General features: G+C 40.6%; 1 long non-coding RNA gene across 2 annotated transcripts; it reads right to left on the reverse strand.

Moving 5' to 3' along the window:
- Positions 1-26721: 26721 nt before the first annotated feature.
- Positions 26722-53778, reverse strand: LOC105492790 (uncharacterized). 2 transcript variants are annotated; one of them, XR_011606753.1, is made up of 4 exons: positions 53591-53778; positions 43767-43892; positions 33814-34092; positions 26722-27961 (listed from the first exon to the last, which is right to left on the reverse strand). It is a non-coding gene; the product is annotated as an uncharacterized lncRNA (long non-coding RNA). The 2 variants fall into 2 exon arrangements; XR_011606752.1 differs by lacking the exon at positions 53591-53778 and adding an exon at positions 46148-46304.
- Between the last annotated feature and the right edge of the window lie 18311 nt (positions 53779-72089).

Consider the following 72089-nt stretch of genomic DNA (forward strand, 5'->3'; position numbering starts at 1 on the left):
GTGGTAAGTGCTGGTTGTGGTTTTCCTCAGAATAAAATTATGGGCATGTTGAAGGTGGAGTGAGGCAGAGAGTGGGAACTTGCAGGGAATGTGGGCACTTATGTCGGTTAAGGTGTCAAATTTTACATGTCTGGGTTTTGTTTCCACCAGGCTCCACTCTCTGAAATCACCATTCTGTTATATATGCTTACTGGAAGGGCTGGCTCTGTTTCAAAGAAATCTCTCTGAAATGGGGACATCAGAATGTAAAAGTCGATGAGATGGTGGTAGGGCCAGTTTTAGATGGAGACAGCAAAGGTGCTATAATTTGAAAGGGCAGTATGAAAAACAACCTTTCCTGAGATTCAGCAGCCTGGATTCAGAGCCCCAGAAAACAGGGGTGAGCATTTGGTCGACGACTGTGTCATTGTGGGATGTCTCTAGCCTTTGCTTTCTCAGTAGCAGGCTGAATTCTATAACCTTTAAGGCTGTAAACTGTCTATTGCATATAACCTGTCCTGAGTCTAAGATCCCTCTCCTGGATGTATCAAAGTGTCACCATTCTTACACTGGAGATTCATTCCTGTGGATTATGTTCTCATTTTTTTGTTTTATTTTTTTTTTGAGACGGAGTCTCGCTGTTGTCACTCAGGGTGGAGTGCAATGGCATGATCTTGGTTCACTGCAACCTCTGCATCCCGGGTTCCAGCAATTCTCCTGCCTCAGCCTCCTGAGTAGCTGAGGTTATAGGTGCCCACTACCATGCCTGGCCTATTTGTGTATTTTTAGTTCTTGCTTTTAGAGAGAGTAGAATGTGTTTCTAGACTTTCCACAGCAGAGCTCCGTGAAAAGATGTTTAAGCTCTGACTGGAGGGGAATAGAGAGTGTGGTCAAGCACATGTGCACACACACAGCCTGTGACTGACCAACTGCTCCTTGGGTTTCCAGAATTTTTACAACATCTGCCAAAATGCAGGTGTCATCCCATTCCTCCCTGTCTTTCTAGTTCTTTTAAGCATATTTTCTATCATGAACAGGACTCTATACCAAAGGCAGGAGATACAATGCAACTCGTTCCCACCCACTCAGAAGCCTACAACCAGAAGATAAGAATGTGCAGTGACTAGCACAACATAGCGATATCATGATAGCATTTTCAGTTCTGCATTATACTGTGAAATATTGCATAACACTAGGCAATAATACTATTATTTAAGTTCTACAACTACTATGCAGTATTGCATAGTATTTTAAGTTCTGGAGCCTGCCTGTGTTCAGAATCCAGCTCTCCCATTTGCTGGCTGTCAGACCTGGGGCAAGATACTATGACTAATTTTCGTCATCTGTAAAATGAGGAAACTAATATTAACTGACTCAGAGGCATTGCGGGGGAAAATACATATATATATGTATATAGCCTGACACAGGGCCCTTAATAAATACTAGTATACCCTCAATAAATAAAACAGTGTGCCTTCAATAAATATTAGTTAACATTTATTTTAAATTTCAACTTTTATTTTAGATACAGGGGATACATGTGCAGGCTTGTTTCATGGGAATATTGCATGATGCTGAGGTTTGGGGTATAGATTCCATCACCCAAGTAGTGAGCATGGTACCCAATAGGTAGGTTTTCAACCCATGCTCCCTCCTTCCCTACCCCTTCTAGTGTCTATACCATCTATTATTCCCATATTTATATCTATGTGTGCTCAATGTTTACCTCCCACTTATAAGTGAGAACATGTGGTATTTGGTTTTCCGTTCCTACATTAATTTGCTTAGAATTATGGCATCCAACTGCATCTATGTTGCTGCAAAAGGCATGATTTCATTCTTTTTTATGACTGCATAGTATTCCATTGTGTGTATGTACCACATTTTCTTCATCCAATCTACCATTGATGGCCACCTGAGTGGATTCCACATCTTTGCTATCGTTGAGTAGCACAGGGATAAACATAAAAGTACATGTGTCTTTTTGGTGGAATAATTTATTTTTCTTTGGGTGTATACCCAGTAATGGAACTGCTGGGTCAAATGGTAGCTCTGTTTTAACTTCTTTGAGAAATCTCCAGACTACCTTCCACAGTGGCTGGACTAATTTACATTCCCACCAAAAGTGTATAAGCATTCACTTTTCTCCACAGTCACACCAGCATCTGTTATTTTTTTATTTTATTTTATTTATTTATTTATTTATTTTTTTAAAATTTATTTATTATTATTGTACTTTAAGTTGTAGGGTACATGTGCATAACGTGCAGGTTTGTTACATATGTATACTTGTGCCATGTTGCTGTGCTGCACCCATCAATTCATCATTTACATCAGGTATAACTCCCAATGCAATCCCTCCCCCCTCCCCCCTCCCCATGATAGGCCCCTGTGTGTGATGTTCCCTTTCCTGAGTCCGAGTGATCTCATTGTTCAGTTCCCACCTAGGAGTGAGAACATGCGGTGTTTGGTTTTCTGTTCTTGTGATAGTTTGCTAAGAATGATAGTTTCCAGCTGCATCCATGTCCCTACAAAGGACGCAAACTCATCCTTTTTGATGGCTGCATAGTATTCCATGGTGTATATGTGCCACATTTTCTTAATCCAATCTGTCACTGATGGACATTTGGGTTGATTCCAAGTCTTTGCTATTGTGAATAGTGCTGCAATAAACATACGTGTGCATGTGTCTTTATAGCAGCATAATTTATAATCCTTTGGGTATATACCCAGTAATGGGATGGCTGGGTCATATGGTACATCTAGTTCTAGATCCTTGAGGAATCGCCATACTGTTTTCCATAATGGTTGAACTAGTTTACAATCCCACCAACAGTGTAAAAGTGTTCCTATTTCTCCACATCCTCTCCAGCACCTGTTGTTTCCTGACTTTTTAATGATCGCCATTCTAACTGGTGTGAGATGGTATCTCATTGTGGTTTTGATTTGCATTTCTCTGATGGCCAGTGATGATGAGCATTTTTTCATGTGTCTGTTGGCTGTATGAATGTCTTCTTTTGAGAAATGTCTGTTCATATCCTTTGCCCACTTTTTGATGGGGTTGTTTGTTTTTTTCTTGTAAATTTGTTTGAGTTCTTTGTAGGTTCTGGATATTAGCCCTTTGTCAGATGAGTAGATTGCAAAAATTTTCCCCCATTCTGTAGGTTGCCTGTTCACTCTGATGGTAGTTTCTTTTGCTGTGCAGAAGCTCTTTAATTTAATGAGATCCCATTTGTCAATTTTGACTTTTGCTGCCATTTCTTTTGGTGTTTTAGACATGAAGTCTTTGCCCATGCCTATGTCCTGAATGGTACTACCTAGGTTTTCCTCTAGGATTTTTATGGTATTAGGTCTAACATTTAAGTCTCTAATCCATCTTGAATTAATTTTCGTATAAGGAGTAAGGAAAGGATCCAGTTTCAGCTTTCTACTTATGGCTAGCCAATTTTCCCAGCACCATTTATTAAATAGGGAATCCTTTCCCCATTTCTTGTTTCTCTCAGGTTTGTCAAAGATCAGATGGCTGTAGATGTGTGGTATTATTTCTGAGGACTCTGTTCTGTTCCATTGGTCTATATCTCTGTTTTGGTACCAGTACCATGCTGTTTTGGTTACTGTAGCCTTGTAGTATAGTTTGAAGTCAGGTAGCGTGATGCCTCCAGCTTTGTTCTTTTGACTTAGGATTGTCTTGGAGATGCGGGCTCTTTTTTGGTTCCATATGAACTTTAAAGCAGTTTTTTCCAATTCTGTGAAGAAACTCATTGGTAGCTTGATGGGGATGGCATTGAATCTATAAATTACCTTGGGAAGTATGGCCATTTTCACGATATTGATTCTGCCTATCCATGAGCATGGTATGTTCTTCCATTTGTTTGTGTCCTCTTTTATTTCACTGAGCAGTGCTTTGTAGTTCTCCTTGAAGAGGTCCTTTACATCCCTTGTAAGTTGGATTCCTAGGTATTTGATTCTCTTTGAAGCAATTGTGAATGGAAGTTCATTCCTGATTTGGCTGTCTGTTTGTCTGTTACTGGTGTATAAGAATGCTTGTGATTTTTGCACATTAATTTTGTATCCTGAGACTTTGCTGAAGTTGCTTATCAGCTTAAGGAGATTTTGGGCTGAGACAATGGGGTTTTCTAAATATACAATCATGTCATCTGCAAACAGGGACAGTTTGACTTCTTCTTTTCCTAACTGAATACCCTTGATTTCTTTCTCTTGCCTAATTGCCCTAGCCAGAACTTCCAACACTATGTTGAATAGGAGTGGTGAGAGAGGGCATCCCTGTCTTGTGCCAGTTTTCAAAGGGAATTTTTTCCAGTTTTTGCCCATTCAGTATGATATTGGCTGTGGGTTTGTCATAAATAGCTCTTATTATTTTGAGGTACGTTCCATCAATACCGAATTTATTGAGCGTTTTTAGCATGAAGGGCTGTTGAATTTTGTCAAAAGCCTTTTCTGCATCTATTGAGATAATCATGTGGTTCTTGTCTTTGGTTCTGTTTATATGCTGGATTATGTTTATTGATTTGCGAATGTTGAACCAGCCTTGCATCCCAGGGATGAAGCCCACTTGATCATGGTGGATAAGCTTTTTGATGTGTTGCTGAATCCGGTTTGCCAGTATTTTATTGAGGATTTTTGCATCGATGTTCATCAGGGATATTGGTCTAAAATTCTCTTTTTTTGTTGTGTGTCTGCCAGGCTTTGGTATCAGGATGATGTTGGCCTCATAAAATGAGTTAGGGAGGATTCCCTCTTTTTCTATTGATTGGAATAGTTTCAGAAGGAATGGTACCAACTCCTCCTTGTACCTCTGGTAGAATTCAGCTGTGAATCCATCTGGTCCTGGACTTTTTTTGGTTGGTAGGCTATTAATTATTGCCTCAATTTCAGAGCCTGCTATTGGTCTATTCAGGGATTCCACTTCTTCCTGGTTTAGTCTTGGAAGAGTGTAAGTGTCCAGGAAATTATCCATTTCTTCTAGATTTTCCAGTTTATTTGCGTAGAGGTGTTTATAGTATTCTCTGATGGTAGTTTGTATTTCTGTGGGGTCGGTGGTGATATCCCCTTTATCATTTTTAATTGCGTCAATTTGATTCTTCTCTCTTTTCTTCTTTATTAGTCTTGTTAGTGGTCTGTCAATTTTGTTGATCTTTTCAAAAAACCAACTCCTGGATTCATTGATTTTTTGGAGAGTTTTTTGTGTCTCTATCTCCTTCAGTTCTGCTCTGATCTTAGTTATTTCTAGCCTTCTGCTAGCTTTCGAATGTGTTTGCTCTTCCTTCTCTAGTTCTTTTAATTGTGATGTTAGAGTGTCAATTTTAGATCTTTCCTGCTTTCTCTTGTGGGCATTTAGTGCTATAAATTTCCCTCTACACACTGCTTTAAATGTGTCCCAGAGATTCTGGTATGTTGTATCTTTGTTCTCATTGGTTTCAAAGAACATCTTTATTTCTGCCTTCATTTCGTTATGTACCCAGTAGTCATTCAGGAGCAGGTTGTTCAGTTTCCATGTAGTTGAGCGGTTTTGATTGAGTTTCTTAGTCCTGAGTTCTAGTTTGATTGCACTGTGGTCTGAGAGACAGTTTGTTATAATTTCTGTTCTTGTACATTTGCTGAGGAGTGCTTTACTTCCAATTACGTGGTCGATTTTGGAGTAAGTACGATGTGGTGCTGAGAAGAATGTATATTCTGTTGATTTGGGGTGGAGAGTTCTATAGATGTCTATTAGGTCTGCTTGCTGCAGAGATGAGTTCAATTCCTGGATATCCTTGTTAACTTTCTGTCTCGTTGATCTGTCTAATGTTGACAGTGGAGTGTTGAAGTCTCCCATTATTATTGTATGGGAGTCTAAGTCTCTTTGTAAGTCTCTAAGGACTTGCTTGATGAATCTGGGTGCTCCTGTATTGGGTGCATATATATTTAGGATAGTTAGCTCTTCCTGTTGAATTGATCCCTTTACCATTATGTAATGGCCTTCTTTGTCTCTTTTGATCTTTGATGGTTTAAAGTCTGTTTTATCAGAGACTAGTATTGCAACCCCCGCTTTTTTTTGTTCTCCATTTGCTTGGTAAATCTTCCTCCATCCCTTTATTTTGAGCCTATGTATGTCTCTGCGTGTGAGATGGGTTTCCTGAATACAGCAGACTGATGGGTCTTGACTCTTTATCCAGTTTGCCAGTCTGTGTCTTTTAATTGGAGCATTTAGTCCATTTACATTTAAGGTTAAGATTGTTATGTGTGAACTTGATCCTGCCATTATGATATTAACTGGTTATTTTGCTCGTTAGTTGATGCAGTTTCTTCCTAGCCTCGATGGTCTTTACATTTTGGCATGGTTTTGCAATGGCTGGTACCGGTTGTTCCTTTCCATGTTTAGTGCTTCCTTCAGGGTCTCTTGTAAGGCAGGCCTAGTGGTGACAAAATCTCTAAGCATTTGCTTATCTGTAAAGGATTTTATTTCCCCTTCACTTATGAAACTTAGTTTGGCTGGATATGAAATGCTGGGTTTAAAATTCTTTTCTTTAAGAATGTTGAATATTGGCCCCCACTCTCTTCTGGCTTGGAGAGTTTCTGCCGAGAGATCTGCTGTTAGTCTGATGGGTTTCCCATTGTGGGTAACCCGACCTTTCTCTCTGGCTGCCCTTAAGATTTTTTCCTTCATTTCAACTTTGGTGAATCTGGCAAGTATGTGTCTTGGAGTTGCTCTTCTCGAGGAGTATCTTTGTGACGTTCTCTGTATTTCCTGGATTTGAATGTTGGCCTGCCCTACTAGGTTGGGGAAGTTCTCCTGGATGATATCCTGTAGAGTGTTTTCCAACTTGGTTCCATTTTCCCCCTCACTTTCAGGCACCCCAATCAGACGTAGATTTGGTCTTTTTACATAATCCCATACTTCTTGCAGGCTTTGTTCATTTCTTTTTGTTCTTTTTTCTTTTGGTTTCTCTTCTCGCTTCATTTCATTCATTTGATCCTCAATCGCAGATACTCTTTCTTCCAGTTGATCAAGTCGGTTACTGAAGCTTGTGCATTTGTCACGTATTTCTCGTGTCATGGTTTTCATCTCTTTCATTTCGTTTAGGACCTTCTCTGCATTAATTACTCTAGCCATCAATTCTTCCACTTTTTTTTCAAGATTTTTAGTTTCTTTGCGCTGGGTACGTAATTCCTCCTTTAGCTCTGAGAAATTTGATGGACTGAAGCCTTCTTCTCTCATCTCGTCAAAGTCATTCTCCGTCCAGCTTTGATCCGTTGCTGGCAATGAGCTGCGCTCCTTTGCCGGGGGAGATGCGCTCTTATTTTTTGAATTTCCAGCTTTTCTGCCCTGCTTTTTCCCCATCTTTGTGGTTTTATCTGCCTCTGGTCTTTGATGATGGTGATGTACTGATGGGGTTTTGGTGTAGGTGTCCTTCCTGTTTGATAGTTTTCCTTCTAACAGTCAGGACCCTCAGCTGTAGGTCTGTTGGAGATTGCTTGAGGTCCACTCCAGACCCTGTTTGCCTGGGTATCAGCAGCAGAGGCAGCAGAAGATAGAATATTTCTGAACAGCGAGTGTACCTGTCTGATTCTTGCTTTGGAAGCTTCCTCTCAGGGGTGTACTCCACCCTGTGAGGTGTGGGGTGTCAGACTGCCCCTAGTGGGGGATGTCTCCCAGTTAGGCTACTCAGGGGTCAGGGACCCACTTGAGCAGGGAGTCTGTCCCTTCTCAGATCTCAACCTCCGTGTTGGGAGATCCACTGCTCTCTTCAAAGCTGTCAGACAGAGTCGTTTGTGTCTGCAGAGGTTTCGGCTGTGTTTGTTATTGCCCTGTCCCCAGAGGTGGAGTCTACAGAGACAGGCAGGTTTCCTTGAGCTGCTGTGAGCTCCACCCAGTTCGAGCTTCCCAGCAGCTTTGTTTACCTACTTAAGCCTCAGCAATGGCGGGCGCCCCTCCCCCAGCCTCGCTGCTGCCTTGCGGGTAGATCACAGACTGCTGTGCTAGCAATGAGGGAGGCTCCGTGGGTGTGGGACCCTCCCGGCCAGGTGTGGGATATGATCTCCTGGTGTGCCTGTTTGCTTAAAGCGCAGTATTGGGGTGGGAGTTACCCGATTTTCCAGGTGTTGTGTGTCTCAGTTCCCCTGGCTAGGAAAAGGGATTCCCTTCCCCCTTGCGCTTCCCAGGTGAGGTGATGCCTCGCCCTGCTTCAGCTTTCGCTGGTCGGGCTGCAGCAGCTGACCAGCACCAATCGTCCGGCACTCCCCAGTGAGATGAACCCAGTACCTCAGTTGAAAATGCAGAAATCACGGGTCTTCTGTGTCGCTCGCGCTGGGAGTTGGAGACTGGAGCTGTTCCTATTCGGCCATCTTGCTCCGCCCTGCATCTGTTATTTTTTGACTTTTTAATAGTAGCCTTTCTGCCTGGTAAGAGATGGTATTTTATTGTGGTTTTGATTTGCACTTCTTCAATTAATGATGTTGAGAATTTTTTTTCATGTTTGTTGGCTGCTTGTATGTCTTCTTTTGAGAACTGTCTGTTCATGTCCTTTGCTTGTGTTTTAATGGGGTGGTTTTCTGCTTGTTGATTTGTTTAAGTTTCCTGTAGATTCTTGATATTAGTCCTTTGTAGGATGCATAGTTTCTGAATATCTTCTCCTACCCTGTAGGTTGTGTATTTACTTTATTAACAATTTCTTCTGACATTTATACAGCCAACAGAAACATGAAAAAATGCTCATCATCACTGGTCATCAGAGAAATGCAAATCAAAACCACAATGAGATACCATCTCACACCAGTTAGAATGGCAATCATTAAAAAGTCAGGAAACAACAGGTGCTGGAGAGGATGTGGAGCAATAGGAACACTTTACACTGTGGGTGGGACTGTAAACTAGTTCAACAATTGTGGAAGAGAGTGTGGCGATTCCTTAAGGATCTAGAACTAGAAATACCATTTGACCCAGCCATCCCATTACTGGGTATATACCCAAAGGATTATAAATCATGCTGCTATAAAGACACATGCACACATATGTTTATTGTGGTACTATTCACAATAGCAAAGACTTGGAATCAACCCAAATGTCCATCAGTGACAGACTGGATTAACAAAATGTGGCACATATACACCATGGAACACTATGCAGCCATAAAAAAGGATGAGTTTGTGTCCTTTGTAGGGACACGGATGCAGCTGGAAACCATCATTCTTAGCAAACTATCACAAGAACAGAAAACCAAACACCGCATGTTCTCACTCATAGGTAGGAACTGAACAATGAGATCACTTGGACTCGGGAAGGGGAACATCACACACCGGGGTCTATCATGGGGGGGAAGGGGGGAGGGATTGCATTGGGAGTTATACCTGATATAAATGACGAGTTGATGGGTGCTGACGAGTTGATGGGTGCAGCACACCAACATGGCACAAGTATACATATGTAACAAACCTGCACGTTATGCACATGTACCCTAGAACTCAAAGTATAATAATAATAATAAAAAATAAAATAAATAAATTTAAAAAAAAAAAAAGAAAATGTGGCACATATCCACCATGAAATACTATGCAGCCATAAAAAAGGCTGAGTTCATGTCCTTTGTAGGGACATGGATGCAGCTGAAAACCATCATTCTCAGCAAACTATCACAAGAACAGAAAACCAAACACTGCATATTCTCACTTATAGGTGGGAATTGAACAATGAGATCACTTGGACACAGGAAGGGGAACATCACACACCGGGACCTATTGTGGGGAGCGGGGAGGAATAGCATTAGGAGATAAAGCTAATGTAAATGACGAGTTAATGGGTGCAGCCCAACAACATGGCACATGTATACATATGTAACAAACCTGCACGTTGTGCACATGTACCCTAGAACTTAAAGTATAATAAAAAAAATTTTCTTCTGCTGTGCAGAAACTCTGTAGTTTCATTAGGTCCCACTTATTTTTGTTGCAATTGGTTTTGGGAACTTAGTCAAAAATTCTTTGCCAAGACTGATGTTAAGAAGAGTATTTTCCAAGTTTTCTTCTAGAATTTCTATAGTTTGAAGTCTTACATTTAAATCTTTGATCCATTTTGTATATGGCAAAAGGTGGGGTTCCAGCTTCAATCTTCTGCATATGGCTAGCTAGTTATCCCAGCACTGTTTATTAAATAGTGGGTACTTTCTGAATTGCTTGTTTTTGTCTATTCTGTCAAAGATAAGATAGTTGTAGGTGTGCAGCCTTATGTCTGGGCTCTCTGTTCTGTTCCATTGGTCTGTGTGTCTATCTTTGTACCAGTAGCATGCTCTTTGGGTTACTATAGCCCTGTAGTATAGTTTAAATGTTGGGTAATGTGGTGCCTCTGGCTTTGTTCTTTTTGCTTAGGATCGCCTTGGCTAGGCTCTTTTTTGGTTTCACATAGAAACCATATTTTAGAATCCTTTTTTTTAGCTTTGTGAAGAATGATATTGGTAGTTTGATGGGAATAGCACTGAATCTGTAAATTGCTTTGGGCAGTATGGCCATTTTTACAATATTGAGTCTTCCAATTCATGATCATGGAATAGTTTTCCATTTATTTGCGTCATCTCTGATTTCTTTGAGCAGCATTTTGCAATTCTCCTTGTGGAGATCTTTCACTTCCTTTGTTAGCTGTATTTTCAGGTATTTCATCCTTTCTGTGGCTATTATAAGTGGGATTGTGTTTTTGATTTTACTCTCAGTCTGGACATTGTTGGTGTATAGAAATGCTACTGAATTTTATACATAGATTTTATAACCTGAAACATCATTAGAATTGTTTATTAATTCTAGGAGCCTTTTGGCAGAGTGTTTAGAATTTTCTAGATATAGAATCACATCATCGGTAAAAAGAGATAGTTTGATTTTTTTTTTTTCTTATTTGAATGCCTTTTATTTCTTTCTCCTGCCTGATTGCTCTGGATAGGACTTCCAGTACTATGTTGAATAGGAGTTGTTAGAGTGGACATTCTTGTCTTGTTTCTGTTCTCAAGGGGAATCCTTCCACCTTTTGCTCATTTAATATGATACTGTCTGTGGATTTGTCATAGATGGCTCTTATTATTTTGAGGTATATTTTTTGATGCCTAGTCTGTCAAGGGTTTTTATCATGAAGTATGTTAAATTTTATTGAAAGTTTTTTCTGTGTCAGTCGAGATGATCATATGTTTTTTGCTTTTTAATTCTATTTATGTGGTGAATGACATTTATTGGTTTGTGTATGTTGAACCAGTCTTGCATCCCAGGAATAAAGACTAATTGATTATGGTGTATTAACTTTTTGATGTGTTGCTGGATTTGGTCAGCTAATATTATGTTAAGGATTTTTGCATCTATGTTCATGAGGAATATTGGCCTGGAGTTTTCCTTTTTCATCGTGTCTTTGCCAGATTTTTATATCAGGCTGATGCTGATGTCACAGAATGAGTTAGGGAATAGCCCCTCCTCCTGACTTTTCTGGAATAGTTTCAGTAGAATCAGTATCAGTTCTTTGTATGCATGGTAGAATTCAGCTGTGAATCTATCTGGTCCAGAGCTTTTTTCATTGTTGTTGTTGTTAGGTTCTTTATTACTGATTCAATTTCAGAAGTTGATATTAGTCTCTTCAGGGTTTTAATTTCTTCTGAATTCAATCTTGGGAGATTGTGTGCTTCTAGCAATTTATCTGTTTCTTCTAGATTTTCTAATTTGTGTGCATAGAGTTGTTCATAAGTTCATAAATCTCCGAAGATCTTTTGCCTATCTGTGGGATCAGCTGTAATATCATTTGTTATTTCTGATTGTGCTCATTAGGATCTTCTCTTTCATTTTTTTGTTAATTTAGCTAGCAGTCTATGTTTTCAAAGAATAAACTCTTGCTTTCTTTGACTTTTTGTATTGATATTTGCATCTCAACTTCCTTAAGTTCTCTAATTTAATTATTTTCTTCTATTTCATTTTAATGATTTATTTTCTTTGGGATTAGTTTGTTCCTTTTTTTTTTTTTCTTTTTTCTAATTCCTCTGGGTGCAAAGTTAGATTTTAAATTTGATATCTTTCTAACTATTTGATGAAGGCATTCAGGGTTATAAACTGTCTCTTAACACTGCTTTGGATGAAAACAGTAATAGTAAAAGACTTCAACATCCCACTGACAATATTAGACAGATTATCAAGGCAGAAAACTAACAAAGAAACTCTAGATTTAAACTCAACACTTGACCAATTGGACCTCATAGACATCTACACAGCACTTTGCCCAACAATGACAGAATATTCGTTCTTCTCCTCTGGACAAAAAATGTATTCTAAGGTCCATTATATGCTCGATCATAAAGCAAGTCTCAATAAATTCAAAAATTGAAATATTACCAAACACTCTGGGACCACAGTGCAATAATAATAGTAATCAATATCAGGAAGATCTCTTAAAACTACACAAATACATTAAAATTAAACAATTTACTCCTGAATAACTCCTGGGCAAACATCAAAATTAAGGCAAAAATAAAATATTATTTGAAATTAATGAAAATACACGACTTACCAAAGTTTCTGTGATGCAGCCAAAACCTTTTACATATTAATTCATTTATTTCTCCTGATAGTCTCTGAGTTGGTACTATTATTATTTCTTATTTTATAGATTGTAACACTAAGGCACAGAGCAGTTAAGTAACTTCCCTTAGATCACACAATCAGTAGCTAAAAGCTTTGGGATATGACTCTAGGCTGTCAGGCTGTAGAACCTGTGCCCTTTACCTCCTGCTCCGATAAGTGGCTACTACTACAGCTAATACACATATTATCGTACTTGAATTCCGTATCTCTAGAGAGTAGTTACTATAAGCCCTGCTTTCAACAATGGAGACACTGAAACTCAGAGAGACTAAGTTACCAGGTCTGCGACTCATGGTAAATAGCAAGATCAATGAGTTTTCCACTGTCTCTCAATTTCATGGACAACCGTATCAAATGAGGCAGGGTGTGTTAAATGTCCGAAGTTTTTATTTTATAGAATTAAGCTAAATATAAACCCTAGGACCAGGAACAAGAATATGTAATACTTATCACCTCAGGGTGCTTTGTATGAAGGCAGGCACCTGGAATATTCATAGGTACCTGATCCTACCCTGATGTAAAAATCTAGACCCCTGGGGCCCGTGCCATACCAAGAGAATCAGAACCTCTGAGGTCAGGCTTAGAAATCTGAGGCTGACAAGATTCTCACGTGTTTTTTGATGTGTAGCCAATTCGAAAACCACAGCAACAGCAGAGCTGAATGCAGATTGCTGAGTGGCATTTCTCCACGAAGTGCCCCAGAATGCGGTTGTGGGAGAAGCTTGGACAAGAGCCCCCACCTCTGATTTCAATTACCGACTCTGTCTCTCAGGACTTGTTGACAATAAACAACCCACTCAACTTCACTCAGCTACATTTTCTTCATCTGCCATTGCAAGAAACATAAGTGTTAACACATGTAAAAGCCTAAGTAAAAAAGCTGATGCACAAAATGCAAGTTTTCTTTCCCTAGTAAATTTTTCAGAAAGGACTTTTTCAATTATAGAGGACTATGCAGAAATAATAGAATGATTTACTTGGAACAGTTCTACACACTCAACACCTGCCTTTTGTGTTGAAACATTGTTTTCTTGTGGGCATATCTGAAATCATCGTGGTTTCTAAATGCTCAAGTTTCTTGTTGATGCTAATCCTAAGGTATTTCCAGTAGTCTCTGAAGCTAGTTGTCTGAAACTTAATTATTTATAAAGTTTGTTTCTAGAATACCCAGGCCCTCAATTTCTCCTTCTTAAGTCTGAAATCAACATGGTGGTGGATTGCCTCCCAAAATATGCCAAAAAGAAAAGGGAAGCATAAATTAGTTCCTTTGGGCTATGTCTAGTGAAGCAAAAACCCCATGTCTGTGTGTTCATCATTTACTGGGCATCTTTTTCAGCCTAAAGAGGCTAATCTTGTAAGCTCTAGTGGGAGGTGTTACACTTCCAGCAAGGGAGAGATTTGGGTGCCTTGAAATAAATGGACAAAGTCATTAGGTTACCCAGGTTGGAGAAATAATCCCATTAGTTATAAATGGCAATTTATGCTGCCATGAGTCCTCTCACAGACTACATCGTAAGGGGCTCAATTATTTTCTGATTTCTGCAAAAATGGCTTCTTGTAGAGAGAAAATAAAAATAAAATGGTTTCCAGTCATGACTTGGTTCCCCTGTGACTTGGCTTCAGGGAAGGAAACTCACCAACTCAGACCACGTCAACCTGAACATTTTGCCTTCTTTCCCCCCATTGAAAATTAATAAACGGACACTCTGATATATCTCCCAGCTGCATGGGCATGTTGGTTAGCCTGAGTCAGGCTGAACTCTGAGCATTGACAAGATGATTTTCGTTCCAAACATCCTCTCTTAAATGATGTCAAGGTCTTTGGTTCACAATGTCTCACTCAAGTGATTTCAGCCCTGAGCAGTTTGCATTGTGATGTCTGTTGGGGATACAAAAGCAGAACAAGGCACCATCCCTGTCTTCAAGGGGTTTGCAGTATTGCTGGGAAATAAGGAATGAGATAAATTTCAGAATCATACAAGATGAGACATGATCAGAGGCTCAATGGGACATATTCAAATGGGGTTGGAGAGGTAAGTTGAGTCTAGGAATGGGATTCACGTAGAAGTGTGGTGGTCAGAGGGAGAAGTCGTTTTCTGCAGTCTAGATGTTTCCTGTTAGATTGGCCCAAGTGGGATAGGTAGGCAGGAAGCAGAGAGGATTAGCTTGCCATGCCAATAAATGGCCTGGGCAGAGATTCTAGACCACTTTAGAACCCCTATCATGGAAGTTCTGATCATTGAATCCATGGACTCAAGCAGAAGGTCATGTCCTCCCCACTCCCAGAGATAAGATGGGATATGCCTACAAAATAATAAGTGGTCTCCAGGCCAGGTACAGTGGCTCATGCCTCTAATCCCTGCACTTCGGGAGGCCAAGGAGAGTGGATCACCTGAAATCAGGAGTTCAAGACCAGGCTGGCCAACATGATGAAACCCCATCTGTACTAAAAATACAAAAAATTAGCCGGACACGGGGGCAGGCGCCTGTATTCCCAGCTACTTGGGAGGCTGAGGCAGGAAAATCACTTGAATCTGGGAGGCGGAGGTTGCAGTGAGCCGAGATTGTGCCACTGCACTCCAGCCTGGGCGACAAGAGCAAAACTCCCTCAAGAAAAAAAAAAAAAAAGTATCGAATCTGAATATGTCAGCAAATCTTTCCATATTGACCAGATTCTCAAAACTACTGCTCCTCTCCTCTAGCCCAGTATCACCTTCCCTAAGGAGCCTGGGGAGCAGTTCTCCCAAATTATACACAGGGATATGCTCTGTACTTTTCCACTTGTAATTAAATAAATATTTGAATAATTACTTGTTTAATGACTGTCTCTCCTACCAGACAGTCAGCTTCATTAAATAAAAAATACTTAGCATGATGCTTGCCTCCTAGTAAGGACTCAATAAATGTTGTCTCTTTGTGCTACTTGAGTTTCATGAGTGCCAAGCCAGTTTCTGTCTAGTCATCAGTGTATTCCCAGTGCTAAGCAAGATGCCTGGCACAAGAGTCTCAGTAACATATTTATTCAATGAATGAACTCTTGGTTCCACTGCCCCATTCCCATTTCACCACCACCAAACTACTTTTCCTATAGCTTTCCCCAATTCAGTAAATGATAATTCTAATCTAGGAATTTTTCAGGTCAAAAACCTTACTGTCAGCCTTGACTCCTTTCTTTCACATCCATGCCTATTCCAACAGCAACTGCAACCAAGTCTGTCCTCAAAATTTACCCTTAAATAATGCCTTCTCATCAATTCTCTTATGGCCACTCTAGACCAAGCAACCATGACTTCCCAGTTGATCTGTCACAGGAGCCTCCTGATGCATCCCTTGCTTCTGCACTTGGCCTTCTAGTCTCTTCTCCACAGAGTAGCCAGAGTGATTCCTTATTAACATAATTCAGAACATGACACTCCTCTGTCCACACATCTCCAATGACTTCCATTTTTCCTGAGAGGAAAACTAAAAATTCCTTAATCTGGTCCACAAAGTCTGAGGTGAGTGATCTCAGCTGATCCTCTGGCCTTCTCTCACTGTCCTACTCTAGCCTCTCGGCCTCCTCACTGTCCACAGCAGGCCAGGGAGCTTCCTCCCTTCAGCCTTTGACCTTGCTCTTCTCCACCTGGAAGACTCCTTCCCAGACATCCATAGAGCTGGCTGCAGCTACAGTTGGCATAGCATGGGTGTGAAGGAAAGAGTCAAGGCTGATAGTAAGGTTTTTGACCTGGGAAACTCCTAGAGTGGAATTATCATTTACTAAGCTTGGGAAGGGTATAGGAGAAATAGTTTGGTGGCAGTGGGTAGAGAGGAACCAAGACATGTGGTTTCTCCCTCCTTTCTTTCAGGTCTCCCTTCCATGCTACCCTCTCAGAGCCTTGCCCCAAGCACCCTACTTAAATGGATGCCTTGGCCTCCCCAGCCCTCCTCATCTGTTTGCTATGTTTTACTGTCCTTCATAGCTCTTATTGACACTTGTCACAATACACATCTATTTACTTATTGTCTATCTTCCACTCTAAAACATAGATGAGACTTTGACAATTTTGTTTAGTATTTACATGTCCAACGCCTAGATTAAGATCAGGCAGTTAGTAGGCAGGAGGTACTTGTTGAATGCATATATGCATGAATGAGTATAGACACATACACACATACATCACACACACAAACACACACCTCTACGTGTATGCTTTCTAAAATCACTTGCTTTGTTCCAGGCATCATTGTAGGTGTAAACCTTTTACCAGCATGATGTTTATTAATTACAACACACCAGTAAAGTAGGCACTATTATCTCCATTTTACAGAGGAGAACAAGAGGCTCACTGGATAAGCGGCCAACATCCCAGAGCTGGAAAGTGAAGAGACTGAGAGTCCATCTCAGTTTGAATGACTCCAGGGACGTTGACTTTCACTATACCAGAATGCCTTGTTCAAGCCCATAGACCTACTGACAACATACACAACTGCCTTGAGGTTTCTGGAGGGAGGTTTCAGAGAGTGATGTTGAAATAACAGGTTTGTGTGTCAGTCACGGGGAGTTAGGACAGAGCAGTATTTACTGTCGACAAGTCAAAACGGCTTACCCTGGGTGACTAAACGGAATACCTTCAGATCTTCCCTTTAGGAGGAAAAGGGAAACAGAGCAGAGCAGGTGGAAAAAAGTGAAAGGTTCCTCTGGCAGGTCGCCAGGCTTTCCTGTCAGGGCACTTCTGACATGCCCCTTGCAGGAGTTATTACTCATAGAGGGGAAGATGAGTCTCACGGCACATTGTCTTGGGACATTTCCAAGGGAGGAGCTGGGGGAGGAGGGGACAGATTTAGTAATGGGTGGACCCAAAGTTAGCTTTGAGAATCCTGTTTTCTAATCACAGCTATCTTGGGAGGTTACAAGGCAACAGACTATTCACTAGGAATCAATTACACTGACTCATTAGGTTGGGATTTGACATCTTCTTGCTACCCTCAAGTTCTCGGAAATAAATGGGGTGGGGATTGAGGTTCTGGGAATGGCAAGATTCTGAACCCTAGATGATGACTGAATGGAAGATCTGCTTGGGTTAGAATTCCAGTATCAACAGTTGATAAAATTCTGAGCTGTAGTAAATGGCAGAATTCCATGGCTTAGTGAATGGTAGTATTCCATTATCACAGGCCACTGAAGACCCAGGCACAGAAGGTAAAATCTGGCAAAATGTGATTTGTAGAAGAATGGCAGGTGTCCTTGATATCTGCTTAGCCTCTTTCTTTCTCCCTTCCAGAATGGTATGTGTCCTTGAAATCTGCTTGACCTGTTTCTTCTCCCTTCCAGCTTGGTTCAGAAAGTTTCTTAGGCCCAAGAACTAGAGATTTGCAAACTCCTGGATGCTGGCTCTGCAAGGAGAGCTGTTTGTGATTCCCAGGGAGGATCATGCATTCCTTCAACAAACCTACACAGTTTGGGTGCAGCAGACATTTTTGTTTGCCTACCAATAGTCATGCTAAAGTTGGTTTTTCCCTTACTTGCCTCTAATTATGTAGGTTGAATGAGCCAGATGCATGCTTACCTGCCTCCTTTGCAGCAGGGCAGCTATGTGAGCCAGCTCTGCCCAGTGAGATTTAAGGGGACTTCTGGTTATCTAGGATAGATTTATCTTTCTTCCTAAAAGGAGAGATACATGGCAAGTGTGCGCTTTCTCTCTCTATCTCTCTCTCTCTTTTTCTCTGTCTCTGTTCTTCTCTCTCTCCTCCTGCTATACCACTCACCCCATCTTGATTGCCTTGTGTTTCTTGCCTTTAAATGCAAGTTATGTGAAATCGTGATACCTGAAGATAGGGACACCAAACTGAGCACATGAGGGAAACACTGAGAGAAGGTAAGAGACATCAATCTAATGCTTTGGTGTCACAAGCTATTCTATCAGCTTTGGAGCCCCCACTTCCAGACATCTTGCTAAATGTACATGTCTTTCCAGCAACTTTAAGTCATTGGTCTGATTTATCTTTCTTTTGGCATTTTCCTCTTCAGAAGCATCCTCATCTTCCACGTGAGGATTATTCAAAGTATTTCTGAAGGTGCAAATTTCTACTGGGAACTGGGACAGGTTACAGGTTAGCGAATTTCCAGTTTGTAAATATTGAGTGGCTGGGAATCAACTCTCCAAGGGCCCATGTTAGGAAAGCATCATGTGTCTCAGACACAGACACAGATACAGACACAAACAAGGTTAGGAAGCACTGCAATTGGTCATCTGTTGGTTTCAATACAATTGGCAGTATTTTTGTGTGGGGACTGTGCTTTATTCATTTCTGTATCCATAGGCCTTGAAACATTAATATGCATTCAGGAAATATTTACTAATAGAGATTGGGCTGAGTATAGGAAGCTTTGAGTTCTAGTTCTGGCTTTATTGTTAACACACTCTGTAACCTTGGTCAAGGCATATTATTCTTCTGGGCTTTAATTTACTTCTCCAGGGTGGATTGAGAGTTTTGAATTAAATTTACCCTGTTCTGTGACTACAACCAATGGGCAGTGGAGCTGGAATTAAGAGCCTCAAGCTTAGAGGCAGATGGTCATCTGCTCTGGATAGGTCCACATACTTTATTCTCTAAGCCATGCAGAATATTAGAAATCAAATTGAGCAAAAGATGAATCAATGCATTATAAGACACAAAATGAAAATGTGAGAGCATAATGAATCTTCTTGAGTGTGACTCTTGCTCAAGCGCCTTACAGGATAAACCCCCAAGAAAAAAATGGCAAATTTGGCAAATGAGGAAACTGAGGCATGATTAACTTGCTCAGTGTCCCACAAATAGCAAATAAAAGGCCAAGATTCAACTGCTTGCACAAAGTTGAATCTTGTTTGTGCCCATGTACTCTGCAACCTACGGACTTTGCTGCAATTAATGTTGTATGGCATGTAATTTTTCTCATTTTCTTTGGTTCAGAAGTTGCTGTAATTTTGTTCTTTTATTACGTGTTTTGGCCAAACTCACATGTGTGCTTATATGTGTGTATGTGGTATATATAGTTTATGTGTGCTGGGTACTTGGTAGTTGCATTTGGTGGAGTACTTATATCTATGTATAGGGTGCAAAAGAAAGAAAGAGTCCTTTAACTCTTTTAAAGTATTAATACTTAAAAAAAAACTTGTCTTCATTTTGTTGACAAAAGAATAAATGCAGTGGAAATAACCACAGTTCTTTATGTTTTTATGGGAATAAATGCAGTGGAATTAACCACATTTCTGATATAGAATGCATATGCCATCTGAGATCAGATTGGAATGACTCCTATTAAGCAGGGAAGATTATGGGAGAGGTAGGAATTGAACCTGGTTAGTGGGACTTGGAGAATATTCTGGAATTTATTTAAGAATACTTCTTAAATAAAAGGATTTAAGAATTATTGAGTAAAGCTATGGACTGTTTTCCCAGAAAAGGCGTTAGGGCCAAGATCCCTGAAGTTCAACCTTGGCTTTTCTACTTTCTGGCTGTGTGACCCTGGATGAATAAATTAAGCCTCAGTTTTTTCATTTGTCAAATTAAATATCTCCTAGAGCTATTTTGAAAACATTTAATTAATGCATGAAATGTGTTTAGATGAGTGCCTGGTATGTAAGTAAACACTCAGCCAATGTTAACTATTAGTATTTTGGAGAGTTTTGAAGTCTGTGCTTGACTTGATGTCTATCTTTTCATAGTTAAATAGCTATGGAGATTTCTCTCTTAGTCATTGACATTGACTGTAAGTTTAAAAATCAGTTGATATTAAATGGCAGCAGGTATGCAGATAGTGGGTGTGGGTTTGGGAGTGAATCTTTATTTCTGATATTTCAAGATGGTTCATGAATATCTTGCTTAAATCCTAGCCAGGCAATATAACAGAGAACTCTGTAGATATTTTCCTCCATGCTAGATCTTTACTGGAAGAATGCAGAAAATTAAACAAAGTTTTATACCTTCTAGACCAGGAGACTATGGACATACAATAGAAGAACTCACCCGAGAAAACCGGGATCAAGGGCAAAATGTGTGGTAGAAGCAATGAATGCCAAAGACATGTTCTTATTTGTTACCATCTGGACCTCCTAGAAACTGAGCTTATCATCCTAATTCCTGACATTGGCAATCCTTTCTTAAACTCTTCAGTGGTTTCCTCTTTAGACTTATAGGATAGATGCTTATCTCTGAGGAACAGTGTGAAAACCATTTATGATTGGAACTTGCAAACGTCTCTAACTGCATCCCTTTGCTCCCTTCCACCCTCCACTTCCCTGGTGAGAGGCGTGTGGTCTGTTGTCATGCTGCTCCAGTTCTCTGTGCTTTTGCTAGTGCTGTTTCCACTGCCTGACTGCTTCTCCCAACCTCTTTGGCTTTTATTCATCTTTCAAGTCTTAGCTAGGTGTCATCTCCTCCAAAAAGCCTTCCTGAGTCCACATTTGGCTTCATCATCCTTTCCTTTATTCCCAGAAAGATTTGTGGGCTTTCCCTCTCGGCATGATCACCTGTTTGTACATCAGTTTTTCTTTGCAGCCTGGGACTCCTTGAGGGTAGGGCAGAAGTACTCATCAAATATCTGTTGACTAGAGGTATTACCAGAGCAGCCCTTTGGAAGTATCCAGCTGAGCCAGTGGTGTGTTTTCCACCACTAGGGCAGAACAGCTCTCCCAGTTGCTTCCATTTCAGCTGTTGCCAGTCCTCTCACTAGTGCCAAGGCTGAAAACCTGGGAGGTATCCTGATTCTTCACTTTCCTTCACAGCCATGCCATAGCTATCAACAGGTCCTGACAACTCCACTTTCAAGTGCATCCTTAATCTGACCACTTTCACCACCTCTGAGTCTAGCCTTGTGGTCCAAGTCATTTCTGATCTCTCAATTTATCTCTCTGCTTCTACTCTTGGCAATTCCCCTCCTCCCCACCACCACACACACACACACAGCCTATTCTGCATGTAGCAAATAGGGTGATCCCTATAACAAAACAAAACAGATGATGGTTCTCTTCTGTTCACCCATCTACCTCCATAGCTTTATGTTACCCTTTGAACACAATTCAAACTCTTGATATCCTGGCCTACAAACTCCACATGCCCATGAAAACCCCTCTGGCCACCTTTTACCTCACGTTCATTGTTGCCATTGCAGCCACACAGACTCATGGTGTTCTCGAATTTCCTGAAACCATCCTGATCTCAAGGCCTTTGCATAGGTTGGAATACTGTTCCTCCACTCTCTACCTGGATCACTCATCAATCAGGGCTCTGAGGCTCAGGGGAACCTTTTCTGACCACGCTCTAAAATAGCACGTGATTTGCTCATCTCAGAGCACTTTCGAAAATAGCACCTGAATTTGATTTCCTTTACCCTGCTTATTGCCAGCAGTAATTACCTTTTTATAAAAAATTTGATGATGTGTGCACTATCTGTTTACCCCAGGTAAGATCCTTGCTGGCAGCAACAGAAGTTTCTTCACTGCTGTGGCCACGTGGTCTCACACTCAGTGAATGACTAGATCAATGGGGGTAATATCTATGATAATCTTACAGTGCTTGAAATTCTCTTTCCTTCACATTCTTATATTTGGATATTATAATGATGAGAAAGAGTGCTGTAGAGTCCATCAGCAGGCTGAGAGCTTATGATTTTTTACTTATTGATGTAGGATTCAAATATCTTGTTTTTAAATCTTGAAATAACATTTGTGCAGCCCATTTTTATGTGAGTTCCCCAGGTTACTCAGTTAGGGAAAATTTACCTTCATGGGACTTGTTCTTTCTCCGCATTTCTGGATCATTGGAAATGCTTATGAGGTGGAAAAAAGGCAAAGTCAACGGGTCAATACTTATGGAGTAGTGAATCTGCAGATTTACATAGCAATGTAAAAAGTCCCACTGTGTCTGGTTCTCGGAGAATATGTACTAACACCATAAAACTCACAGGCAGTAGAGAGAAATCCACAGAGGTGTGAGTGGAAAGAGAGAGAACTACAGTTTGAATCCAGTGGAGATGCAGGTTCCAAATTTAGTGGATAAAGGAAACAGGGCATATGATCAAAATTACCCTTGGAATTTCTAACTGGGACTGTAAATCATCATAGAATGCGTATTTTTGTTCATATAATCCTTTTACAGTGATTTACTATTAAATATATGTGGTTTTTAAAATAAATACCAAGTGATATAAAAATCAATGTCCTTAAATGCTAGACTTGTGTGCAGTTACTTATATATTACTTTATTGGTAATATAAGTAAAGTAAGTGGTTACTGTGATAGGCGGAGGCAGCAGCAGTCCCTGTTTCCCATCTTACACATTTTCAGAATAGATACTCCCTTGGTAGAATCATGGGCTGACACTATCACACTATAAAATTTTCTCTGGTTGAGTCTCTTCCCCTCTGGAACACACATGGATGATTCTTGTTACTTAATGCACACATTAAATAACTGTATACGCCATGAACTGGAGGCCTTGTGTTTTGAGCGAAAAGCTTCGGATTTGAGTTTGTGTTTTCAAACACACTTCTAAGGTAGAAATTGTCAAGAGCTTTCCCAAACTCTCTTTTTAATCCTCCTGAGCTCACCATCTCTGTGACTCTCTTTCAATTGGACAGCCATGCAGTTGAGCTTGGCCAATGAAACATGAGTGGAGGGTGTGACTCAAAACCTGCCATGTTCAAGCCTACATACTCTTTCCCTCTTCCAGCTTTGTGCTGATGAACATGGCCACCTTGAAAGGTGTATTGAATATGGCACAGCCAGAAAATGCAAGGAGTCTTCTTCTCTGGATCACCACTTGAAAAAGAGCCACTTGCTGCTCACAAACCCTACTTTGGACTGAGGTAAGTAAAAAAAAAATTAATGTATCTTTACTTAAAATCACTGAGATATGGGGATTTATTTGTTATAGAAACAAGCATTGCTTTAACTAATGCACTATTTGTATGACCTTGCACAAGCTACTTAACCTTTCTGTGTCTTAGTCATTGTTCCTCCCACCGTGGGGCCCCTCCCAACATAACCAGCTCATACATTTAAAAGAAGCAATTGAGGAAAGTTCCATGAAGAGACTATATGCAAAGATGTGGGCAGAACTAAGGGAAACTCACAAGGGAGGGTGAAGCATCCCAGGGTTAGTGGCAGCAGAAACCCATTTTCACTCTAAGCCTAGGACTTAGGGCACAGGGAGGAGGCATTTACTGAAGCCTGGGGAGATGCTAGAGCTGCAAGAAAGAGCTTTCTGAAGGGAGCTGCAACTTTCAAAGGAAGGTTGCAGTCAATTTAAGCTCTGACAGGAAGGAATTTAAAGTAATAAAACGTCAGATGCCATTCTTCTACCTTCCAATCTTCCTGTCGATAGATCTCATTGACTAAACCCAACTAGAAGCCCGAAGGCAAGGAGCTCATTTATGTAGTTTATACAAGTCATCTTCCTAGGGTGTGGACCAGGTACAGAAGGGTAGAGAAATGACAAACAAGGGACAAACAAGGAATTTCAAGCACAGTTTTTTAACCCACAAATTGCAGTTCTTAGCTTCTACTTTATGGAGGCTGCTTGGAGCTATGGGCCTCGATATACAAAACACCTAATAAGGAAACCAGAAGACAATCGGTTCCGAATAAAATACAGCTTTTAATATTCCTCTTGCCATCTGCTATGAAACCACTGTCCATTGATTTTTTTTTAACTTTTTTCTACTGATTATTTTTTGTGTTTGTGTGTCGGTTTGTTTTAATCTCCCAGCTAACTGTTAATGCCAGGAGTTAAATTCCAGAATGAATTTAACACTGGTGCTTCCTGGAGACTGGCATCTTTATTTCTCCGTGATTTGTGTTTGTCTATAGGTGGGGCTTGAGAAAATATCTAGTTTCAGAGTCTTTGGAGGATTCTTCCTTCTTAGCTTCAGTCACTCATTGTTATTTTCAGGGTCATGTTGCCAGGAACTTCTCCCTGCTGCAGACAAGAGCCATGTCTAAACCACTCTGCTTCTGCCTGCCTGAATTTCGCTACTTCATATTTTATGCCTGCTTTGGGGTTATAGGATAGCATTACCTTATCATGAATGGGAGGAGTGGGTCTTTCCCAGTAAGTGATGAGAGACTGGCATCCTTGTGAGGCAGGCTTGGTGTAATAAAGAGGATCCAGGGTTCTAATCCCTCCTCTGCCTTTTACTTAGAGTGTGACCTTGAGAAATTCCTTTTCTTTCTTTGAGACTTAGATTCCTCGTCTATAACATGGAAGGCTCACTGTGCCTGTCTTCCTGGGTAGATGTAGGGAGACAATAAAATACATATGCATAGAAGTCCAGGCATTTCCCTTGACACATGGCAGACATTCAGAAATTCTTATAGAAAAATAAAAAAATTATAAGGTCCAATGGAGATCCTGACATTTTGATTATACTAGAGCTAAAAATGAAGCTGATAAGGTGCCCCAGGTCCAAAAAATTTCAGTCCTCCTAGGCAATAAAGTGTCCTTCTTATTCTAATTGATGCCCTTTTCATTTTAAGTGTGACTGAAACATTTTTCTAGGGTAAATTGAGTTCACAGATGTCAAGTCTATTCCTTGTGATTCCTCAGTAGTAAGACGGGAGGATAAAAAAAAAATCACATAGAAACATACCTTTTGCATAGAGCAATGTAAAAAACACACATCCAAAGATGCAAATGCCAAGAACAGAAGAGCCTCAATTTCTGGGAATCCTTTGGCTGGATTCTGTTACTTTTTCTATTTTTCCATGTGCGACATACGGCACCCTCCTTTTTCTGAGTATTTCTGGAATAACTTGTCATTTGGGGAGTCTGGAATCCAGAATTACTTGGGTTAGAGCAGAACAGTCTCGAGTCTAAACTCCAGCCCTCCCTTTGACTTTGGGGAGTTACTTGACAAACCTTTTGCACCTATGAAATAAACATCATAATGTCATCTCAGAGTTTGCTTAAAGATTAGAAAAATAATGTAAAGTCCTTAATAGACGTGCTTAAGAAAGTTCATTAGTGGTATCAATTATTGTTGGAAAGGCACAATTATCACATTATTTTTGATCTAGGAAAAAGTCTAAGGCAATGTAATCCATTGCTTTCACTTCATGTCTAAAGAAACTGAGGCGTAGGATGGGGACTTAGGACTAATCAAAGGCCACCCTATTAGTTTGTAGAACCCAGGTTTCTTGATCTCCACTGGGATTTCCTAGCTGTAGAAACACCATTTTATATAAAAGTGTCACCAATGAGCAAATAGCAGAAAGCCAAGTCATAAATAAATTTATGACAGTCTTCTAACTTAGATGCCATCTGCAGAAAACTAGAAATTTGGGCAAGTCTCCTGACTACCACTGGTATGCCTAATCATTAATCCCTGTTGGGTTTCTGAATGCCCTGGAGATTTTGTTGTCATTCGATACATCAATCAGAAAATGAGTCTCAGTTTTTGGCGATGCAGTTTCATAGAAAATTTGGAAAGATGTGATTATTACCCTCTATTTCATGTCCTTCCAAGGAGCTGGCTCAGGGTAAATAGGTGCACATCTTTGAATCAAGAGTCATGGATAGGTGCATTATTACTGAGCGGACTTAAGTTCCTAATGTTCACTATGAATAATGAGTCTAATGTGAAATCTTGATGCATTTAAGGTAGGTATGATGTTCTTTTAAAAATGAATTATCCAGGGCCAGGCGTGGTGGTTCATGCCTATAATTCCAACACTTTTGGAGGTCAAGGCAGGCAGATCACCTGAGGTCAGTGGTTCAAGACCAGCCTGACCAACATGGTGAAACCCCATCTCTACTAAAGATACAAAAATTAGCCGGGTGTGGTGGTGGGCACCTGTAATCCCAGCTACTCAGGAGGCTGAGGCAGGAGAATTACTTGAACCTGGGAGGCAGAGGTTGCAGTGAGTCGAGATCACGCCACTGTACTCCAGCCTGAGCTACAAAGCAAGACACCACCTCAAAAAAAAGAAAAAAAATTATCCAGGCCAGGTGCAGTGGCTCATGCCTGTAATCCCAGTACTTTGGGAGGCTCAGGCAGGAGGATCACTTGAGCTCAGGAGTCTGAGATATGGCAAAACCCCTGTCTCTACCAAATGGTAGATATGGGCAAAACCCCATCTCTACCAAAAATACAAAAATTAGCCAGTCTCATAACCTGGTCTCAAAATAAATAAGTAAATAAGTAAAATTTTAAAAAATTAAACAATGAATTATCTGTATCATGGAGAATGATTAATGCTCACATTTTTGTGGAATATGCAAGGGAATGGTGAGGGACTGTGACTGTGCCTTTAGTGGTCAAAAGAGGTTCTGTACCAGGACAAATAGGATGTCTTGAAGAAAAACTACAGCTACCATCAAGTAGAACTCTAGGAGAAGGTAAAAAGGAGGGAAAAAACAAGTATTTATTGAATATCTACTATGTGCCACACATTTTACCACACTTTAAAAATTATCACTCGATTATGTTACTTTTCATTGAAAGCTCTTTGACTGTATGCCTCTGTGTGTCATATTCTCACTAGTAATGAACACAGTGCCTGAAGCATCATTAAATGTTTGTTGAACGAATGTGTTAGGAACTCTTCAAAAGTAATCTCTTTAACTCATAGTCACCCGTGCATTGGCAATTATTATCTTCACTTTGTAGATAAGAACACCAAGATTTGGAAATGTTGAATAATGTGTCCACTGTGTCAGTGGCCAATCTGAAATTCCAGTGTAGGCACCATGATTCCTGGATGGATATTAATATCTAGGGATATTACATACCATGCTGTTAGACTCTTCATGGGAGTCATCCACTTGTGTTCTGTGCTATGGAATGGTGTGTCCTTCTCTTTGATTCTTAATTCCTGCAGATTGTGGGGAAATGGTTCTACCATTGACAACCAAAGGCAAAAGGGGTGCAACCAAAGAAGCTCCCTGACCTAATTCTTTATAGTTAGTGGCAAGTGTGGTGTGGTGAGGGGAAATAGCACTCTATGAAGATTTAATAGTGCAAATTCCACCTTCCTGACAACACCTTTCTTCAGCACTGGATGGGTGTATTAGTTGTTTATCATTGTGTAATAGATCACCTCAAAACTTAATAGCTTAAAAACAACACATTAGCTCACAGTTTTGTACAACAGCCATTATGGAGTGGCTTAACTGGGTATTCTGGATAAGGGTATTTCATGAGGTTGTGGTCAAGATGAGAGCAGGGGATGTTGTCATCTGGAAGCCTCACAGGGACTGGAGGATCCACTTTCCAAAATGGCTCACTTACCTGGCTGTTGGCAAAGGCCCCAGTTTCTTGTTGGCTGTTGGTAGGAGGCCTCAGTTGCTCACCATGTGGGCCTTTCCATAAAGCTGCTTGAGTGTCCTCACAACATGTCAGCTGGACTCCCCCAGAGAGAATGATCTAAGAAAGAGAGAGCAGGGAAGAAGCCACTGTTCTTTATTACCTAGTCTCTCAAATTGCACACTTTTACTTTTACCATATTTTATTCATTAGAAGTGAGTCACATTCTGTGGGAGGGTAATTAGCCTTCACCATTTGGCAGGAGGAGTATCAAATAATTGGTGGGCATATTGTAAAGCTATCATAATGGTTCTGGTAGGCCATATTTTTGCCTCTGCCACTCAATATTTGATCTCCATTTCTTACAGGTATTGTGAAAAGAGAAGGGGCTTTAGAATAAGACAGGCAAATGTTAAACATTGAGTAAATTTTTAATGTCCTTACCCCTTGTTTCTCAAGCATAAAATGAGAATGATTATATCAAATCTTCACAGTTTTGCAGGATGGGTTGCAGGTAATAAAGTCCTAGTGCAATGTCTGGCACAAGGTAAGTGTTTAGGCAGTGGGCTCCTTTCTGTTACATAATGTGGCAACCCTCTTCTCCCCCCTCCACCTCTCAAATATGTGTCTGAGTCAGAACACCAAAGTCACAGACACACAGGTAGAAAACAATTCCTGATTCTATTCTGTTTCCATCATGCCATGCTGCCAGCTTCTGCATGGGGCCATCTTTACTTCTGTGGCAAGGAATATAGTTACTTGTTACAGAAATTAGATTCCAGAATTGGGATATGAGTTGGAAAGGGAACTTAAATGTTCTCCTTCAGTCTTGCTTAAATTCTCATGCTCATTTGCATATGAGATATGAGTTTACATCTAGATTCTCCCACTTGTTATTCTGCCAACCTTGAGTCGCCTTTCTCAGGGTAATAACTTGCCACTCAATTCTGTTGTGAGGTTTAAGTCAAGTAAGATGTGTGTAATTTTCTCCCTAAAGAGTAGCTATTATTTATTGTTTATCATATTTATCATTAACTTCTGTTCCTTAGACCTGACTAAAATATTTCTAATGTCATCTGAAAAGATTGCATTATATTGGGTGGTGTGTGTGTGTGTATACATATGTGTGTATATATATATACATATGGCACCTTTTTTTTAAGAAGCACAAAATATGGTTTGGCCAGTTATTTAGATTATGTATTTCTCACAAAATGAAGTAAGGTCCATATTTTCTCATTTAGCAGAAAAGTGAAATAGAAGGTTAATAGGTTGGCCTAAGCGTCACAGCTGGTAAGTATAGCCACCTAGATTTGAACCATGGAGATCGTTTGAGGTGATGCTCTGCTTTATTTAATCTGTTCAGACAATGGCATTGTGGTCTCATGGGGAGACAGGGTAGATTTTGTGACCTGAATGTCTACTTGTTTGACTATGTGGTACAACTAAAAATTGTGAATCCACTAAATAAGTCTTTGTGTTTAATTTAGTTTAGTGCAATAATAATTTCTAGGGATATTACAAGCCAGGCACTGGAATAGATAATGAGGTACAGCTAGGTGAAGGGGGCAGGATGGAAATGCTGAGGTACAAAAGGGTCATAAAGCCCATTGTAATGTTCCATTTTTGTCTCTAGATAATGACAAGCAGACAGTAACACACTGGTAGCAAACATTGAAGACTGGTGGCCCAGGGGCTCTGATGTTGATGAAATTCCTGATGAAATTGAGTTTTATAATTATACAGTTGACCTGCTTGAAAGAAAGATATCACAGTAGAACAATTTCCTTGGTTCTGCCATTTCATTTATCACCATTGTTTGTCTTTGTTGTCAGTATTAACATCAATTATTAATCATAATGCTCATTTTCCTTCCTAGGCTTCTTTCCTGTCTGACATGTGGAATCTCTTGCTATTAAATTGAGAGGCAGGTGGAAACATTAGTCCTTCTTACGTCATTGGTCATTGTTTCTTCTGAACTAAGAGTTTTTTTCAGTGGGGGCAGAACAATTGGAAAAATCTATTCCAAGTGGCATAAAGACTGGTTTCTTTGCTCTGTACAAAGCATCCCAGTATCACTTAAGTAGCTATTTCTCTGAGGTTGGACTTCAACTAGAACCATGACGGTGGGATGCAGAGAAACTGGCAAATAGGTTAAATCTAAAGCAGGTAGAAATCACAACACTTGGGATGGCAGAAACAGCTAGGTGCCTCCCAAGATCTGCTCTCCCTTTCTGTCTCAGTAACCTAAACTCATTTTATATAGGATAGCAGGCCATCCAGCTAAAAGACTGTATTTACTAGTCTTCTATGGCACTAAGTTGTGACCAATGAGAATTAGCAAAAATACAATGTGAAACTTTTGGGAAGGCTGCTTAAAGGAAGCTGAGTTAACAGGAACTCTCCCTTCCTCAGGCCATTGCCTTTTTCCTTCTAGCCTGCAACACGGATGTGATGGTAGCACTCCCAGAAGCCATCTTGAACTGTAAGTCAACATTAGGCAGAAGCTGCAAGTGAGATGGTGAGGCAGAATGAAGAAGCTTGGACCCCTGATGACCATTATATCATGCTCAGACTTCCCACCTCTGATCTTCTATTATGAGAGAGATATTTATATACCCAAGTTATTTAGATCATTGACATTTTTAGAGCTTCTGTTACATGAAGCTGGTTCTCACCATAGAAAAGCTGGAAGTGACTAGGTGGGGTAGAAAGGGGTTGGGAATGTTGAGAAAGAGAAAAAAAATCAAAGAAGACTCTCGGGTTATTTGGGTGGTGGTCCGATTCACTGAGAATAATACACAAAAGGAAAAAACAAGGTTAGAAGAGAATTAACGTAGTTTTGGAAATGTTAAGGTAGAAGGAGCTGCAGGACATTTAGGAGTGGGAGTCTTACAGGCAGCTGGATATATGTGTTAGGTGCTATGATTAAATATTAAGGAAAGAGATAGAGGTTTGGCCATAACTATCATGTGTGTGATATGTAAAGCTATTGTAGTGGATTAGATTACCCAAGAAGACTTAGATGGTGTTGAAAATTAACATAGAGAAGCTGGGTGAGCTTACTGTGGGACAACTGAGGGTGGTATACATCTCAGTAAGCATATAATTATGATTCCAGTCAGGATGTGGTAAATACACCATTAATGATCCACTTAATTATTCGTCCCCTAGGTAGTCCTATTTTGTTAGGATGGCAAATAAGCAAAATTTTAAGTAATTAGTTTCTCTCTTTCCAAGGGATCTAAGGCAGAGAGTACTGCCAAACAGAGGCACAAATCACCAAGAGATAACTAGCATTGCCCCAGTAAATTGATAGAATTTCAGCCACATCAAAGCTTTGTGATGTCTGAACCTATGTGTTCTAATCATAGGCATGTAAGTTATTTCCAGAGGAGTTGTGTGTTATTGAAATGGACTAATGAATTTCCCCTAACATCTTCAAGGAATAATAAAGTAGCGGACAAAGCACGAATCTAGAAATTAGTTAAGACTGAGTATGTTTGTTGTAACGGTCTCTATTTATGCTATCCCACCTTAACCATCTCAGTCCCGTTTTCTCATAGGAAAATGAAGTAATGTCTCCACTTCATGGTTCTACTGTGAGAAATGTGGGATGATATATTTTAAGTATTGGAATAGTACCTGGCACATCAGACACCCATAATTCCTCATCTCATTTGGTTAACAAAAGGCTAAAGCCCCAGGAATCTGGGGTTCATTTTATAGATGCTTTCAGTTTGAAGATTCTATTATCATAGGGTTTTCTTGACCAGAAGAGAAAGAACTTGAATGAAAAATTTTAAAAAGGAATGAAACGGGGGTAGGGCTGGCATACTGCACAGCTCCATGGGATGCCATTTACATTGTATTGATGCAAACAGCTGCCTTGGAATTGGGCAGTGTGCACTCTGTTATAACTCTATGCAGTGACCCTGTTTGGAAGCTACCTCTTAAAATATTCTTAATAATAATGTTTGTTATCTATTAAAATAAGAAAAGGTATGCCACCATGGGTTTTGTCTTTTGTTGTCTTTAGTTGAGGTGGGACTTCTCAAGGCCTCTTAAGACCCTCACTTTCCCTACTCTCTGACGCACACTTAGTACTTTCCCTTTGCTAATTTTTGCTTTCTCTCTCTCTCTTTTTTTTTTTTTTTTTGCACATGCTACTCCCTTCTTCTGGCATTCTCTCCTAATTTGGCTTTCTTGTGTATATCTTTTTTTTTTTTTTTTTTTTAAGAATCAGCTCAAATGTTGTTCTTCTGGTTGTCTTCCCTGCCAGCTCTGGGTAATATTAAGTGTTCCCTCTCTGTAGTGTCATGATGTCATGGCTGTATCTTTGCCATTGCCCTTGTCTTAAAACTCATGCTCCTCAGCCTGTTCTAGGAGGCTCAATACAGTGATTATTTCTTCAGTTGTAACTCTAGTCACTTTCCTCCCATGGTCCACGCAGAGTCAACACACTCTGTTCATACTGACTTTGGGCTTAATTTGAGCTAGGAAGAGACCTTCTTGCCATGGACTGGGGCCTATTTCTGGAGAAGAGCATGTGTAATCCTGCTCGTGGGTATATAGTATGAACACCCCTTCTTAGCCATGTCATATGCTTCATGTTTTAAAACCTCTGGACTTGTGATATCAAGTTGCCACATGTGGCTATTTAAATTTAAGTTAATTAAAATTAAATAAAAATTTAAAATTCAGTTCCTCAGTTGCATGAGCACCACATTTCAATTGCTCAGTAGTCACATGTTGCTGCTGGTTACCATGTTGGAAAACACAGATATAGTAAATGTCCATCAGTGCAGAAAGTCCTTCTTTTTTTGAAACAGGGTCTTGCTCTGTCACGGAGGCTGTAGTGCAGTGGTACGATCCCTTTTCACTACAACCTCTGCCTCACCGGCTCAAGCAATTCTCATCCCTCAGCTTCCTGAGTAGATAGGACTACAGGTGTGTGCCGCCGTGCCCAGCTAATTTTTGTATTTTTAGTAGAGACAAGATTTCGTCATGTTGGCCAGGCTGGGCTCAAACTCCTAGCCTCAAGTGATCTGTCCTCTCAGAGTTCTGGGATTACAGGTATGAACTACTGTACTCAGTCAGCGTGGAAAGTTCTATTAGACAGTGCTGCACTGGACTTTTCAAATTTTTGAGAGAAAAGGTACCTTTTTTCTCTTGTTACTCAAAATGTTGTCCCAGGACCAGCAGCAGCTCTATCCACTGGTTGCTTTTACAAAACTGCAGAATCTCACACCTACCAAGTCAGAACTACTGAGTCAGAACCTGCACTGTAACAAGATCCTCAGATGATTTGCACCTGAAGGATTCATGTTCTTGAAAGTCATACATTACTGCCTTAAGGATCACTAATTTCAGCTACCTCTCTCCAGATAGTTTCAAGGTTTTCAACTACGCCTGCAAATTGAAAGCTCCTGAAGGGCCTTAAAAAGTGTGGATATTTGATTTTGCCCTCAGAGTTTGTGATATAATTGGCTTGAAGCATAGTTTTAGTACTGGGAACGTGAAAATCTTCCCAGGTGATTCTAATGTGCAGCCAGGCTTGCGAACCACTGCTTTAGAAACAAGACAGAAAGGTTCGGAGAAGGAAAGTGATGGATACAGATCACTAGTAATAGCCTCCCTTATTTCCTAACTCAGAGTCTAGTGCTCATTCTGCCACACCATACAGTCTAACCCTCGGTGGCCTGAATTCTAGAGAAGCACTCTGGACTGATCAAAAATTTTCCCCTATCTTTCTCCACTTGAAGCAATCACTCTGATATCCCTAGTGGAGCTAACTCAGGGACTGCATTGTAATTGCTTGTTAATGTCAAACTGGTAGCTGATGGATTTGCCATCTGCACAAGCCTGCCTTTAATGGCCAATGCTGGGTGTGCAGAGCTTGCAACTCTTCTGGTGGAGATCAATACTCTATTATGGAAGCAACCGGCTGGCAGACACCATGGGGGCCTCACCTTTTGCCTTTAGGTGCACTGGCTCTGCGAAGAATTCCAGTCAGAGTTGCGAAGGTTGTGGGTGAGGGAGCCACTAATGAGCCCAGCAGAGCCCCACAGTGCCACTGCGGCAAGTCTGCATGCAGGGGGACAGCAGCGCTGGCCATTGCCCTGCACATTAAGACGGCCCGCAGGCCAGGCATGGTGTATCATAGGGACAGGATGCACCTTGTCCCTGTGATGTCCAGTCAGTTACATCTTCCACTGCAGTCAGCCTCAAACGTGCCCTATAAGAAACTGCTGGAAAAACAAAAGAAAAGAGAATTCACAGACACTATCCATTCCCTCTGCCCACCCTCCTTTTCTCTCTCTGAATTGTCTTCACTGCAGGTAAAGTGGAGCAGAGGGCAGAAAAGCAGCATTTATAACAATGATAATAACCAGTAGCCTGTATTTATTGAGAGCATAGAATGTTCCCAGAAGTTGGCTAAGTTCTTTCATTCATTTTATTACTTAATTCTCATAACAACACTATGTTGGAGGTAGATTTTACCAAGGAGGAAACTCAGCTCAGAGAAGTTATATGACTTGTTCAAGGTCATACATCTAAGAAGTGATAGAACTAGAATTTGAGCTACATCTGTCACTCAGCAAAGCCCATGCTCTTTACAACCATGTAGTTCAGTTTCCCAAAACACATGCATAAGGCTCTCAGGGCATTACTCATGTGGAGAAGAAAACTGCCAGAAGGACAGCATTTTAATCACTATGCATGTTTCACTGTAGCATTTCCTGTTCTATTTTTAAATGTTAGAATATAATTTATAAACATACATTGCACCAATTTTATAGATGCCACTTGATGATTTTTCTCTTGCAGGTATGTATATATATATATATATATCTCCATGCAACCACAACTGAGTCAAAAATATAAAGCATTTCCACCATCCCGGAAGTGTCCTCAATGGTGCTTCCAACTCGGTCTCCACATCGAGAGATAATATAATTTCTATTAACAGAGATTAGTTTGCTTGGTCTTGAATTTCATGTAAATTGAATTATGCAGTATATATCTGTGTCTGGTTTCATTGGCTTAATTTATTTTTAAGATTCACCCATGTTGCAGCATGCCTGAGTAATTTATTCCCTTTTATTGTTGTATACTACTCATTATATGGATACATCACCATTTATTTTCCATCGTCCTGTTGATGAGCCTGTGGGTTGGTTCTCCATTAGAATCAACTGTTCCCTCCCTTCAGGGTAACCTTGGCCAAAGCTCTCAGTTCCTTTCTCTACCTGGCCCTTGATTCCAGGTTCCAGTGAATATTCTCTCCATTTGTCCCTTCTAGCCTTGAGGTATAAATCTATAATGAACCCTAGGGTACTGCAATATTTTTAAGATTTCCTGAGGTCCTGTTCACAGTGTCTTTTCTTTCCTTTTTTCTTTTTTCTTTCTTTTTCCTCTTTTTATTTTTTTCTGTAAATTCCCATTGGGCAGGACAAGATTTGTATCTAATATGGTGTTACCACGTCCCCAAATCCTAACACTCCTCACCTCTTCTTTCCACCCAGTTGCCAGCAAAGTATCTTGCAGAAGGGAGGGTTACAAAAATGTTGTCTGATAGATGGACTTGCTGAATGAGACATTAGCATTTTATTAAAGTGTCTGAAACTAAAGCTGATGAGTTTCCTACAAGTAGCTCCTCAGAGAAGTCATTGTTTTTAATTCGTTTCTCCCAAGGCAAGCTAAGAAGTAGACCTAGGCCGTTGGCATTCATGGCATGGAATCCAAGGACAAGTTTTCACTGAGCTTTGTGAACTAAGATGAGCAAAGAGATTGCTATGTTTCCTCATCTGGAAAATGAGTAAAATACTACCTGGCCAGCCCCAATTCACAGATGTGTTGTAGAGTAGTAGATGTTAAAGCAAAATTCCCCTTAAATCATAGAGGATCTTGCCATTTATTAGGATTATAAACAAAATTCTGAAATCTGCTATTACAGTTTAATTACCCCAAACACATTCTTTGAGATTCTCAGTGCATGTGTCTACCATCACATCAGCCTGAGAACTGCTGCTGAATAGGTGCAGCTCTTACACAACCCAATGCACATTAACTAGGATGTTATAGATTGTAGGGGCTCTCAGGAAAGCGTTTGAGCTGTGTATCTTCCATTCAGTTCTCTGATGCCATTTCTACTCTCCTCTACCTTGCTCTATTCCCCAGGAGACTGACCTGTATGGACTAAATCAACAGGTTCTCATGTCTCTGATGTCTGCTTGGGTTCAGACAAGGGTGAGCACTAACAAAACACTGAAGGGAGTGGGCAAGTGGAGTTGGGAAGATGACTCACATGCTCCCTCCCTGAAGGGTAAACTTGACCAAAGCTCTCGGCCTCTTTCTCCACCGGGCCCTCTTTGACTCCAGGTTTGAGTAAATATTCTATCCACTTTCCCCTTCTAGCCTTGAGGTATAAATCTATAGTGAACACTGGGGTACTGCAATATTCTTAAGGTTTCCTGGGGTCCTGTCCACACTTGGTAAGTAGTGCCTTTTCTTTTTCTTTCTCTTCCCCTTCCCCTTCCCTCCCCTCCCTTTCCCCCTTTCCTCCCTCCTTCCCTCCCTCCCTTCCTTCCTTCCTTCCTTCCTTCCTTCCTTCCTTCCTTCCTTCCTTCCTTCCTTCCTCCCTCCCTCCTTCCTCCTTCCTTCCTCCTTCCTTCCTCCTTCCTTCCTTCCTCCCTCCTCCTCTCCCCTCCCCTCCCCTCCCTCCCCTTCCCTTCCTTTCCTTTCACTCTGTTGCCCAGGCTAGAGTGCAGTGGTTCCCTTCAAAGTGCCCTAATTTGGGTGTGCTCCTATTGCCTGCTAAGAGCCTGACTGACACGTCAGTCTGCCCAGCTTTCCAAAGCCCTGTATCCAAACATATCCAATGATAATCTCCCTCTCCTTCATTTTTCTTTCTTATTACCTAGGAGAATCCTATGCAATTTATGAGGAATCCTGAGGTTTATGTTTTATTTTTTTTTCTATACACCAACTCCAACACTTTTGAACCCAGTTTTTTTCTTCTTTTTTCTAGAATGCTTGAATGCTACACACATAAGACAACTGTTTCTATTTTACTAAAATGCAAAATAAAAGCTGACCATGGAACTGTCCCAAGCTTCTGTTTGGAGATGGCCCACCTAGGTCAGGGCTGGAGTCTCTACAAAGTACTCATCCTGGGTGAGCTGGAATTTAAAATCTTGGCCTCAGGATTGTGACCTTGGTGCTCCAGGATTAGATTAGGCTTTTCTGAGTGGAATGCTACCATTTCAACCATTCTAAGGAGTCAGCGTTCTTATGTGATTAACTGCAGAAATGACTTTCAAGAGCTGGTGTGATCAGTCCAACCCTCTTGTTTAATGACCAAATCACTTTTACTATTTAATTCTGTTCTTCTGGGGTGATTTAAATGATAAAATATCTTAAGAAGGAAGGAAATCTTATTGAACAAATATTTTGACAAAACACTTGTCACAAATAGGTGAGTTTATCCTGGCTTCTTAGGGAAAGGAGGCTTGGAACATATTTAATTGTGTTAAGATAGGCTATTTTGCTTCTTTTCCCTTTCTACTCTATTCCCAATTGTAAATTTGGTCCACAAACCATGCAACTTTTACATTCAAAGTGTACATATTTCACTCTCCTTTTTGTTGCTAGTGGCCTAGGTCAGGATCCTATCATCTCTCATTCTGATCTATAGAAAAACTTTTTAATTAATCTCTCAGCAACCACTGTCTCCCTCCTCTAATTCATCCTCCAGAATGTCACCAAATATTCTTCTAAACCATAGAAACACTTATGCCACATACCTTTTCAGAAATTATCATTCTAGAGTTTATAATAAATCCCTATATTCCTCAAGGCCCCTGTCCCTGGAATGCTGCTGTCCTAGAAAGAATCTCAACATTTTTCAGTCATCAAATAGAGGGTGCATCTTTATCCCACAACATCTTATTTTAGGACAGAGGACAACATCACCAGCATAATGGGGTAAGAAACAGTGACATGATGCAATGGTCCTATTCATGGGGTTGCACAGGAGGAAATGGTGCCTAATGGTACTCATGAAATGTTCTCAGAGTTATTTTGCAATTAGGGTAGATGTCGCTCAAGGCTGGATCTGCACAGGGGAAACCTGATCCAAATAAATATTTGATGGGGTGAGGATATTGCCACATAATATCCCTATTTTATGGAAAATATTATCCTGCATTTCATTGATGAGGAAACTGATGTAAAGAGAGGGTACATAATTCATGGTTTTGTGGTCACCCAACCTCTAGTGATCTCAAATGAACTTAGATTTTCACAGGATGGACACAAAGGGGTGAGAGGCAGAGAAGTGTTCTTTGGTTCCATTCCCTGCTTCCCTTAGATCTGCTGCTTGATTTCCATTCCATCTGGCTAGTGCCTATTTTCATGTCAGTTTTATAATGTGTGGATTCTTGGCCCAGCTTAAGAACTGTTGAGCTGTATGCATGCTGGGCTGGCAGATCCAAGAGAGAGGAACTCTACTCAGATATTTACCCTCCAACTTTGTGCACAGACACAGATGCTTATGGAATGTGGATGGGAAATTCCTGATGGAGACATCCGTGCTGGTTTAAGCCGTCTAATTAGAACCAACATTTAAAGCCACCTGAAGTTCAAAAAGTTCAGACAAAGCTGGTTTCAAGAAATCAGAGATAACATACTTTTTTTCCTAGGCAAAGAAAGGGAAACATTTTCTGTATAACTTCCTGCTCTTATATGGCTTTTTCATTCACCGTATATTGAATGCCTAATGAATGTCTAGCTGAGTTCTGGGGCACAGAGATAAAAATGTCTGTTTTCATGTCACTGAGGAACCTACTAGCAGTCTAGTGAAAAGGACCCAAATGATTGCAATACAGTGTGATTAGCACTATAATTGGTGGGCATACAGGATTTGCTGGAGAACAGAGGAAGCAGGAAGGAGGGGAAGTAGAGTAGCAATTCTGGAGTGGTACTAAGTAGCAATGCTGTGCTGTTGTTATACATGTTCTTGTTTAATCTTCCATCACTGCTGGAGGGACAGTATAATTTTCCCTTGATTCTCAGACAAGTAAAGCAACCTTCCCAGGGTCCCAAACCTAGGATTAAGGGCTTTTACAAAAGTTGCATCTGCAGGGTTCTAAGGCAGTGGTTCTTTTTACCTGGGCTTGCTGGAGGGGCTGCGATCATGCTCTTCACATGTAGGCTGTGTGCTGAAGGGAGACTTGGAATGTACCAGCCTGAGTGAAGGACATTCTAGGCAGCACGAGTCTAAGCCTTGAGAAATCAAAGAGTCCAGGGATCATGGGATCATGTAAAAATGACCAGCCCTTCTTTATGTCTAAAGAGAGGGTCAGAAAGAAGGGGTGATAGAGGGAACTAGCAATGCAGGTGGTGTCAGCTTGTTATATGCCATAATGTCGTTTTTGTGCTAGAAAACAGGCTATCAATTTGGAATTTTCATTTGTTTGCTTTGTGTTAGCAATTTACTTTTTAGACTTTCCTCCTAACATTTAACAAACTGAAGTGTATAATGAATGCCCACAGGCCAATGGGAGCAAGAGAGGCCATACAAGAGGAGAAAGCACCCCAGATTTGGATTCATAGACTAGCCTTGTTTCTTTGATCCACCATTTAAACCTACATAAACTTTAGGCTGTTATTTGACTCCTTTGAGGTTTACTGTCCTCACTTGTGAAGTGGTGGCAATTTTTTAGTCCTACTAATCAAGCCTGGGTATCAAACACCATCATAGATATGGGGTCCTCATGCAAACTCTAATGTATTGGGCAAACACTAGTTTCTCAGCTTTGGGCATAATGGTAGCATATAGAATCAAAGGAGAACTCTTCTTCTTGATTGGATTTCCACCAGGAAAAGAATAAAAATTGCTGTTGTGTCTCATCCTTTTTGTTTTTTTCTGCAACTGCTTTGCCAAAGTTTTTCTTCTGTTCCCAGTTGTAAATGGCCTTGTGCATCCTTTGAAAGAAGACCAGGCCAGGGAAGACAAACTGGTTCTGATGTGGAAGAATCACTTGAAATGGAGAGACAGATATGAACTTGTATGTGCCTCTCTTGTCCTATGAAGAAGGTATGAGTATCCTTGGTTCACAGATAAGGAAACTGAGACTCAGCGATGAAGTCATGTGTCTGAGATCACATGGTGAGCAAGTCCTAGAGCCTGAGGCGAGCCTAGGTCTGGCAGGTTCCAATGCCTGTGTTCTTTCCACTCCTTTCTGTTGCCTGCAGCAAAAAAGCTCCTTTGAGCAAATCGATAGGGCTGTCAGCTAAGTTCAAGCCAGGGTTGAGGCGGAAGTTGACACAGGGCTCTGAATGTTCTAGCTAAGACTTTGTGGAGGCTTTTACCAGCCAATCTTCAGAAGAAAACCTCCACCCAGAACCAGATGAGATCAACCTGGGCTGTAATGAACTAACAACTTCCAGAGTGAGAATGCCTCTCGTGTTGGCTCCAGTAGACAGCAGGAAAACAAGTCAGAAATGAGGAACCAGAAAGCCACTGAGAGAAGATTTTGCTACTTGGACCATTTCCTGGAATATTGCTGTCAAATAAGGAAAAGCCTGATAACGTTTTCAGGTGCATGTGTGTATACAGTTTTAAAGGAAGTGTTATTAAAGAACATCAGATTCAAGACTTATACAAGAAATGCCTTCAGTTTGGCGAGACCATACTTGCAGCCGGGGGGTTCTTTCACTGTTGGAGGTGTCTGCAGGTAGCGCACCTGTCCAGTGGGAATGCTCTGTCAAGATGCAGTAGTGTCATCTGGGCTGATCTTGCCCACGGCTCTCTTCCCAGAGTAGAACTGAGGGGAAGCTGAACACCTGCAGGATATCTTGGGAATGACATTCAAAAAGCTACAGCTGTCCTGGCTGAGCCAGGAGCCTGGCAAGCACTTGGAGCACACATTATTTATGTCAGCAATCTCTGTCAGCGCCACATCTGGGGATAAAGGATCAAACCCCAACAAATTTAATTAAGGCTCATCACGTAGATGAAATTGAGATGCTAGACTAGGCAATTTGTAATGGTTAGAAAATGCCCTTCTAAGCTTCATCTAATGCATTGGCTTCTTGGCATCTCCCAGAGAAAGCTCTCACCAGATACACCCCAGAGAGATGACACCTTTTAGAAGTTCAGGGACCACATAAAGGTTGGTGATGGATGTTTTCCTCAGGGGCGATTATGGCTCTTTAGTCTAATAGCTCTCCTATTCATACCATATTAAGGGCTTAATATGAACTGAAATGGTGCTGCTGGTAGCTTTAAAAGCTGACGTAAACTTAAGGGCTCTTTAGAAAACATAATATCCATGGGAAAATAGATGGCATAAAACCATAAACAAAACACAGCTCACCAATGCATTGATATAGGCCAAACTGGTATTACAGTCTGCTGGGAAAGTGGGCTCATTCCTTGTACATTTGTACATTTTGGGGGTAGGTCAGGAATCAGGAGACACAGAATGCCTTCTTGTTGGGACTTGCTGGTAGAACTTCCGTAGGGCATGCCAAACCCTTCCCTTATTAACTATTTGACTCTTCCTACAGGCCCAAACATATTACCTGGGCAGTTGAGAAACGAGAACAGTTGTGGGACAAAGAACACATTGTTAAATTGCAGAGTTGCACAGTTATTGCCTGGAGCGCCAGGTTAAAGGAAACTGAACTGTGGGGTTGGCTGGCACTGTCTGTATACACAGCCCAGTCTAAGGCCCCAATCCTGAGAAACTTGCTGGGTTCCTGCCCTTTGATTCAGAGAAAGCAGCTTTCCAGCTGGGGCCGACTCCCTCCCCCACATAAAATAAAATAAAGTCAATAGCACATAAAAATTCTTTGTACTTTTCTCAGTGCCTTTCATCTGCTGAGCTCAAAGGACGATGAGGGTATTAACTCTGGCTACACCTCTTAGTGGTAGGAGGAGAGTTTATTCGTCCCTCTGTTTTATGGATGGGGAGCTGAGATAGGGAGAGGTTAAGCAATTTGACCAGGGTCACGCAATTGGTCAGAGGTGGAGCTGGAAGGGAAATCAGGTTTTCTAATTCCAAGTCTAGTGCCCCCTGCAGGCTATATGGAGCGATGCAGCTTCTAAAAAATGCTGGAGGGCTGTGGAAGTGGAATCATGCAATAAGAGCAGGAAAAGAAGCTTGTAATCATTTGGACGACGCCTTCATTTCCCAGATGCGGAGAATGAGGCTGGGAAAGTTGATGGTGATTTTTCCAAATTCAAATAGGTAGTTAATTACAGAGTAGAGTCTAGAATTTTGTCTCTTGACTTCTAGTCCAAGGTGGTTTCCTCTTAGCTCTTGGGGAGTCTCTGTTGATATCTCACTCTTGGTGTCTATACCAGTTTTGTAAACTTTAGCATACCTAGCAATTTAATTGGTGTTCAAGAAATGTCTGATGATCATTTGATAGTCTCATACTAGCTTTCTTCTTCTCTGAATTTGTATTCATTTTTCAGCAATCAGGTCAAGACCCAGAATGTCCAGGAAAGTCCACCTGATCACCTCGGAATTGCTAGAGCCTCTATTATTTGAATCCCACATTTGGCTCTGGAATTAGGGATTATTTCCTACTGTAAATCTTCTCTGTTCCTCCTCTTTACTATTCAACCCGGCAGGCTACGTTTCTATAACCCTTTGTACCTAACTGTTCCAGCATAAGAAACATTTGGCTATAATCTTTGATGTATTTTTATCTCCTCTCCACAAGACCCTTTATACAAATTGAATCATATAACGTTAAAACACTGATGAGTTGCAAATTTAAACACTTTTTTTTTAACAAATGAAGGAAAAGAGGGGTGAAGTAATTTTTCCAGGGTTTCATTTCTAGTGAATCACATAGGAGGCAAGCCTTATTAAAATGAAATTTTGTGCTATCTCTTTTGAGGGCATCAAGCATTTTTCACAGCTCTCTCTTCTTCACAGGAACTAGAATGATGGTAATCACTTATGACGTTGTGGTTGGTTTGAAGGGAAGTGGCTCAAAACCCATCCTCTGCCACTATTAGCGATGAACCGTAATTTTTGTTGTATCTGCCTTCTACGTCCACACATGTGGGTGAATGTGTGTGTTCCACACCTCCACAAATCCTTTCATCTAGTCAAATATATCTTTACATTTCTGCTTTTATTGCAAACTATGTATAAAGTACATAAGACAGTGATTATACTTTGGAAGACTTTTCCAACAGCCCCTTTCCCCATGAGATTCTAACATGCCCTCCAAATTCTTTTCTAGTTGAGGATCACTGGGAAGAGTTGTATTACTTCAAGTAACCCTAACTGATATAACAAATAAATTCCACATACATAAAGGCTCACACTTATCAGAAATTTCTTTCTTGCTCAATTTAACAGTTCTGAAGATGGCTGAATATGTTGTTGGGTGATTCTGCTCCATGTGCTCATTGAGGGACCTAGGGCGACAGAACTAAGTCATCCTTAACATCTGCTTCTAAGATTGCTATGCTGATTTTAATCTCAGCTAGCCAAAAGGGCAAAGGGGCTTGAAGAAGCACATGTTGGGAGATTCCAGGGCCAGACCTGGAAGTCCCATGTCTCAAAAGTCACACTATATTTTAACTCTAAGGAGATTGGGAAATATAATTCAGGTATGTACCCAGGAAGAGAAGAATAAATTTGTTCAGAGCTCAGATCGCTGATATCATCTCATTATAATGCCTATGTTGGTAGCAACTTTTTCATTCATTTACTTTTTCATTCATTTTTTTTACTAATAAACTTGGCTATTAATTGAGAGGTTATTGTGTGTTAGGCATGATAGTTATGAAACAGGCAAAAGCGGGCAAAGTACTTGCCTTCAGGGAGCTCATGAACAAATACAGAAACAGTCATAATTCAAATACTTACATAAATCAATGTACACTTACATTTCTGCAGGTGCTGGTTTTGAAAGAGAGGCATATGGTATGATGAGAGCTTATAACAAAAGCTTGTGACTTAGCCTGGGTGAGTCAGGGGTGATTTTCCTGAAGATGTGTTTTCTGAACAGAAATCTGAAGAAGAAATAGGAGTTAACCAATTGGTTGAAGGGTGAGAGCCAGGAAAAAAAATTTCATTGCCAGTTCCAAATAAAAATGTGTCTAACACGCAAGACAATTTCTGTACTGAGAAGGGGGATTAGGGATGCTACAAACCCATAATTTAATTTGGTCTGGTGATCATGTAGTCTTGAATGACACCAACTGCCTGTCTTCACTCAACTAGTGGCTTTCGCAGTGACCAGGGTGAGGTTGTCCAGGTGTGGACAGTCCACCTGAGTTAGGAGCGGCTGAGCAATCTACCTGACCAACTACCCGAGCATGATATCAGTGGACCTTCTTCGGTTCAGAGGAGTTCCTGCTTTGGCTACAGCAATAATGCTCAGCTGAGGATAGTTAGGAATCTCTGGTGTACTGAAGGTTAATCAAATATGTTACTGCCTGACCTCAGGCTGTTCTGCTACCTGAATCAATAGAGAAAGTCTTCAGTTTGCTCTTCTTGTGTGTGTGTTTTTGCCATGGTGCTCTGGTTGTGTCAATATTCACTATACTGCCTTGTGTTGTAGCATGTCAGGACAATATCCTACAATAACAGGGTACAGGAAGTCTGGCACAATACAAGGGAAAAGTAAGCATGAGAAAAAGAGGAAGATGCACAAAGTCATTTATTTGCAAGATAATGAGCAGGTTAGACATTTTTATTTTTGGAAGCGGCTTGTTTCCCAGGGCTAACACCCTGCAGGTAGCAGAGCCCCATGTACTGTTTAAAATGAGGTGTGATCCTATCAACACTATAACTTGATATATATGTTTTAACGGCATATCCTGCCAAGAAAGATATTAATGAGCTATTGCACCATTTGTTCTGCTGTTGCTTATACACAAATGCTGAGTCCAAATGAGATTCCTTGGGGGTTTGCGATTAAGGCTGGAAAAGAATTACCCACATAAGCTGATTTTGTGGAGCATGTTCTGTGGTGGGAGTAACAAAGTTTATTTAAAAAGTGCAGTTGGTCAGGCTACCTTTTCTACAGATAGATTTAGTCTCAACTAGTGAAATATTAATGACTCATTTAATTTTCCCAGCTTTCATCTCTCTATGTATGAATTGAGAGCATGTGAGACTTTTGCAGTCTGCTGACCAAAAGTAGATGAGGAGCTCCTTTATAACTGTTGAGTGTGCATAGAAGTTTTGAAGGTGCTGGTCAGGCAGGGTGAGAGCCAAAGGTGTGCCCTTGGCTTCTGAAATCTTGACTTTTAGCTGTCCCCTACCCTTCTTGGTGGTAGACCTAGAAATTTTTCTCCTCAGAAGCTCTTTTCTAGGCAAGACATGAAATCAGAACCCCCAAAGTTTTTCTTACTTGCAATTTGTTTACACTCACTCAAAATAAAGCAATAATATCCATGAAAAGACAGGTTTGAAAGGCTAGAAACTTAGTACTAACACACATTAAAGCATGCAATTATTACAATTTAAAATATCCTTCTGCACACTATGGTCAAATGCCTCCTGGGGCATGGTGGCCATTCTTTGGGAAACACTGTGCTAAAGGAATCAGCAAAAATGTGTCTGGAATAGTGAAAGTAATTCCTTTTCATAGTTGTAAATATATTTCAGTGGAACATTTGACAACTGAAGTAACTCCATGGCCTCAATTCACTTCTCTCTTTCTTTCCTCTCTCCTTCTTTTTCTTTTTCTGGGCTTTCTTCTCTCTGTCCTCCCCCTTTCACTGATTTCCTTGTAGTTGCCAAGAACGATACCACATTTATTGTCACCATAGACCTTCAGATTAGTTTCTTGTCTGCTTCTTGAGGGCAGGGACTATGCTTGAGCTATGTGGTATCCTCAGAAACTGCCGCAATGCCTAGCCCAGGGAAGGACTTCAGAAAGGCTATGATAGGTGCATAGACACTGTCCCTGAAGTCACAGCACTCTGGACTTAATAGGAGAAATGGACCGTAAACCAGAAGTGGCGAATGCTGCGATCTGGGCATGCACAGGCTCCAGTGGTGAGACAAATGGGTGAGGAGTGGTCTTGGTGCCTTTACGAAGGAGACTCGAGATCCATCATGAAGAATGAACAGATGAAAGAGAGAGACATGCAAGGCGAGAAACAGCAGGGAAGCCTGAAAGGGAAGGATGAGTTTAAGGGTTATGAAGACCTTGGTTTTGAAGGTGAAGGTAGGGCTAGGTAGAAAATAAGAACAACAACAACAACAACAATAGCAAATACTTTAGCATAGTTGGCACTTACAGTGTGCCACTTACTATTTTAAGCACTTCATAAGTACTGCTTTCCTTAATCCTCACAACCACCTTGTGAGACTGAGTATTATGAGGATCCCTATTTCATGAGTGAAGAATGGAAATGATACCAGGTTGCCCAGGTAGAATGGCAAAGTTGGTGGGTTCATAGAAGCACTCTGACTTCAGATTCTGTCTTCTTAAGGACCGTGTTTCCTGGATCAGAAAATAAGAGTGGAAAGATAAAAAAAAAAAGGTAGTGTGTACTGAGAACTAAATATCTAATGGCGCAATTGCAGAGACTGGGGTGTAGGCTGGTGGTGAGAGTAAAATTTCATGATGGGAAAGGTGTCATTGGGTAGGTAGCCACTCACCTTGCTCACTCCTCAGAATAGCTTGGAATGGCAAAGTGGCTTTTTTGCCAGGTGGTGGAGGCAGGTGTCAATCAGCAAACATTCACCAACACTTCTTATGTGCCAATCAGTGAGTTAAGTATACAGAAAAGTATATACATTCTCCTGCCCTTGAGGCTGACACAATCTTTGCCTTAGAAAGGAAACAGATAAGCAGGCAGTGATTCCTCAAAGTGATACAAGTCATGGTCGTTCCATAAAACCATGGTGGGTGGGGATACAAAAGAGAGAACCTGCTTGGAACATGTGTGTGCACGTGTGTGTCTGTCTTAGGCAAAGCTTCACAGAGGGCACACAAAGAAAGCTGAATCTGGAAGGATGAATGAGAGTTTGATAGAAGAGGAATAGAAGCGTTTCTGGCAAAGAGAACGTTGTGAGAGAAAGCAGTGTTGTAAGAGGGCAGGAAGTGTTTGGGAAAGAGAAGTTTAGTTTGGCTGTGTGTCCAGAATGATGGTTGGCACATAGTGGATGCTTCATGGTTTTGAATGAATGAGTGAAAAGATAAATGAATGGCATCAGTGGTAGAGGAGGTTAAGGGGGGTTATTGATGAAGGTCCTGGTAGGCATGGCCATAGAGAGTGGTCTTTATTTTGTAGGCAATGGGAGCCCATTGTGTTTTCTGAACAAAGAAAAAAATATCAGATTTATGGATTAGAAAACACATTCTTGCAGATGTTTTGAGGGCAGAATTGAAGTGGTGAACTTTGCAATGGTCTAAGTAAAAGAGGCAGTGGGCATCAAGAGGAGGGAAAAGATTTGAAACATACTTGTGGGGAAGAATATAAAGGACAGCAGGGAAGACAGAGGGTGAGGAGGGTTGGAAGTCACAAACATTGGTTGTAAACCATGGCCCAAAGCATTTGACACTTGACCCAATGTCTTACATATGGGCCCATGGGAAACAAAGTCTTCCACTGGGCTTATTCTGTGTCATCTGTCACCAATTATCCATCAAACAGGAAGCCTTAATTGGAAATGAAGATTTAGAAAAGGGGCAAAGTCAGTATTGACAAAATACCAAGAAATTGGCAGCATGTGTGTGTGTGTGTGTGTTCATGTGTGTGTTTCAGGTTGGAACACTTAAGAAATGTATTTTGGCAGAAGTGGAGGAACAAGGAGTCTGGGGAAATAAAGCTCTTTTTTTTACCAGAACTTACTCAGTGCTGGAGTTCATTTATAGGAAAGTGAAGTGCCTATGGAGAGAACAGGGGCCTCTTTCTCAGAGGTCTTGCTCCATCCAGCTTGCTGGGTTTTGGCAGTAGGTGGATAAGGGCTAATACTGGGAAGGGGAGCATTTGTGGGATCAGAGGCATCACTATTGATTAAACGTGGTCCATTGCTCTCATATTTTTACTATCCCCATGTGTCCTTCCTTTCAAACTGGCAGCTACAAGCAGCAAAAGGAAATTGGAGCCTGTGTGATTTTTGCCTCACTGGTTTGAGCTTTGACTTTATTTATGCCTTTAATTTTCCATTTAGCAGATAATTGTTGCTTTGCATTCTGTTTCATGAAATGTCCTGGAGTTGAAATTAGATTCTGCCCTTGGACGTGCATCTCTGATTCCTGTTGACAGCCCCCATGATATCATCCTTTAAGCTGAGCTCTTTTCAAAGCAGACCAAGCTTCCACGCATGGAGTTTCTCACTCTCCTCTTTCTTTTCCATTTCTGGGCTTCTTTGGAACCACTGCAAACGGTTCACCAGTCCCTTCCAGTCTTGATCCTTTAACACCTGGCTAAATCTTCAAGCAGTCAGCCACGAGGAAGACTGTTCTAGAGGAGAAGAAACGTGGGCTTTGGGGTGGCCACCTTGCTCTGCCACTTGAGTGTGAAGTGACATTGGAAAATTACTTAACCATTATGGCCTCTGTAAAATGGGAATAAAAAGCAGCTTATTCTAAAGATCATTGCAGTTATTTAAAATATGATGCCTAAATAATGAAAACATGCCTAGAACCTCATGTACAGTTAGTAAATATTAACTATTGTCAATTTTATAACTTTTTGATTTATAAGGGCTTCAAACAAAGGAGAGGGCATTGGGGGCTTAGTATTTTCATGTAACATTTCTTGGAGATTGCTTTTCTGCAAACAATGAATTAAAAGAAGACTTCTTTGGGGAAGAGAGACTTCATTTAGATCTTGAAGGATGAAAAGATTTGGCTGGACAGAGATGACTCCTTGGCTTGGACTGACAGATCGAAGGCTCTGCTTGGCCACTGGGTGCTGAGAGGTGTCAGATGTATGTCTGTTCTCCTGTGCAAAATAATTTATGCTGCCACTGCTCTGCAGCTTATGGTGCTCTTCTCAATGAGTCTTGCAGGGTTACGGCTACACTTCCATCTTTACCTACACCACCTCCTTCTTCTCTCATCACATATCTTCTCTTGATAGGTGTCTCCCCATCCTCTCTCAGTGGGTCCAAACACTAAATTCTTGGGTCTTCAAATGTGGATATGAATTATATAGCTCATTTTTGCCATCCCTTAGTATTGCCGAATTTTTGTTTTGTTTTGTTTTTGTTTTTTGAGATGTAGTCTCACTCTGTCACCCAGGCTGGAGTGCAGTGGTACAATCTTGGCTCACTGCGATCTCCTCCTCCTGGGTTCAAGTGATTCTCCTGCCTCAGCCTCCCAAGTAGCTGGGATTACAGGTGTCCACCACTATGCCCAGCTAATTTTTGTAGTTTTAGTAGAGACAGGGTTTCACCCTGTTGGCCAGGCTGGCCTCGAACTCCTGACCTCAGGTGATCCACCCGCCTCGGCCTCCCCAAGTGCTGGGATTACAGGCATGAGTCACCACGCCCAGCCTGAATGGTTTTTAAATTGTTCCCTCCCTCTCTCCTTTCCTCCTTTCCTATATCCTTTCTTCCCTCCTTCCTTTTCATCCTTTCTGGTATGATGATCATTTGAATATAATGACCACACCTGGCTTTAATTTCCAACTCTGCCACTTATAAACCGTAAGCAAACTTTTCGTATCTCCAAACATCTGTTTCCTTCTCTGTAAAATGAGAAAAATAATTATATACATAGGAATCTCAGGATGATTAAATGTACTAATATGTGTCAGGGCATTCTTCAGCATTTCTGACCTAGAATAAAAGCTCAATAAATGCCTTTTTTAGTTACTATTCAACAAGCATTTGTTTGATGAAAAAGTACATATGTATATTTTGTACACACACATATACGCATATGCATACAGACATTATATAAATACATATAATTAGAAAAGTGCAGAAGACAATTTGGAGTTTCTCAGACCATTGAGGTCCCCAGGCAAAAAGCTCTGGAGAACAGAACCTCCATGGGTTTGCTCATCCTGTGCCCTCCCCTGGAATGACATTTTTACTGATACTATTTCTTTTCAAAATGCTGTGGCTCCAGCAGGGCCTCAGTTAGCCTTACTGCATTGCCTAAGCCTTTCCTCCTGCCTCTCCTCCTCACCACAGTGCCCAGTACAGTGCCTGCAAGCAACAGAAATCTAATACGGACTTCCAAAACTGCATACACTGAGATAAAAATAAATTCAAACTCTGCCACTTATAAACTAGTCAGATTGTAGAAGACTTTATTCCATCACATCAGTTAAAAGGCCAACAGGAACCACATCTCCAGCATTTGCTAGTAGAACTCAGTCAGTGCTGCCTCACTCTGCACAAGGACTGTGATGGTTCAGGTGAACGAACAATCAGAGACCTTTTGAAGTAAGTGTAAGATCAGATCAAAATTAACAATGTGGAATAACCCACATTTTGTGTGAATTAATTTATAATCATAAATAAGATATATTCCATATGTAGGAAATAGTCCTTTTTCTGTTTTGTTCACTGCCGTGTCCTTTTGGACCTCACAGCCCTCAGCACTCAATGGGCTGTAATAAATAGAAGCAAATGAGTGAATGAAGGAATGAATGGGTAGCTGAAGGAAAATAAGCTGGCTTAAACTGCTACAATTTATTGAGTGCTTATTTGCATGCCAGAAACTTAACATACATTATTTAACCTGAAAAACATTATGGTAGACTCTGTTATTATTTTCATTTTTCCCAGTGAGGAAATTAAAGTTTAGAGAAGTTTGATCCCTATGCCAAGGGCCACACAACCAGGTCTGGGGGTTTTAACCATCAGAATACACAATTAAATGCCTTGTTTTAATCTCACCAAATGGTAAAAGAAAAAATTAAAACTTTAACATTGTAATTTAGTCTGAAACTGATTAAAATCTCTAGTGGTTGCTCAATCAGGTGGGATATGGTTTCATATTCCATAGGGCTCTGCCTCAGTTTCTCCATCTGTAAAGTGGAAATGATGAAGCCTGCATTCTCTCTCTGGGAGGTTATGAGATTTAATTAGGGCAATGGTTATAAAGATGCTTTGAAGTTAGAAAGTGCTTATTAATATCAGGGCTCATGACTATGTTTCCAAATAGGATATCCTTGTCTTTAAAGCCAATTGCCTGGGATGAGCCCCAAAGGCCTCCCAGAGGGAATGGTAGGAAACATTAGCCTTGGATGCCTAATTCAGCCCATATGGTTTTGCAGCAATTCCATAAGTAAAGAGGAGACTGAATGATCCCATCTCTTTAACGTTCAAGTGTGGGAACATTAAGAGTTTGCTCCTTAATGATTATAACATTCAGGAATGTTGGCACCTTTTCTTCCTGACTTCACGTTATGAAACTCGGGGAGTGTTGAGTAACAGGATGTACGTTCATGCCATTTTCAGTTTCTTTGGGGGTTCATTTTGGGAAACCTTCCTTCAAGCAAGAGCTTCAGTGGTTAGACACGGAACAGCCCTTTAACCTCAGGGCTATTGCCTCCAATGTGGTGTAAAGGTCCTAGTTTGTGGAGTAACAGTTGGATCCTGTTCCTCATCAGTTAGGAGTCATTGTTTGCAAATGTGTTCCCCAATGGAAAAGGATTCGATCCTGGACAGTAGGGAACATTATGTTCATATTGCAAAATCTTGGTACAATCTAGTCTTGGGCTGATGGGAGATTTGATGAAGCATTCTTCTTCTTGGCTGAAAATGTCATCGTAGGGCTCGGTACACTGCCATATCTGGTCCCTTTCCCCTGACACACTCCCATGCACACTGCAAGGCAAAAATTAAATAAATCTTTTTGGTTCTGTTGGAGGTGCCCCAGGGCTATGGGAGGATCACAGAACTCAGATCAAAAAACTGATTTTGCCTTGCTAATGTGTTACTTGAGCAGGTTGTTTTAAATCTGCAGCCTAAGTTTTCTTACCTGATTTAGTAATCATAATATATGATACTTTTTGTCACCCAGGGTTTTCATAATTATCCAATGAGTCTATATGTCTGCTTCTATCTATCTGTCTACTGATCAATAAAGAAATGGGAGGCAGTCTAGCATGATGGCTATGATGTGTATTTAAATGCTGTGTGGACTTGGGAAAGTTACTTAACCTTTGTAAACCTCAGTTTCTTCCTCTGAAACAGAGAGCTAAAAATACAATACCTGTCTCAAAATGTTGCAAAAATTAAATGAGATGATCTCTGTTGAAGGAAATAGCACAAAACTTGGCACAAGATAAGCTTTTGATAAATATCAGCTATGGTCATTATCCTCATTGTTAGAAGAATGATTTAAAAAATTAGAAGTTTCTATACATACAGAAAATATTATTATTGTTTAAATTTGCTCTCTATTTGGGTAAAAAGCAATTCTGAGGCTTACCAATTGTTCCTTGGAAAAATGAATTATTGACCAGGTTATTGGCTTCAGCACATTTCATCCTCAGCAGGAACAAGAGAAGTGCAAAATCTGCTGGTGCAGTTGTGGCCCACTTACAGGGGTACACTTGAGGAAACTCAGCTCAGTGAGAATCTGATTGCAATTGTTTCTTGTGAGGTCAATGTCTTTTGCAGATTAGGATCAATGTTGAAAAGATGCCTGGAAAGCGAATCTTCACATATTGAAAGCTCTCTTCGTACTTTTTCTTTATAAATGTACAAATATGTTCATCCAGAAACTGAGATATAAAACACACTGGCAAACATAACCAATAGTTCCAATCACTGCTGCAATGGGAAAATAGCAAGTGTGCTAATAAGATAAACCAAAATTGTAAAAGAGCTAGGTTTTCCTTTGCAATGTGGTATCTTGATACCTAGAAGTAATGCATGCCGAGAGAACAACAGAGTCACCTATGTGGTCTTTAACATACATGCAGGGGTCCAGCTATGCCCCTTAAGCTTCTGATTTGTATGTCTGGGGTGAAGTGCAGTATGTTTTGTACTTTTGTTTGTTGTCACTCCATGTATGATACTTATGTGACAAACGCTGAAAGGGAAGACATTAGCATCCTAACTGAACAGAACCCAATCACTAATTTAATAGTTCGACTCAATATTTTGCCTTGACTATATCTTCATTTGACTGTGCAGATCTTGTTTTCTAGCTCTTAATTTTAAAACGGACTTTTTCTTTCTTCATCAGCCTCTTTGTGCTAAAGAGAAGGAAATGTGGTTGTGGAAAGGGAACAGGTGGCAGGAACATAGCGATGGAAAAAACAGAGAACCCTGATTAGAATACACAGACTACTTTAAAGAAAGTGAAACAAGATTGTATTTTTGGAACCAAAAAGAGGCAAGGAATTCTGAAGAGTGAGTTTTCAGATAATGAATATGCAGCTACTGAATTATGAAGGCTGGAGTTATGCAAGTCTGTTACTTTACTCAGTTGTGATTAGTAAGATCTGATCTGCTTAAAATAAAACACATAGATGCATATTCCCAAAGTGGTTTCAATAAAAAGAACAGAAGAATCAAAATCTATAAATGTGGTTTCCCTGCAGAACCCAGTGGGCTGTCTGTTTACAGGTATGGTAGACAGTTTCCAAGATGGCTTCACCAACACTGCTCACTTCAAGAGGTGGAGTCTTAAATCTAGGCTGACAGTAGTGATTGTTTAATAGAATGTGGAAGAAATGACATCCTGGGACTTTCAAGGCTAGGTCATAACAAGTCTTACAGTGTCTGCCTGAATCTCTTAGAACACTCACTTCTGGGAAGCCTCGGAACCCACCTGCCATGCGGGGAGAAACCCAAGTGACATGGAGATGCCATGTGTAGTTTCTCTGGTTGACAGTCCCAGGTGAACAGCTGACCTTTGCCACAACAGCCACATGAATGAGCCATTTTGAATGTTTCTGTTCAGCGTAGCCCTTGGATGACTGTATCCATGCCAGCATTCCAGCCAATACCATGTGGATGAGAAGAATCACCCAATGAAATTCTGGAATTATAAGACAGAATCAACTACTTTTCTAAGCTATGACATCTTGGGCTGGTTGTCAATGCAGCTATAGATTACTTAAAGAACGTGCTCACTATCCTATATTTGCAAGTAATGGGGAGATATTAAATTGGTTGATTTTGCATATTTATCTCTGGCCACACAACCAGCCAGCCAGCCACTCTTCCACCCACCATCCTATCTATCCAACTATTTCTTAACAACTTATTGTACATCTACTATGAAAAGGGCAATGGAAGACACAAGTTTATTCTTTCATATTATTTAGAATTTACTATTGCCAGATATTGATCAAAGAGTTGTGGACACACAGGCAAATGAGTTGAAATCAACAGAATAAGACATACATGGTACATGTTCACACTCCAGTGGGGGGAAGATGAAAAGCACAAATATATTTAAATAAATAAATGGTGTCATTTAAAATAGTGCTACAAAGGAAATAAAATATGATTATGGGATAAAGATTTTCTGAGGTACCAGCTAAGTGTGCCGGTTGTACAAAGGATTGCTGAAGAAGGGTTCCCTAAGAAGCGACATTTGAATGGCAAAAAAGACAGCTGTGTAAATAACTGTGGTATAGGACGCACTTTTAAAAAAGAATAAACAGAATAGAGGTCCTGAAAAGGGAATAAGCTTGGTATGGAGGAGGAACAGAAAAAATGCTAGTGTGGTTGGCTCATTTTAGTAAGGACAATGGGAGAGGAAAGGATGGAGAAGTAAAAGGGAATAAGAGCATGTAGAAATATAATTCAGAATATATCCAGGAGAGATTGTTCAATTTTAAGCAAGAGAGAAATACGAGTTGAATGTGTTTCCAGATCACTCTTGTGGCTGGGTGTAGAATGAACTGTCAAGGAGCAAGAGGTGAAGCAGGGAGATGGCTAGGAGGCTCTTGCAGTGGTCCAGGAGAAATTTGGTGGTAACGTGCACCAGCTGGTAGCAGTGGAGGTTGCCAAAAATGATGCTACTCAGAATATATCTTGGAGGCAGAATCAGTAGTACTTGCTGATGGTTTGAATATGAAGTGTTAGGAAGAATTAAGGATGATTCCTAGTTTTATAGCCTGGGCAACTGAGTGAATAGTACTATTATTAAAGGAGATAGAGTAGATTGGAGAGAAGCAAATGTGAAATGGAAGTGGGAAAGTTCTGCTCTGGCCTTAGTAAATTTAAGATCACTAGGCATGCTAATGAAGGCGTTCAATAAACAGCTGGAAACACAAGCCTGATAATCAAGGGAGAGTTCTCAACTAGAGTAGTCAGCACACAGATTTTATTTTAAAGCCATGGATGTGTTTCCCCAGAGAGAGTGCAGAGTGCGTCTAAGCCAAGCACATTACTACATTTAAAAGTTGTGAACAAGAGGAGGACCCAGCAAAGGAGATTCAGAAGGAGTAGCCAGGCAGGCAAAAGCAGAACTAGGAGAATGTGTGGTCACAGAGCCAAATGAAAAAAATGTTTCAGAAAGGGAGGTGTGCACAATTGTCAAATGAGGCTTAGAAGTCAGTAAACTGGGGCCCATCGGATCGGGCCAGATGGAGGATGTTGATGAGCTTCACAAAAGTAGTTACTGATGTGGTGGAGACAAAATCTGATAAAAGCAGGTTAAAGAGAGAAAGAGAGGTGAAGAGTTGGAAACAGACAGCATAGTCAACCCTCAATAAATTTGTCTGTAAAGAGAAAAAACTAAGGCAGTTGTTGGAGGGGGACATGAGGTTAAGGAAGTTGTTTTTTTTTTTCTTTTAAGATAGAAGGATATATTTATATATCTGCATATTTATCTTTTAATTAGAGGAGAAATCGCTGATTTAACAGATAGGTAAAAATTATGTAACACAAAATTAGAAAAGTTAGAAATCTCCTTTGAAACTTTCGAAAATTTCCATAGATTTAAAGGAGCTTTATTGATCCTATCTGTAGTAGGAGATACTGACTTTTTCCCCCTGCCTTTCCAGCATTCAGACACATGCACCTACATATACACCAATAAAAGGGAGGAATGATTGATATGAGACCTATGAGATCATTCGAAATGCAAAACGTTTGAGTATATGAGAGAGGATACGGTACCGGCTTAGATAGGAGGGGGAACTGGTCATGTATACTGACAGGTAAGGATTGTTTCTGCCTTTCTCACTGTAGATCTAAACGGCTCCATTCAGCCTGGGCCAATTATAATGCCCCACACTCTGGGCTTTTCTGATTTGTTCAGGGATGAGCACATGGCCTAAGCCAGGCCAATCGGCATCTCTCTCTATGGTTTCAAATAGGAACTGAAGGAGGCAATGTGTTCATCTCTACCTTAGAATGTGCTTCTAGATCAGCATCTGGCATGGTCCGTGTTGCATGGAAGATGCCTATCTCAGTAGAAGGTGATGAAGTCAGCATATCGATAGAAGCATAGCTGAGAGGTGAAAGGACAGAAAGTCCTGATAGGTTTTTTGCTCTGGCAGAAACCCATCATACAGGTTAGACCCATCTCCCCACATTTTGTGTTTTAGAGGAACCAGTAAGTTCCTGTCTTTTTGCATAAACTAATTATAGTTGGGTTTCTATTGTTTGAAACTTAAAGAATCTTGACTAACAGCCCATCCCATGAAGAAGAAACTCCTAGCACATGTAGAAACAGCCATCCTTCCCAACCTAATGATGATCATTACTTCTGCAGGGAATGCCTTAAGTATGTGAGAGTCACTATTTTTACTGACAAGTTTACTGGGATAGTCCAATCTGACTTTTCTTTTAGATTCTATTTAAAGCTGTGATAATCAGTATCTGATATTTGGATTTGGATAAGGAAATTCTATCTGAAAACCACCACCAACCACAAGGCTGTGGCTAAGAGGAGACAGTAGCGTCAGCATTGGATAAGTGTTGCAAAGGAAAATCAGCAGCTGTCTCCCCCTTGATATTTTATTTACGTTCAGTACTGGACAGAGAAGGTGGAAACTAGTAGTCTAAACTGGTCTGGGAAAGTAGAAATTCCTTGACTTGGTGTTTTAGTCGTTTTGGGCTGACATAACAAATTATCATCAGCTGTGTGGCTTAAACAATAAACTTTTATTTGTCACAGTTATGGAGGCTGATAATCCAAGATCAGGGTACCAACATGAGCGAGTTCTGGTAAAGGACCCTTTCCAGTTGCAGATTGATGACTTCTCACTGGCTTCACAGGGCGGAGAGCTGGAGCGCTCTCATGGGGCCTCTTTTATAGGGGCATTAATCCCACTCATGAGAGCTCCAGCCTCATGACCCAATCGCCTTCCAAAGGCCTCATCTCCTAACACCATCACTTTGAAGGTTAGGATTTCAACATATGAATTTTAGGGAAACACAAACCCTTAGTCTATAACACTTAGCCTGAATGCCGGAGTGTGTGTGCATTTGTGTCTCTAAGTCAGGGGCGAGTGTAGATCCTAAAATCATCCCCAGGGTCATTGAAGAAGTGTCCCAAGGGAACAAGCGGCCTGGGGATCAGGGTGATGCCAGCCAGCCTTCACCTTAGTGCTCACAGTAAGCTCTCATTTCACTCTGGCCTAATCAATACAAGAAAAAATGATCTTTTTTCCAGCCTTATGGTTGGAAAATTAAGAGTAACTTTTTAACAGAAAATGGGAGTTGGTACTTATTTTTAAAGGGTAGTGTGGCTGGCACATTTCTGTAGTAGCCAGCTGTCAGAGGGACCATCGTAGGGCAGCACAGCCAGGAGCCTTGGGATCATCTTCTAAAATCAAGTCATCAGATCCTTGTCTCCTCTAGATTTCTTAGATCAGACTCTGACCTGGCCCAAATCTGATCTCTCAGCATTGTTCATCCTTTACATCCTTGAAAATCTATATGTATCTCTGTATCTTTCTTTTTTTGTTTTTGTTTTTTCTTTTTTTGAGACGGAGTCTTGCTGTGTTGCCCAGGCTGGAATGCAGTGGCGAGATCTTGACTTACTGCAAGCTCCACCTCCTGGGTTCAAGCAATTCTCCTGCCTCAGCCTCCCGAGTACCTGGGACTACAGGCGCCTGCCACCACGCCTGGTTAATTTCTTGTATTTTTAGTAGAGACAGGGTTTCACTGTGTTAGCCAGGATGGTCTCGATCTCCTGACCTCGTGATCTGCCCGCCTCGGCCTCCCAAAGCTGTTTTCCACCATGGGGTGCATTTGCTTTGAAAATCACCTCGCGGTTCCCCTCCTGCCTAGCTCCCTGTGAACTTTATCTGGCTGACTTCTGGTCACTTTTTGTTATTCCTCCTAATGTCTCACATCTGCCACCAATTCTTCTTTCCTGTCTTGGCCTTGGTTTCTTCCTTTTCTCTAGGTTTCAGTGAAACTTCTTCATGTTTTAATATGATCATTTGCTTGTAGAGTTATCTTCAGATGTTTCCCTTTGAACTTGATGAGGAGAAACTAAGGGAAAATGGACTGTTTCCGAATAGTTTGTGTCCCATGTGCCCAGACTCGGGGGGGCACTAACGTCAGCCTATTCGGTGATTATCTTTCTGAAAATGCAGCATTGAGGTACACTCCTGTGCATAACAGCAGAGATTCATGTGTATTCCAATTTGCGTCATCCTGGGAGTAGGTGACTCCTGGAGTGGCAAGTGAGGACTTCGGAAGTGAGTGTGATTCTGGACTCTGAGAGGAATGCCTTCTTTTGTGGGTATTGGGTGCAAGGAGGGGTCACAGTTTAGCTGCATTTAAATGCAATGGATTTAACTAGAGAGATTTCAGTGGGAAGAGCATGCTATGTCTGGCCCCATTGAGGGAAGCTAGGAGTGCGATGACAAGCCAGTCCAGCACTGGCCAGGGAAGGCCAGAGCAGGGATCATGGTTATCCTGTTGTTAGTGTCCCTGAGCCTTTAAAAAAAACTTAAGAAACAATTACATTTGGTTCTCTCTTCTGCTGTGTGGAGTTAAATAGGAAGACATTGTGCATGCTTGGTATGAAGCAAGGAAGGAGTGAGCTGAGGAGTCCTCCAAGGTCAGACGGGGTAGTAGCAACAGTAGCCACCAGTGGAAAGCTTGGAGTCTGTGCCCACTGGAGCAGTTGTCTCTCAAGGATCTCCAGTAGCAACCCAGAGGCAGGAGGAGACAAATATGAGCATTCTGTTCTTTCACATATACAAGACAGCCCTGGAAATTTTAATTTCTGCAGTGAAGTGGTTGGGAGTCTGTTCCACCATAATTTGGGTTACTCGATTATGGTTTCATTGTATTGATTTAAATCAGTGTCTCTCAACTGGGGGTGTCTTGGAGTGTCTCCCCAGGGGACATGTGGCCATGTCTGGAGACATTTTTGGGTGAGGGTGGGGACGTTATTGGCATCTATTGGCAAGAGGCCACTAAACACCTGCAGGAAAGTGTCCCCAGCCCCAACAAAGGACAATCCAGTGCAAATGCCAATAATACTGACACATAGTTCCTGACTTAAAAGAAACTGAACAAAGAGAGCATTGGAATCAAAGCAGTTCCAGCTCCCTTTCATCCAGCTACTCTTCTGACTGCCTAAGCCCCGCTCTGCAATCTCTCTCAGGCTGCAGGAGAAGCAGCTTGCTCAGTTTCTGCAGGAACGCAGCTTCTTCATGGCAGAGCTGAATAGAGAACCTGCCAAGGAGAGAGGCAACCTTGTTTACATTCTTGTTGGCAGCTAATGAAGAAGCTGCTGTGTACCCGAGCTATTATCTAAACCAAAAATAACACATGAAAATGATTAATTTCATCTAAAAATAAGCAGGCGCTATGCTATGTCAGCCACGATAATCAGGCTCTGAGCTGATTGTACTGCAGCATTGGAGTGGAACTTGGAAACAAAGGGAGAAACAAATTTGAGCTCATAGTAATCATCTCCTACTGCCTTTTCTTTTCTTCCTGCTGTTTCTTCTCTTTTCTCTTCCTACTTTGTTATTTTTTCCTTCACTTTTTTTCCACATTTTCCTTGTTCTCTATAGTTTCATCCTCCTCTCTTCTTCCCCTTCTTTTTCAAACACTTCCCACCCTTATTTCATTATTACCAGTATTATCCTCAGACTGCAGTGGATCCATCCCCGTTGCTTAGAGCACAGTTTCCTACAGCAGTACCTGTCTCTACTTGTAGCACATAATATCATGTTAGGGGGTGAGTAAATGATCATTAATTGTTAAGGACCAAAATTATTTTAATGTTTTAATTAAAAAATTACTGCATATGATCTATTATTGCATGAATATTGGTTCTCAATTAGGATCAGATCAAAGGTAGGTATTTAAGCCAGAAAAAATATTCCAATTTTTAAAAAATTGTACTGGGTTACATTAGGAAAGGTTATACGCAGTTCCTGAAAACTGACCATTTTTTGACTTATAAAAATGATAACTTCATATGATTTCACCTAATAGAATAAAACTCATGTTTCTCAGCATATTCAAAGTTGTTTACAATCTGGCGCCTATTTGTCTTCCAATTCTGAATTTACAATTTTCCCCTAGATAAAATCTAGGCTTTGATAGATCACTGAATATTTATCAAATACCAGTTGTAAGCTAGGAACTGGAGTAGGTCCTAGTGATGCAGATATGATTGAGATCAACAGTTTGTCCTCGAGGGGCTTACTCTCGACAGGAGGAGACAGGCGCACGGTTTCAGGCAAAATGTATTAAGTATTGAGATGTAGTTTTAACTGCGATGTGGTTTTTATTGCTACTTAGAGATATTTGGATAGTGTCATGGAGATTTTTGGTCATCACAGTGATAAGGAATATCATTGATATTTAGGGAGTGAAAGTTAAGAATACTAAATGTTCTACAATGCATAAAACAATTCTATTCAATTACTCAGTGAAGAATCAACCCACCCTACTGCCAATGGCAGCCCCATAAGAGAAACTAATGGGGGTTACTACTGGGAGCAAAGAGGAACAACGCAAAGCAGTATCTTGCCAAATTTGGGAGTTCAGAAAAGTCTTATTGGAGGAGGTAGCATCTGAACTGAGCCTTGAAGGACGAGGATGATTGGGTTTGTGAAAGTGGGAATGGCCTTCTAGGAAGAGGAAAAAACAAAGTTATTTCAGGAGTCCTCATCAGCTTAGTCTCTTGTTGATTTCTCTCTTGGCTCCTGCTGGGTGATGACTTTGTATGCATCTCCCTCTCTCTAAGGGAGATTTCATCTCTGTCTGCAGAAATTGTTCCCATCCTTCAATAAGTGGCTCATGTCCTATTCCCTTTATGAAATCCCCTTATTGACTCAATTGAGGGTAATTTCTTCCTAGGCCTTTTGACCTCAACAATGCTTATTGCCTTCATACTTTTCTTTCCTTCCCTTCTTGGTTGTAATTTTTTTTTAAAGGAGAGCACCGTTACCTTTTTTTTTTTTTTTTTGGCATGTGATAAGTGACATCTAACAAATAACATTTTATTTGTCTTACAATATCTTATATTAGCAATAATTTTTTTTAAAGATTAAAAACATATTTATCAAATTTGCTTCTCAGAATGGCTCAAGTAGGCAATTTCACAGGTACCTTAATCCTATCATGTAGGTCAATAATTTTCAGCTTGGAACAATTTTCCCTTCCAGGGGATCTTTGGTACAGTGTCTGGGGACATTTTTTATTATCATGTGGGAAAGATGCTATTGGTATCTAGTGCACAAGGGCCAGCAATGCTACTAAATCTTCTACAATACAAATGACACCTTCCTGCAATAAAGAATGATCTGACCTGAAATATCAACAGTGCTGAGGTTAAGAAACATTGATGTAAGTTAAGAAATACAAGTGACTTACTGAAGGCTATACAACAAATTGATGGCAGATCAACCAGAACTTAGGACATCAGGACAGTGAAGAACTGAAGAAAGGATGCACTGTGGCGCTAGGTAATCTGGCTTCCAGTTTGACCTGCTTACCAGAAAGTTCCTGACTTTCATCTCACATTCCTGCTTTGTCCTCCATTGCTCCTTCTTGCCAGAGTTTCAGTCTCCAATTGCCAAGCTGCTTTATTTTGTGTATGTTCTTTAACCTATTTCCTTTAACCTCTTAAGCCTGAGTTTCTCTATCTATTTATAACGTAATAAAATTAGCATCATAGAATAGTTGACAGAATAACTGTAAAGGCATAAATGGAAAGGTAGAGGTGATGTTTACCATTAACACACTATGCACTGGGCTCAGTTCTATGCCAGTTATGGGTATTAAGTCACTTACCCCTCACCATAGCCCTGTGAGGTAGGAACTATTATTAGTCCCATTTTACAGATAAGACAACTGAGCCACAGGGAGGTTAAGTAACTTAAAGGATCACTGCTAGTTACGTGGTGTAACTGAAATTAGAACTCTGAATCCAGGTGCTTACTCACTATACATACCATACACTACATATTACTATCTGGGCACCACATTCGCCTTCCCATGGTTCCCCCATTTTACTCCTGTCCTCCCACTATTAAATGCTTACATGCTGCTGTGGGGAGAAGGTACCTGGCTCAGAACCCACACTTCTGCTTTGTGTACCTTCCTTTGGGCCTAAGGTGGGTATCCAATTGCTAGGTTATTTCTGCTTGGTCTCTGTATCAGTAAGACCCAAGTTGCAACCAGCTGTAGCCATCCAAAAGATAAGCAAGGAAAAGCAACTAGCTCAGACTCACTCAGCTGACCACAGAGGCTTTCAGGGTATACTTGTTTCCTAGCTGGGGCATCTTTAAACCATACTACAAACTAGATGGCTTAAAACAACAGAAATTGTATTGCTTCACAGTTCCGGAGACTGAAAGTCTGGAATCAGGCACTCAACAGGGTCATACTCCTTCTGAAACCTATAGGGAAATCCTTCTTTGACCCTTCTTAGCTTCTGGTAATGGCCAGCAATCTTTGACGTTCCTTGGCTTGTAGATGCATCACTCCATCTGTGCCTCTCTGTCACAGGACACTCCCTTTATATGTATCTCCATCTGTGTCTTCATGTGTTGCTCCCCCTGTGTGTATGTGTCTCTGTGTGCTCTCCTCTTCTGTAGGAGACCAGTTGTATTGGGTTAGGGGCCCACACCAGTCCAACCTCACTAAACTCATTACATTTGCAATGACCTTATTTCCAAATAAGGTCACATTCTAAAGTATTAGGGGTTAAGATTTCAATGTATCTTTTGGGGAGGGGAGGGTGGAGGTGGGAGATACAGTTCAATCCGTAACTCCAGGCAAACTCTTCTGTCTTTGTCAGTCTCATGGAAGTTGGGCTCCGCTCAGTGCTTGGCCACCTCTGAATCTCATTCTGTCTTCCTTAGGCTCTCTTTGGAGGATAGATACTTCCTTTGCAGCTCCTTAATCTTCAAGGAAATGAGGTATCGCATGTCCTTGTCAGAATCCCTGCTATTTCATACGTTAGTTGATCCAAATAAATGAGCTCTTGAATAAATACCATCTGGCCCTGCTGAGTCACTTTCTCAGTGGCCCTGTCTCTGCCTCCCATCAGAAGCATCCGTCTCTATTGATGTCACGATTACCGGACTTCGTGGGTAGAGCGCAGCTTCCTTCCCTCTTGGATCCCTGCATCACGGTCCTGAGAGGTACCCCCCATGGGTTATGACCCAGCTCTCTCAAATGTAATGCTGCTTCTCAGTATCCCTGAAAGTAATGTTATAAAGAAGACTCATTTTTCTTTTTTCTTGTCTTCTTTTATTAAAATATATGCTTTTAAGTAAATCAAAGCCTTTTACTTATTACAACAACTTCCATGAAAGTTAAAATAGAAGAATATTCACCTATATTCTCCCCATGGCTAACAGAAAAGAACTGTCAGAAACTTCCTATCTCATTTTTAGTCAGATGCAGGCATATTTTTACATTAATTGCAGCATGTTCTCTGTTCTACCTTTCTACTTTCATATTACTTTTAAAGGAGTTTGTATGTTACAGCATGGTCATTTTAATGACTATAAGGTATTTCCTTTGGGTTCATTTACCATAATTTAATACATCAAAATGTATTATCAAACATTTAGACTTTGGGGACTTTTTGTTACTTTAAATAACACGCTGTAAATATCTTGCAATGAATTTATTTGTACAAGTTTTTCATTTTTTTTTTTGTAGTCGTTGTTGTTGTTGTTTTTAATTTATGCCTTCAGATGAAGCCAGGCGAATTCCTTTGTCAAAGGGCATGATTATATTGGCTCTTTATTTATTTTACTAATTTGGTCTCCAAAATGATTTTTCCAATGTGTGTGTGTTTCTTTTTCCCTACAGTCTTACTAGCGCTGAGCTTTGTAATTTTAAATTTTCTCTAAAATTATTTTAGTGGGTAGAAAAGAATAGTTTAATAGTCTAACTTGCCTGTCTTTGGTTAGCAGTGAGAACAAACACCTTTACACTGCATCTTATTGTCTAACCCTCTGATGCATGTAAAAACTATTGGCCTCTGCTTCCTCAGACCTAGGTTATCTCTGGCAATGAACCTTTTGCTAGCAATCCACACCTTGAACAAGAATAAACAACATGTCTCCCAGACTCCTCTTCACATATCTGCCCTTCTAGTGAGCTATTTAGGAGCTCAAGTAGCTGTGGGTGGTGGAGTTGTCTATGCACTTCAGCTCCGTTCTTTCTGTAACCCAGGCTTTTATGGACCACAGGGACAGGAAAGAACAGCTCATATCATTAGCACATGCTTCATTGACTGGGGGATAAGAGTAGGGAGGTAATCACTCAAACTCTTTCTGCAATGCTGACTACAGGATGTTATTAGAAAGAGCAGATGGGGTATGGGTGGTTTGAATCAGGAAGCTGAAACCCTAGTGTTAAGTGTCCCCAAAATACACTAGCATCAAAGGCAGACCTGTGGATCCCAGTAAACTATATTTTGAATACCAACATATAATGAAGTTTTGCTGGGAAGCAGGAGGAATAAAAAGAGAAGGAAGATGTGAAGGAGGGATTTAGGCATCTATTGGACCCTTGGCTATACCAGGGGTCGGCAGGCTTTTCTGTAAAGGTCACATAGTAAATATTTTAGGTTGCAGGCCAGATGGTCTGTCACAACTACCCAGCTCTGCAACGGCAGCACAAAAGCAACCCGAGATGATATTTAAATAAATGGGTGTGTCTGTGTTCTAAACTTTATGGACACCGAGATTTGAATTTCATCTACTTTTTTATGTGTGACAAAATATTATTTATCTTTTGATTTTTTTTGTTGACCATTTGAAAATGCAAAAGCCATTTCTGGCTCACAGGTCATATACATAAAAGCAGTGGGCTAGATTGGGTTCAGGAGATGAAGTTTGCTGACCTCTAGGCATAACTATCAAAGAAAAAAGAATGGTGTTATGAAGTGGCTTTCAATCTTCTTTCAGCAGAGACATTTATAAACTCCTACATATAAAATGGATGAAAGTGCTTCTGCTGTGGTTTAGCAGAGGAGAGCCCGAAGGCTGCGTCCTAGCCTCTTTCTTCCCCTTTCACTGCTCCTTCCCACACCTAAGGCAGCTTCTGGATTATCTCTGCTGTGGAACACAGGCTGACCTAGAAATACTGAGGTGGGAGTTTAGTTGTTCCTCTGCTACCCTGAGCACCTTGCATGGGACGGGTTCTCATTAAGCTTATTAACCCAATTAGTGGATAGAGGAGTGTCCAACAATCTTTGAGATCTTGGGTTGGTTTCTCTAGCTCACTGGTTTCCGTTTCTTCTCCAAAAATCAAGCTGGAGATGAAGAGAGAAGGATGGAATGATCTCCAAAGTCTCTTCCAGGTTGCATATTCTCCAAGATTGGAAAGGTGCTGGCTCATTAAATTTGACAAATATAAGGCATAGTCTTGGCTTCACTCAACTAATTGGTACTTTTTTTTTTCTCAAACTCTTGCTCCTGAGTTGATTAAACATAATTGAAACTCATACAATAAAAAATGTGGGTGTGGTAATGGGAATGTATTGAAGCTAAATTATCTAGACTTTCTGATTGCACTAATTAAAAAGCATCGAAATGTTTCTTCAACTGGAAGGTCAGTTCCTTGAAGTTAGAAATGATGTATTTTTCCTTATATACACGGCTGATAAGATCCTGAGCATAGTAGATGCTTTAAAAATGTTTTTGATGGGAAGACATTTATGCTGCCAACAAACATATGAAAAAAAGCTCATCATCACCGGTCATTAGAGAAATGCAAATCAAAACCACAGTGCAATACCATCTCACACCAGTTAGAATGGCGATCATTAAAACATCAGGAAACAACAGATTCTGGAGAGGATGTGGAGAAATAGGAATGCTTTTACACTGTTGGTGGGAGTGTAAATTAGTTCAACCATTATGGAAGACAGTGTGGCAATTCCTCAAGGATCTAGAACCAGAAATACCATTTGACCCAACAATCCCATTACTGGGTATATACCCAGAGGATTATACATCATTCTACTTTAAAGACACATACACACGTATGTTTTTTGCGGCACTATCCACAATAGCAAAGACTTGGAACCAACCCAAATGCCCATCAATGATAGACTGGATAAAGAAAACATGGTACATATACACCATGGAATACTATGCAGCCATAAAAAAAGGATGAGTTCATGTCCTTTGCAGGGACATGGATGAAGCTGGAAACCATCATTCTCAGCAAACTGACACAGGAACAGAAAACCAAACACTGCATGTTCTCACTCATAAGTGGGAGTTTAACAGTGAGAACACATGGACACAGGGAGGGGAACATCACACACTGGGCCCTGTTGTTGGGTGGGGGGGAAGGGGAGGGATAGCATTAGGAGAAATACCTAATGTAGATGATGGGTTGATGAGTGCAGCAAACCACCATGGCACGTGTATACCTATGTAACAAACCTACACATTCTGCACATGTATTCCAGAACTTAAAGTATAATAAAAAAGTTTTTGATATTAATATTAATAATAACAGCTACCCCTCCAGCCCCTTGCTGGCTCTTCTACCAGCCCACTTTCTCTTCTTCAAATATACCAAGTTCATTTCTACCTTAGAATCTTTGCTTTTCCTCTTCCTGGAACTCTCTACTTCTAAGTCTTTATACAGTTGACTATCTCTGTTCATTTAGGTTTTGGTTTTCATAGCATCTCCCCAAAACGCTTTTCCCTAGATACCCTACATAAAAGGGTCATCTCTATTCTCTATGACTACCCTGTGTGATAGCCAGCATTCATGGTCTTACCCTCGTGTAGTCCCATCTTTCACTGAACTAGGGTTGGTTTGTTTTACCACCTGCACATGGCAGAAGCTATAACTTCTAAGATTAGGTTATAAATGATTGCAACTTCCATCTTGGGTGTTCACTGTCTCTTTTGGGTTACTTGCTGTTGGGAAAGCCAGCTGCCATGTTTGGAGAACATTAGTCCTCCATCTGATGGAGAGGTCCATGTGGGAAGGACCTGAAGTTTCTGGCAACCATCAGTGAAAAACTGAGCCCTACTAACAACCACAGTGTAAGTTTAGAAGAGGTTCCTTTCCCAGTTGAGCTTTCAGATGAGGCTGCAGCCCTTTCCAACAACTTGAATACAACCTTGTGAAAGATCTTGAGCCAGAACCATCCATCAAACCATTCCTGATTTCTAACTTACAGAGACGATGCTATAATAAATATTTGTTGTTTTGAACTAAGTTTTGGGGTAGTTTATTGCACAATAGATAATTAGTATACTCTGAATTACTTTTTGTCATGCTTAATATTTTTCTGAAATTTCCTTATTGACCGATGTAGTGAATGGGGAAGGTGGAATCATAAATAAGTAATTTGCCACACATATTATAAGTACAATGAGATAATTATGTTTGAGTAAGTATAGACCAGTGGTTTTCAAAGGGTGATCGCTTGGCCAGCCGCATCAACATCACTGAAAATGTAATAGAAATGGAAATTTCTGGGCTTCATGCTAGACCTGCTAAGTCAGTAACTGGGAGTGAGGCCCAAAAACCTGCATTTTAACAAGTTCTTCAAGTTATTCTTATGTACACTAACATTTGAGAGCTACTAGTGTAGCATTATGAGAGCATGAAGGAGGTCTAAGACTGAAAAGTGGGGCCTCAAGGATGACTTCTTGGAGGAGGTTACAACTGAGCCAAGTATGTAAAGATTATTTAATTCTAAGCCCCTAAGATGAGTATAATATCAGTAGAATTATAGAAGTAAAGAAAATTTTGTCTTATAAAAAATTACAAAGGTGACTCTGCTCACCAGTACAACAGGAAGTCTTCCTAGTAGGGTAGACAACTATGTAGGTGAGAGTTTTCCAAGAGAAGGAAGGGAGAAGAGAATTTCGGCAGCAGGAAAGAAACTTTGTGAGAGAAAGCCAAAAAGAAAGGGGCCCGCGGTGACTACACTAAAGGGTCATTAAGCTATGGGCAGCAGCAGGTGATGAAGCTGAAAATGTAGGTTGGAATTAAATTGCTCCAAGCTGGGCTAAGGATTCAGTGTGTGGACAACAAGATAAGCATAGAATTCCCTGAATTCTAACATTCTGAGAGCAGATGGCAGGATGGCATGCATCTCTGAAATGGCAGGGAGGCACCTGTAACAGGAGGCCATCAAGGTGAGTGGAAGGAAAGGTAGCTGTCCTCTTCCCCTTCACTGACTGCACTGCCTCTGGGGCTGGAGGCCTCCTTTGTCTGCTGAGATGACAGGCTTTTCCAGTCCTTCAGGCAGAAATTGCTGGCAGGTTTGATCATAAAGGGCAGGTTGTTCTTGGGACTAAGAAAGACAAAGAGAGCGTTTCCTTGTAGCCAGGAGGCAAATCTTGCTTCTCACACCAAGACTAGCTTTGCCCTTCTGTCTCTCCCAGGTGCTCCTTCTCCAGCAGAAAACCCTACCTGCCACTCTCCCTGCAGTTATTTGACTAGAATAGGACCAGGTGTATTTCATGTCACTTGCCTTTTGGGTTAGTGATCTAGAAGTGACTTCCCACCGTATGATTAATATGGCCTGCCCTTCTTTGAAGCCACTGGGACTGTGTTGTGTCCAGAACAAAGAGATTGGAATAACCAAACTGTATTTGCAGACTGAGGTGCTAGGGGTGGCTTAAAGCTGGTTCATTAAACACAGATTTGTCTTTCACATATAGGTCTACATGGTTGTGTTCCTAAGGAGGTAGGTGGCCACTTTGTGGAGATACTTTGCACTCTGGGATGTAATTCACACATTTATTAAACGACACTAAGTGGTTGTTGAAAGAAAAACAGACTAACAATAAACGAATACATGAATGCTGAGGTTAAAAGAATTTGGATTTTGAAACCAGACAAAACTGGGATCAAATTCTAGCTCTTGTCATTTATATAGGTCATATTGGTCAAGTTATTTTGCTTTCAGAGTGTCTATTTTCTTATCTGTATAATGCTGCTATTTGAAAGGTTTTTAAGAAGAACAAAGAAAAATCAGGCATATAAATGTATTCAGCATGATACATAGGACTCCATTGGCACCTCCAAAATGATGAATTTCTTATAAATTAGTGGTTTTTAATCGTGGCTGAATCTTAGAGTCATCTGGGGAACTTTTAAACCCCCTGACACCTGATTCCCACCCTAGACCAGCTGAATCAGAATGTCTGAGTGTAGAGACTGAGGATGAGTATTTTTCATAAACTGCCCAGGGTGATTTGGATGCACAAGAAGGTTAAGCATCACTGCTTTCTTTGGCAACTATAAAAGGTGATTGGCAACCCTGGGTGAAAATTAGAATCACCTCTGGAGCTTCTAAAATACTAAAGCCCGGGTCCTGTCCCTCAGAGAATATGCTTTAAATTGCTCTGGAGTAGTGATGTCAGTATCAGAATCATTTAAAAACTCCCTATATACAAAGCCTTCCAATATACGGAAAAGGTCTTCCTTCTTGCCCATCCACCCACTTACCATACTAACTTATTTGGTGACTATAAATTAGAAATACTATTTAAAAATCAGGAGTAACTGAGTTTTCATTTAAGTGTTCACTACACTATTTTTACTTATATTAATACTTTATTCACATATATTGTATTTTAATCAGTTGTTTACAAATCTAATTCCTATTAAAAATGTGAGCACCCTGAGATACGGAATGTAATTTTTGTCTTTAAAGAATCTGGCACAGGACCTGGATGAGTAAGTACATACTATTATTTGTGAAACATCTGAGTCCATACATGGACTTCCCACAATAGTAAAGTTGATTTCATCCATGTGTATAGTACAAGTTGCAAAAACTTATACAAGGATTTAATTTTGAAAAGAGAAATTAATCTGTTAGGACTTAGGGTTGCAAATGCAAAAAAATAGTCCGACCCACTTAGCTTTAGGAAAAAATATATTTGTTTGAGTAATCATATATAAACATAAGTAACTATAAAACATGCACACACAGAAAAAGATAGTACAGAAGTAGTGTTAAGATATAGCATTATTCTGAGATTTATATAATGTTACCATTGCCCAGTCTCTGTGTCGTTCATTTTCTAGTCTAAGGTAATCTCCTTCTCAGACAAACTGCCCTCTTTATGGTAGAAAGATAGCTGCTGAGGAACCAGATTTTATATTCTTTCGGGTTTAGGTAAGCAGAAAGAGAGTTTCCCAGAAGTCTAAGCAAAAGTCTCATACTATTACTCTAGCTCTGATTGGAACAGATATCTATCCTTAAATCGAGCATTAGGGTCAGGAAGAATAAATACTGTGAGTGGCTTTGGCCAATGGGGATACTTCAATCAAGGCACATGGGCTGAGGCTGTTGGCAAAGGTGGTTTTCTGGAAAACAATCAGAGCATGGTTATCTGACGAAGAACTGCTGGATGCTGGTAGCAAAACACGACAGACACTCTAATCAGAATCTATTCAGGCGATTCACTTAAATATGTTTTAAATACAAAATTTAATAGCTTTTTTATATTAGAAAAGAGATTTTCTCATACACTGTGGATAAATATTCTTACATATAGTTTGCATTCTAGTCTTAAATGAAAGTCAACATAAAAATTCTTCCTTGAACATTTCGATATATCATGCCATTGTGAGATACTACTGCTGCTGCTAATGGTAGAGAATAGTATTACTTCCGGATTCTTCCTGATCACTGTTTGGCTTTGAGAGAATCCAGAGACACAGTGTAATTCTAATTTCCACATGGTAAACATGCAAGAGATTAATTCATCCATCCATTCATCCACCCATCCATCCACCTATCTATCATCCAACAAATATTAACATCCACCCATTTAACAAAACTATGTGTTTTAGGTTCTCAGATTTCTGAGACAAGACAAAAATTCCTCCCTGCAAGGAGCTCTGAGTCTCAAAAGGACGGATATTCATGAATTCACCATAAAAGAGCATGGTAAACGCTTTGCTCAAAGGATGAACAAAATGTTACAAAAGCATAGCATGAGTGGAGGCCTTGGTGCCCAGAACAGTAAGGCAATTTGATTTCCAGGAGAAGAGAAGCTCACTCCACAGGTATAGATTCTATTCTTTGGGGCTTCTTACAGTCTCCCAGTCTATGGCTCAGTTTCCTTGGAAGAGACCCCCAGGCTTCCTTTATCCCACTTGCTCTGGTACATCTCTGCAAAGCCCAACAATCTGAGCAAGTTAGGGAGAACACTGGCATGAAGGAGGTGCTCTTAAAGAAGTAAGTGGCAAACAAGAAATTTGTGCCTCAAGCAGATCTCTGGCTAGGTCATGCTATAAATGTGTTCCAGGGGTGCACCTGGAAGGAATCATGATATACCTGGACCACATGCACAATAAAATGTAACAGGAGGTGGAAGAGCCTTCTTTGTTGGCATACCCACTCATGGTAGGATTTTAGAAGACAAGAAAGACTCACTTTTCAAAGTCACTATCAACTGTTTCCTTCATGCTTTGATATGCTCACAGATATGTCTGGAATATATAGTGCTTTCAGCTGCCATCAGTCATTTCTCCCTCAATGTGGCTGACCGTGCTATCACAGGTAAGTTTGGGAAGGGAGAAATATTTCCATTCAACTTAATTAACATCTATTTAGTGTCTTCTAAGTGTTGAACTGTTTCTGGCATTGGAGAAATAGAGACGAATAAGACAGAAGTGTGTTTTCAAGAGATTTTCAGTTTATGGGGAAATGGCAGCGAACAGTCACAGTGCAGGATGTTAAGAGAAAGACAACACAGCATCACTGTGGGAGAGGCATTTCATCCACCACAGAGCTAGCCTCCTGAAAATAATGGGGGAACCCATTTTCTATAGATGTTGGCATCTCTCCTAGAAGTTTGCTGAGATTAAGCCTAAGCTGGGAGCCTGAGCTAATTGCCATATTTTTTATGATTTTCTTAGGTGAT

Source organism: Macaca nemestrina, chromosome 8 (genome assembly GCF_043159975.1).
Source record: "Macaca nemestrina isolate mMacNem1 chromosome 8, mMacNem.hap1, whole genome shotgun sequence".
NCBI classification, from domain to species: domain Eukaryota; kingdom Metazoa; phylum Chordata; class Mammalia; order Primates; family Cercopithecidae; genus Macaca; species Macaca nemestrina.